Source organism: Oryctolagus cuniculus, chromosome 2 (assembly GCF_051225735.1).
Source record: "Oryctolagus cuniculus isolate XC-2025 breed Fujian yellow rabbit chromosome 2, ASM5122573v1, whole genome shotgun sequence".
Taxonomy (NCBI): Eukaryota; Metazoa; Chordata; class Mammalia; order Lagomorpha; family Leporidae; genus Oryctolagus; species Oryctolagus cuniculus.
The window spans coordinates 71,886,236-71,958,324 of NC_142868.1; the positions used below are offsets into that span (position 1 = coordinate 71,886,236).

A 72,089-nucleotide genomic window follows, 5' to 3' on the forward strand; every position below is an offset into this window, starting at 1 on the left:
TAAATTTGATGGTGTGGATGGAGTAGGCCTCACTGAGATGACAACACTAAAACTTTTTTTCAAAGGGAGATTGTCCATGGGGATGTGAAATAAGATGGAACTATAAGCACAGGTAACAGCCAGTGCAGAGACTGTAGAGGGAATGTGACTGTTCAAGGAACAAGCAGGATAGTGCTCTGAATGACAAGATGGCGACAGTGGGAAGAGATGAATTGGAAGATTTGGAGCAGCACTGATCATGAAGGCTCTTGCAATCCATTGCTATGCCTTGGACTATTAATTGAAGAAACATGGGAATCCACTGAGAATTTAAACTGAGGAATAACACAACCTGTGTTGTACTTTCAAAGGATAGCTTTGGCTTTGTATTAAAATTTTAATAGAAGTAAGGCTGGAAGTATTGCAGAACTATTAAGAGCTTCCTGAAATAATTCACACACAGTATGAGGGTGGATCTATCAAACTTGTAATAGTGGAGGTAATAACAAATATTTTTTCCTTGGATATGTTCGGAAGGTAGAAGCATAAAATATTTCCTTCAAAACTGGATTTAGACAGGAAAAGACAGGGCAGTTCACCACCTGAGATGGGTAAAATTGCATGCGAAGTAAGTTTGAGAGAAGGATTAAGTGTTTGCTTTTGAACAGAATGAGTTTGAAGAGTCGTTCTGAAACCTGACTGAGGAAGTTACATGGGATGTTAAGTAATTGAGACTTTATGTTAGGAGTGAAGGTTGGACTCACATTATAAATTTAAAAGATGTCTACACATAGATGGTCTTTGAGTTTCCTTTACTCACTATAAAAAATGACCAAGCAAATTCTGAAGCTTAAAAGCCAACAAAAACTTATTTGCTATAATTCTGGGGGTCAAATATCTGAAATGAGTCTTATAAAGCTAAATTCAGGATTTTGGCAAGGTATGTGTCTTCTCAGGATACAAGGAGAATCTCTCTCTTTGTCTTCAGTTCTGGGCCTTAATATCCATCTTCAAAGTGTTTCACTCCAATCTGTGCTTCTGTAGTCTCAGCTCCTTTTTCTTTGAACTTTGAACAACATGCCACCTTAGAAGAATCCTACGACTGCATTCAGCCCACTTTGGCAATCTAGGAAAATCTTTTGATCTCAGTATCTTTAATCTAATAAAGTCAGTCCCCATTCCCCCTGCCAGGTAACATTTGTGTATTTTGGAGATTAGGAGATGGACATCTTTGAGGAGCCATTAATCAGCATACCACATATATCTGTATAAAGCCATGAGACTGGAAGAGGTACTCGGGGAGTTAAAGGGAAGAAAAAGGAAGATTTGTGTCTGAACATAGACACTTTCCAACATTAAGAGCTCAAGAAAAGAAGAGCAATCATAAAAGATAGCTAAAAAGAGTTACAATGAGAACTACCCCCCCAATGTAAACTAATTCCAAGAGAAGATTTACGGAAAAGAGAGTAATTTTTTGTGCCACAATGATTCCATCTAACTAACTTATTCAGTATAAGACATTGTTCCAAACATTACAAAGACCTTAGAAGGGCATTTGACATTTTTTTCCACAGCAGGGAACATATAATAAATGAATAAAGAGCAGAATGAAAATCCAGAGACCATAATGAATGATGTGATAGGAAATGTTGAGAAGTAATGGAGAAGATTATTACTTTAGGTTCGGTGATTGAGCAAGGGCTCCCAAACTATCACCTTGAACTGAGACAGAATTGACAAAAAAAAGAGCCATGGAAATTTCTATGGGAAGAGAGTTCCAGGCAGAGAAGATAACTAGTGTGATAGCCCTAAAGATGGAAGAAACTCAGCAGATCTGTGAAGAGGAGGCCAGTGAATATGAGAATATGAGACAAAGTTAGGGAAGCAAGGAAGAAGAACCTAGCCATTCATGGCATGTAGCCTGAGTTTTTGGATTTATTCTAAGTGTAACAGGAAATCCTGGGCTATGGTAAGACCTGAGCTGTGGTAAGAACTTAGACAAGGTGAATCACATTAGGAATACCATAGTGTTAGGGAATTGGTAAAGGAAGGAGATGGAGATGACATGGACTAAGGAAGAAGTAGTGGAACTGTGGAATCATGAATAAATTTGGGATGTGTTGTCTCCATGGAGTGAACAGGTGTATGAGGGAAAAGGGAGTGATCTTTTCCCTGTCCATCATAAAGGGCTACACCTGACACCATCATAACAAGGGACAAGTCAACAAGAGAAAAGCATATTTGGACATAGTTTTACATGACACAGGAGCCCCCAGACTGATGACTGAATGATCCATGGTGAATTTTGCGTTTTTATGCTTAGATTTAATGAAGGAATGGATGGCCACACTGAAATATGATTTGACAAAATGCATATGATCTACTAGTGATAGACTGAAGAGGGTGGGAGGTATCTAGTGCAGCCTGTCTATTCAGACTTCTGTTGGCCTCTTTGGGCAGCATTCTTTACTCTTGATATGGATGGTGTTTTATAATCTATTAACAAGGTAGGTCAGAGAATTTGTTTATGGCTAATTCTTACACAGCATGCTGGAGGAATGTTAGGGTGATATTTTAGGTTACATGGCTGGTTTTGGGATTCAGGTTTCTATGACTTGCTTCAGAGATTAAGAATACTAAGTTTTTATGACTTGCCAAGGGAAAGAATGAAGGGTGGAGAAAAGAGTAAATGAGAAGATCAGAGGGAAACTTTGCTTCTGACATCTTCACTTTGGGGTATTATGTTGCCCCAACACAATCTTTGCTACACTATTCCTTTTTAATCTTTAAGTACTTCAAAAGAATTAACTTGTATTGTCTATGATTTGTTAGAAACAATGCCACTTACAGATACTTTCAAATCTGATTGAAAACTTGATAATCTTATCATATATAGATGGTCAAATTGTACATATTAGTGAATATTTGAGAAAGCTGAAAAGTTTCCAGTTAAAATGTGGCCAAAGGTTATGGAAAGCCAACACACTAGCAAAAAAAAAAACACCTAAATGAAAGATCTCTGTGAGTGAGATCCCAGTGGAAAGAACAGGCCTTCAAAGAAGAAGGTACCTTTCTCTGAGGGGAGGAGAGAACTTCCACTTTGGCTATGACCTTGTCTAAATAAAACTGGAGTTGGCGAACTCAAAAGGCTTCCATAGTCTTGGTAACCTGTGACAAGAGCCTAGGGTTATTACTGACACCATAAACAAGAGTGTCAATTGTTAAGTTAACAACAGGAGTCACTGTGCACTTACTCCCCATGTAGGATCTCTGTCCTTAATGTGTTGTACTATGAGAATTAACAGTATAACTAGTACTCAAACAGTACTTTACACTTTGTGTTTCTGTGTGGGTGCAAACTGTTGAAATCTTTACTTAATATATACTAAATTGATCTTTTGTATATAAAGACAATTGAAAATGAATCTTGATGTGAATGAGATGGGAGAGGGAGCAGGAGATGGGAGGGTTGCTGGTGGGAGGGAAGTTATGGGGGGGGAAGCCACTGTAATCCAAAAAATGTATTTTGGAAATTTATATTTATTAAATAAAAGTTTAAAAAAATGTGGCCCAAGGTATGTTAACAGTTTTGTCTATGAGTCCTTTAAAATTTTTAAAATTAAAATTACAGTGATTAGTTCAAAAATAAATTTTAAATATGTTAATTTAAAAAGTTAAGAAATTTCTCTTAGAAAAATAATATATATGGACAATAAATTTTGGAGGATTCATTAATAACCAGCCTGAAATTTTGCAAAGGTGACATCTCAAAATGAAGATACAAGAAAGGGGTATTGTTTTATTTTTATGCAATAAAGAACAAACAATAAAAATACTGAAACAAGGGAAGGCATCGTGGCGTAGCAGGTTAAGCCACCACCTGCAATGTGGGCATCCCATATTAGAATACCAATTCAAATCCTAGCTGTTCTGCTTCCCATACAACTCCGTGCTAATGCTCTTGAGAAAGCAGAGGAAGATGGCTCAAATACTTGGTCCCTGCCACCTAATGTTAGAATTCCTGGCACCTGGCTTTGGTCTGACCTAGCCCTGGACAGTGTGGCCATTTGTGGACTGAACCAACAGATGGAAGACCTCTCTCTCTGTCACTCTGTCTCTCAAATAAATAAAAATAAGATATTTTTAAAAATATTAAAACAGTCTGGTTTGTTGAATTATAGATGCTATACCCATAATCAATAACTACAGAAGAGTTTGTTGTACTGTGTCATCCCCATTTGTCACAAGATTAAAGGCACTTAGGAACAGTAACCATTGAGAAGTATCTATCAGAAAAAAAAAAAAAAACCACTTATTTTATGAGTTCATTTGAATAATAACAGACTCAACATTAATAAACAATCGGTTTCTTTTTTTAGCAAAGAAGTGTTGGGGGGCCAGGGAGGGAGAAAGCCTAAACACACAGAGTTGCTAGAGTCAAAACAAAGAAAATTCATCAAAGCTTTTATGAAGTCCACTATGGGAACAGAGGATTTCTACTCCAAAGGACATAACAGATATTGATTACAGGCTGCCTGTGAATTCTTTGGGAAGGTCACTGTAAGCTGACTACGCTGTATTTGGTTAACTGTTCATTGCTCCACGAACTGATGTCAAGAACATATGATAGAAGAATAATAAAAACTGAACTCATAATTTCAAACAGCAGCTTTTATCTTTGGGTATTATTATTTCATCTCCGGAAAAGCTCTTTATTCTTTTTCTCCTATCATGACACCCAAAGAATATTTGCAAATTAAAAAGCAGTAGAGGTACAAATAAGGAAATCAAATGGATTATTGCAGGAAAACTTAGTCATAGGAGATCAATAGTTATACCTTGGCCTGGCAACTTGAGGGAAAAAAGTTTCCCTATCTTTCTCCAAGCCGTAAAGCTGCCTAAATTAAATAAATCAGAATTTGGTTCACATATCTGTTTTACACATCACCATCCACAGGTATCTGAATTCAGGATATGGACTCCTATGAGCTGTAATAAGCCTAGGAGATGCCATAGGAAATAGGAGCAAGTGTAAAAATTTACGTTTTGTAGTAAAATTGTACTAAACATATTAGAAATCACAAGCAAAGAGCAACTGATTTCTCAAGTGACTTGGCTAGAAGAAAAACAGAATTTTACAACAGCACTCTAAGACATCTATCATCTGTCCCGAGTGCTCGCTTCACATGTTCATAATGAGCAATGAGCACCAGCACTGAGGTCAGTGCCGGCATGTGTCAGTTACAAAGACACTCAGACTAAGCAATAATCAAGAACCTACAACTGAATCTAAGAATTATAGGCCAATGTGAAGACAATATTCAGGAATCTCTGTGAAGGTTTCCTTCACTGGTGGAAGCTAAAGACATAGATCTCAGGGTTTTTCAGATGACATAATAATGTAGTCACCTTCAAAAATAATGATCAAAAGATCAAATTCTTATGACTATATTTTTTCAACTTTCTGCAGTATCAAGGTCCTTTCAAGAGTATTTCCTTAATAGTTATTTCTCAAGTTCATAAAATATTGGCTGTCAGCATCACAGTGGCTTACGTTAGAAGGGCCCTCATTTCTTTGATTTTAGCTAACCTAGATGGACTGCATTTGTTTTTTGCTAATATGTTTGTTTTGTTAGAAATAATCATAAATTGATGGTGTGTATTCCTTGAATTATCATCTAACAATTTCTTCTGCATGCACTGATTCTTAGGATGATCTTCCATAGAAATAAAAAAAGACAGTATATTTTTAGAAATGCTAATCAAATCATGTGAATTATATTTTTTCCAGAATAAGCATATATCAGCACTTCATGAGATTCTGGGGCTTCTCTTCTTGTGCAATTTAGTAGTAAGAGAAGTTACAAAGAATGACAGATAAATGCTATGACAATTAGCATTCATAAACTTAAATGTTTTCCATAGCAAGTGATGACTAGACCATACTGTGTAGACATTGTTGTAAAATTATAGTCATAGTATACCAGAAAACTCAAAGAGGAAAACCAGTGGATAAGGATCAGAAGACAGATTGTTGGATTTCTACCTTCAGGAAAATCAAGAAAAAGGAACCATATGTACCAAGAGGTAAGTAGGGATACCAGATCTCTGAGAACAATGAGGGAAGCATCAGTGAATGCATAATACATACATACTATCCTTAGAAATTCACCATTTCCATTAAAGTTTTTTTTATTTGTTTGTTTTAACAGTAAGCATGTTAGCCAAGCTTAATGAGTGGAAATATACCTGACAGACTAGACTGGCATCTCAGGAAAGAACTGAGAGTCCTGTCTGCATTCAAATCGTAGTCTTTACGGATATGGGGTGGGAACTCAGTTTCTTATCCCCACTTCCCTGTCTGGGACATTGCAGGAAAGAGGGCTTCCTATGGGAGGAATTCTTGAAATTCCTCCCAGAATTCTATAATGAACCTTATAATGGACCAAACAGCCCTTTGCTCTAGGTCTAAAAATGTTCTCCTGAGCTGCCCCCAAGGAAAAGGTTGGGACCCACCTAACAGTTATCTAACAAAAGCAATTCTTCAGATATGTAATGGATGGTCAAGCCTGCTTCTACATTTCTTTACTCATTCAACCACCCAAAAATTCCTATTTTCTTTAAAAAAAAAATCCCATCTTCTTTGGCCCCTTGTAGACACATAGACTAATGGCTATGTAGCTTCATAAACATTCAACTCCTCAAGAGAAGTAACACATAATCTTGTGAGGGTAGATGGTTGAGGGTCCATCTTCTGTATTTGCTTCAAATTGGCATATCCGCATAGAGCTGGTTGTGGGTATTCTTCTTTTGCTGTTTGCCTTTCTGATTTTCCAGGGTGGCCTTGGAAGATTATCTTGTGCAGTTCAGAGGTCTGCCTTACACTGGGTGAAGGCTGTTTTGTTTACTTCCCCAAAGGAGGGGGCCCTGTTCTGGCTTGATTTTGAGAACCTGAAATAGGAGGTTCACTATTTCCTTTATCCAGGAATCTATAACCTGTTAGTCAAAGAAATGACAAAGCTGTGTTAAGGTTGTAGCAGTAGGAATTTGCTGCAAAGTTCCATTAATGTTTAAAGGCTTTGAGAAGTTTTACAAGGACATTTAACTTTTTTTTAATTTTTTTTTTTATTTTTTGACAGGCAGAGTGGACAGAGAGAGAGAGAGACAGAGAGAAAGGTCTTCCTTTTTGCCGTTGGTTCACCCTCCAATGGCCACCGCGGCCGACGTGCTGCGGCTGGCACACCGTGCTGATCCAATGGCAGGAGCCAGGTGCTTCTCCTGGTCTCCCATGGGGTGCAGGGCCCAAGGACTTGGGCCATCCTCCACTGCACTTCCCTGGCCACAGCAGAGAGCTGGCCTGGAAGAGGGGCAACCCGGACAGAATGCGGCACCCCGACCGGGACTAGAACCCAGTGTGCCGGCGCTGCAAGGCGGAGGATTAGCCTAGTGAGCTGCAGCGCCAGCCAGGACATTTAACTTTATTTAACCCACTTCTTTCTGTACTTATTTGAGCAAGAACATGCCCTAATATCTGCTGAAATGCAGTTTGGAAAAGTTTATTGACTTGATAAATCGAAGTTTTGCCCAAAGTCTAAGTTAGTTCTCTCTGGAATGAATTTATATCTTGGTATGTGTCAGTTGTCTGAAAGACCTTGTGAAAATCCAAGTGGATCTATGAAGTTAGTCACAAAAATTGTGTTAAATAAGATAAATTATATTTGATCTTACTTTCTGTGGATCAAGATAACTGTGTTTTACCTTAAAGGAATAAAAATCAAATGCATTAACATATGTGAAGCTTATTGTCAATTTTTATCTTTTAAGAAATATTTTAGCTTCTCTTAATGTGTCTGAAATGGAAATAATTGAGCAAAGCTGGTATTTTTGTTTAATTTTGGTTTAACCCAGCAAAAAATAACATCTTCTATGGAATACAGCATAATTAGCTTTTATCTGATATCACAAAATGTCCAATAAGCATCATCACTAGAAAGTACATTCTGACTGCTCACTATGCTAAATACTATGTTTTGTCAAAAAAAAAAAATATAAATTCTATCATCCAGGAAGAGAAATGCGGAATAATCTTATACCTATCTCTCTATGTTAGGCAAAATAGTCAAGGGGAATTTAAAAGTTGTTTACTTTATAACAGATTCACTTGTCATTCTTAAACTAGTTAAACTTGGGGAAATTCCTGGCTGAATTAAGAACTAACACAAAGATATCATCAAATGCTAGCCAATGCTACTTGGTTCCAAACAGTTCCCTGCAGAAAAAAAATTAACTATTCAAGCCCCTGAAAAGAAATTTGGAATTTGGAAGTTGTTAGTAAATATTTTAATCATCTTCAATTTCCGTAGGCCCGACAGAAGCAAATGAGAAGATGGATAATCTGCATGCCACAACCTTTCTTCTCATAACAAATGTGTCTATTAGGATGTTACTAGTAAACTGCCTGTAAAAGACAGGGCTCAATAAATTGTGGGTCTCATCAGATTGTACTTGGAGATACCATTTCTCATCTTTCAAGCAATTAAAAACAAGTATTCAATATACAGAAAAACATATCCTGAGGTTAGAAAGCAAACCAAGGAAAATAAAATGATAATAATTTTAAAAGTTAAAAGACCTATGCCAACCTAAAACACTTTTTTAAGCATAAAATTTTCAAAATTTCCATAAAGTTAACATTGTTTAATAATTTTACACATAGTTTTGGACAAAAATTAACTTTCAAGAAGATTTCTTGACACCTTAAAATTAACTGATTAAATATTTAATTATGTTGACTAGTAACCATATATCACATAGGTGATGTCATTCTATTTGCTAAATATCTCAGCACTGAAAATCTTGGTTAACTCATTCTTTTCAGCTTTACCTTTTTAAGCAATATTTGCAAAAGAAATAATTACTCAAGAAAATGGAATGAAACAAGATTCTAGTAAAGTGTTTCTTGCATTAAGTGTTATGTCTAGCATACAGAAAATGTTTGATGCCTCAAAATTACTTTTCTATCATCTGTATGATATCAATGACTAATATGGCTTCTCTATAAATATCAATAAATATTTGTTGGCTACCAAATATATGCCTTTATTACTCTAATGTTTATGGAGAATGACAAAGTATTCTAGGGCTTATTAAATGTCATTAAGGTTTCCTAATAGTAATCTCTAAAACAAGTAAAAGCTGCCAACAGTCATGTCATTGATGCTTAAAAAAAATTCACACCACACAACATACTCACACCATATTCAGGGTAGAAAAATTAACGATTAAACTGAGATGGCAAAATGGAACTATGGTTTGTATCATCAGTTAGAAGGCTCTAGTATCTGAAAGAATTATCATTATATTCTCTTTTTAATAGGTCCGATATTCTGAAGACAGTTTAGTCAAGGAAATACCATTATAATAGTATATTTTTAAAGATTTATTTATTAATTTATTTGAAAGAGTTATATAGAGAAGGAGAGGGAGAGAGAGAGAGTTAGTTTTCTATCCATTGATTTACTCTTCAGTTGGCCGCTATGGCCAGAGCTGAGCGGATTTGAAGCCAGAAGCCAGAGGCCCAAGGACTTAGGTCATCTTTTACTGCTTTCCCAGGCCATAGCAGAGAGCTGGATCAAAAGTGGAGCAACCAGGACTTGAACCAGCGCCCATATGGGATGATGGCGCTACAGGTGGTGGCTTTACTTACTAAGCCAGAGCGCAGGCCCCATGGTTTTAAAAATAAACTATTCAGGTCTGATAACTTTCTAGACCCATCAAGAGAAAATTATAATATGTCTGTTTCAATAAGGAGTGCATGAACCCTGTGGTATTTATATTATGGTGGTGTAGCTCTGCATATTAAAATAAGCCAATCCTTTCACTATTAAAAAGCATTTTCATTTGAATAATGAGTTAAACTCAGAATTACAACAATTTGTCATAGCTCTCCTGATTTTAGAAAACACAAGAAGATACCTTTAGAAAATATTTAAAATAGTTTGGGGACTTTTCATTATTGAATGGCAAAGCAGAATAGGACTATTTGTGGCATGTATGAAGTTCTCCTTACCATAATGATGGAATAAACTAAAGTCTTGGTTTTAATGTATGGAAAACAAATATTTCTGTAAAATATGTATATATGAAACTAATGGTTTATTTTAGACCCTTTGAACTGATGCTATTTAACATTCAAGTATACCAGCGCAATTTATTTCACATAAATATTAGGTCAAGTCAATCAACTTGTCTTAATGGGTAGAACTAAGATGACAGAGTAGTTCACTCATTTTGAAAAGAATTGGTGATTAAGAAGTTTATATTAATCCAATTGAAATATAATCATATGCTGTAAAACAGTAATAAACTTAATGTATGAGAACAGTTATTATGTAACAATAAAATATCAAACCCTGCAAAATCTAGCACAGTCATCAGCATGACTTGACAAAATAGAATTAACTAACTCAAGCTGTATCACAAATATTTCAACCATGAGTGGGATAATCTAGTAGAATTAACTGCATTTCTCTGACTACTGAGTATGTTTCCTTATTAAAAATAATAATAATAATAATAATAAAGAATTCTATCAAGAGCTGGAATGGAAAACCTTAACAACAGATTTAGTGAGGCAGAAGAAATATCCAAGCTAGAAGAAAAACTGGAAATATCTCAGTCACACCAATAAAAAAGAGTAAGAATTAGAAATATTAAATTAAAAATTAGAAAAACTTAAAACAATGTTCAAGATTTATAAAATGATGCAACATCCATGCTTAGGAGTTTAGACTCACAGCTGACTTCTCATCAGAAGTCCTAATGGCTAGGAGAGAATGGCAAGACATAGTCCAAATCTTAAGGGAAAAAAAAAACTATCAAACCAGAATACTGTACCCTGCAAAGCTCTCATTTATGAATGAAGGTTAAATAAAGACTGTATGTATAAACAGAAATTGAAAGTATTTAACATCTTTCATCCAGCCTTACAAATGAAGCTTAAGGATACGCTACACAGAGGAACACAGAAAAATACTCCTCATTGTGAAAGAATGTTAAGGAAGAAAATGTCATAGTAAAAGTACAAAAGAAATCCAAAGCAAATAACATGAATATTTATGAAAAAATGGCAGGCCAAGTTGTTATTTACTACAAAGAGCTGTATGCCAACAAATTGGAAAATCTAGAAGAAATGGGTAGATTACTGGAACATACAAGTGACCAAAATTGAGCCATGAAGACATAGAAAACCTAAATAGATTGTTAACCAAGACAGAGATTAAATCAGTAATAAAGGTCCACCAACAAAAAAAAGTCCAGGACTAAATAGCTTGACTATTGAATTCTACCAGATTTTTATTTTATGTTTTAAAAAATTATTTATTTATTTGAAAGGCAGAGTTACACAGAAAGAAGGAGAGGCAGAGAGAGAGAGAGAGAGAGAGAGAGGTCTTCCATCCATTGGTTCACTCCCAAAATGGTCACAACGGCAAGAGTTGTGCCAATCCAAAGCCAGGAGCCACAAGCTTCTTCTGGGTCCAATGCAGGTTCAGGGGCCCAAGGACTTGGGCCATCTTTTACTGCTTTCCCAGGCCATATCTGAGAGCTGGGTCAGAAGAGGAGCAGCCTAGTCTTGAACTGGTGCCCATATGGATGCCAGCACTGCAGGCAGCGGTTTTACCCACAACACCACAGTGCTGGCCCCTCTACCATGTTTTTAAAGAACAATTCCAATGCTTCTTAAGCTACTCAAAAACAATTGAAACTCCTTCTATGATGCCTGTATTTCCTAAACCTTATTTCCTAAACCAGAAGAAGATATTATAAAGAGAACTAGAGACCAATATCCCAGATGAATATAGCTGCAAAAACACTGAACAAAATACTATCTAATCAAATCCAACAATACATCAGAAAGATCATTCACTGGACCAAGTGTGATTTATCTCTTATATGCAAGGATGGTTCAACATAAGAAAATCAATAAATGTGATACATCACAGTAACGAATTGAAGAATAAAAACCATATGATTATCTGATAAAATACAACACCCTTTCATGATTAAAAAAAGAAACTCTCAATCATTGGGTATAGAAGGAACATTCTTCAACATAATCAATGCAATATATGACAAATCCATAGCCATATCCACACCTCTGGATATTCATTGAAAGAGCAGACATCCCACTAAGCATAGTTTAAAGATAAAAGCCATCAGAAGAAAAAACCAACAAGTAATTCCAAAAATGCCTTAAAAATGCAAATTCAAGAAATAAGATAAAGGAAGACAACATGACCCCCAAAAAGGAACACAATAATGTTTCAATATTAGAACAAAAAGATGCGGCCAGTGCCGCAGTTCAATAGGCTAATCCTCCACCTGCGGGGCCAGCACCCCTGGTTCCAGTCCCGGTCGGGATGCCGGATTCTGTCCTGGTTGCCCCTCTTCCAGTCCAGCTCTATGCTGTGGCCTGGGAGTGTAGTGGAGGATGGCCCAAATACTTGGGCCCTGCATCCGCATGGAAGACCAGAAGAAGCCTGGCTCCTGGCTTTGGATCAGCGCAGTGTGCCAGCCACAGTGCGAAGGCTGCAGTGGCCATTGGAGGGTGAACCAACGGTAAAGGAAGACCTTTCTCTCTGTCTCTCTCTCTCTCACTGTCCACTCTGCCTGTCAAAAAAAAAAAAAAGAATGAAAAGATGAAGAAACTGATGAATTAAAAGATTAATCATAGGATTACTCAAAAGCAATCATAAGCAAATCCATGAATTAAAGAAATTTATATGACATGAATGAAAAATTTTCCCATGAAATTGAGATTTTAAAGAGAAATCAATAGGAAATATTAGAAATCAAGAATTCAATACGTCAAATAAAAAATACTGTAAAGCCTTAACAACAGAAGTGATGAGGCAAAAGAAATAATATCCAAGTTAGAAGACAAATCTTTGGAAATTTTTCAGTTAGCCTAAAAAAAGAAGAAGAAATTAGAAATTTAAAAACAGTGTTGGATATTTATGTAATATTAGCAAATAAATCAACATCCAGGTCTTAGGAGTTCCTGAAAGGTGGGAAAAGAGAGAATGCATTAAAAGGCCTATTCAATAAACAATCACAAAAAACTTCCCCAATATGGAAAAAGGAAGCGACGTCCAGTAAAGGAAGTAAATAAAACTCCGAACAGACATGACCAGCAAAGATATTCACACTACACATTGTAGTCAAATTTCCACAAGAAAACTTGTTAAAATATGCATGAGAGAAAAGCAAGATTATATTCAGAGCATCTCCAATTAGACTCATAGCTGACTTCTCATCATAAATGCTACAGGCTAGAAGAAAATGGCTAGATATAATCAAACCAAAATACTGTACCCTACAAAGCTCATTTATGAATGAAAGTGAAATAAAAATCTTCTATAACAAACAGAAATGGAAAGGCTTTGTCATCACTCATACAGTCTTACAGAAGTTGCTTAAGGATATGCTAGAAACAAGAAACACAGACAACAGTTATCATAATGAAAGAATGTGATGACAGAAAATCTACAGGTAAAAGTACAAAAGAAATCCAAAGCAAACAGTGGGGACAGTTATGGGAAAATGGCAGGGCCAAGTGGTAAGTTATGAATAGTTACCTTGAATATAAATGGCCTAAACAATGCAAGTAAAACAGAGAGAGTGGTTAAATGGATTAAAACATAAGACCCATCTATTTGCTGCCTACAAGAAACACACATCACCAACAAAGATACATGCTGACTAAAAGTGAAAGGATAGGAAAAGACAGTCCATGTTCAAGGTACACAAAAAAGAGCAGGTATAGCCATCCAAACTTTAGACAAAATGGACTTTAATACAAAACTATTAAAAGAGACAAAGAAGGGCACTATGTAACATTTAAGGGACCAGTTCAACAGGAAGATGTTACTATAATAACTTAATATATATAATACATTATGCATAATATATTATATATAAAAAATATGGACCCAATGCCAGGGTTCCTGGCTACTTAAAAGAAATGCTAATGGACATAAATGGAGGCATAGATTCCAATACAGTAACAATGGGGGACTTCAAATCCCCACTTTCATCAATGTACAGATCAACTAGACAGAAAATAAACAAAGATACAACAGAGCTAATTGACACAATGGGCCAAATAGACCTGACTAATAACTACAGACCTTTCATCACACAGATGCAGGACACACATTCTTTTCACCAGTGCATGGGAATTCTTAAAGGATAGACCATATGCTAGGCCATAAAGCAAGTCTCAGAAAATAAAATAAAAAAAAACTAAAATAATACCTTGCATCTCCTCTGACTAAAATGGAATGAAACTGAAAATGAACAACTCAAGAATCTCTAGTATATATGCATATGGAGACTGAACAATATCCTCCTGAATGAACACAAAGTATCAGGATAAATCAAAAATAATGGAAATGAATGGAAATGACAATACAACACATAAAAACTTATGGGTTACAGTAAAAACAGTGTTAAAAGGAAAGTTTATAACAAATGGTGCTTACATCAAGAAATCGGAAGGGTACCAAATAAATGAGCTATTATATCTCAAGGACCTAGGAAAACAGCAAACCAAACTCCAAATTACTTGGAGGAAAGAAATAATTAAAATTAGAGTGGCAATAAACTAAATTGAAACAAAAAAATCAATACAAAAGATCAGCAAAACAAAAAACTAGTGTTTGGAAAAAATAAACAAAATCAGTGGCTCCAGTAACCAAAAAATATGAATAATTCAAATCAATAGAATCAGAGATGAAAATGAAATGTAATACAGATACCACAGAAATAAAAGCAATCATTGGGAATTACTACAAAGAGCTGTATGCCAAAAAACTGGGAAACCTAGACCTCGAAGAAACGTATAGATTCCTGGACACATACAATCTACCAAAATTGAGTCATGAAGACACAGAAATCCTAAACAGACCAATAACTAATATGGAAATTGAAACTGTAATAAAGACCCTCCCATAAAAGAGAAGCCCAGAACTGGATAGCTTGACTGTTAAATTCTACCAGACTTTTTAAGAAGAACTAATTCCAGTTCTTTCCAAGCTATTCAAAGCAATTGAAAGAGAAGGAATCCACCCAAACTACTTCTATGAAGCCAGAATCACCTTAATTCCTAATCCAGTGAAAGAAAAAACAAAGAGAAGTATAAACCAATTTCCCTGAAGAACACAGATGCAAAATCCTCAACAACATACTAGCTAATGAAATCTAAAAGCACATCAGAAAAATCACTCACCTGGACCAACTGGGTTTTATGAATGGCATGCTAAAGCAATCTTACATACCAAAAACAAAGCTGAAGCATCACAATACCAGATTTCAAGGCATACTACCAGACAGTTATAATCAAAACAGTCTGCTACTGGCAAAAAAAAAAAAATTGCAGACAAATGGCACAGAATAGAGACTCCAGAAATCAATCCACACATCTACAACCAACTCATTTTTGTACAAAAAGGCTATAATCAATCCTTGGAGCAAGAACAGTCTCTTTAACAAATGGTGCTGGGAAAACTGGATCTTCATGTGCAGAAGTATGAAACTTCACTATTCACACAAAAATCCACACAAAATACATCAAAAACCTAAATCTATGACCCAATACTATCCAAATACTAGGAACATTGGGGAAACTCATCAAGACACTGGCATAGGCAAAGACTTCTTGAAAAATACCCCAGAAGCACAGGTAATTGAAGCCAAAATTGACAAATGGGACTACGTCAGGCTGCGAATCCTCTGCACTGCAAAAGAAACACTCAGCAAATTTAAGAAGCAACCATCAGAATCAGAGAAAATATTTGCAAACTATGCAACTGATAGATTATTATCTAGAATTTATAAATAGTTCAGGAAATGCAGCAACAACTAAACAATCCAGTTAAGAAATGGGCAAAGGACTTGAACTGGCATTTTTCAAGAAAGAAAATTCAAATGGCCAACAGACACATGAAAAAATGCTCAGGATCACTAGCCATTAGGGAAATGCAAATCAAAAGCACTGTGAGGTTTCACCTCACTCTAGTTAGAATGGCTCACATACGGAATTAAACAAACAACAAATGCTGGTGAGTATATGGGGAAAAAGATGTCCTGGTCCACTGTTGGTGGGAATGTAAACCGCTTCAGCCATTGTCAAAGACAGTATGGATATACCTCAGAAATTGACTATAGACCTACTATATGACCCAGCCATCCCACTCTTGGGACTTTATACCCAATTGAAAGCAATCAGCATATGAAAGAGTGATCTGTACCTCTAGGTTTATTGCAGCTCAATTCCATAATAAGATATGGAATCAAACTCGATGTCCATCAACTGAAGACTGGATAAAGGAATTATGATATATTCACACTGTGGAATACTACACAGTGGTAAAAAAAAAAGGAAATCTTGTCTTTTGTAACAAAATGAATGCATCCAGAAACTATTATACTTAGTGAAATAAGCCAGTCCCAAAAGACAAATACCATATGTCCTCCTTGATCTGTGGTGATTAATCATTATCTAAAAAGTAATCTGTAGGAATGAAATTGAAACTTTCAAATGCAATGATTTTTAACAACCTTTTTCTAGACTGTTGAGGAATAGTGTTGTTTTTTCTTCATACTATTTGTTGAACTCTTTACTTAGTGTAGGATTAATCTTAGGAGTATAAACTTAACAGAAAATAGATCTTTATAAAAATAAGAATGGGGATATGAGGATGAGAGAAAGAAGCTTGGGAGCATGGGTGGGAGAATGTGTAGGGTGGAAAATATCACTATGTTCCTGATTCTGAATACATGAAATATATGAAATTTTTATACCTTAAATAAAATTTTAAAAAATATTCCTAAATATTTTATTTTTGTGGCTATTGTGAATGGGGTTTCTTTATTTTCTTTTACCATGTTCATCCATTCATTCAACAGATATCTTTTGTCTGGGAAATTTAATCAATTTACATTCAAGGTTAGTATCTATCATTCTGTTGGTTGGTTACTGATTATATCTACTCTATTAGTGAACTGAAAAGTGTCATGTGTTTTCATGATACTGACTTCTCATGCAGGACTCCCTTTAGAATTTCTTGCAAGAACGGTTTGGTGGTAATGAAGTAATTAAGTTTGGTAGTAATGAAGTAATTAAGTTTTTACATGTCTTTGAAGTACTTTGTTTCTTCTTTTTTATAAAGATTTTATTTATTTATTTATTTATTTGAGAGGTAAAGTTACAGACAGTGAGAAGGAGAGACAAAGAGAGAGGTCTTCCATCTGCTGGTTCACTCCCCAAATGGCTGCAAAGGCAGGAGCTGCGCCAATCCAAAGCCAGGAGCCAGGAGCTTCTTCCGGGTCTCCCACACTGGTACAGGGGTCCAAGTGTTTGGGCCATCTTCCACTGCTTTCCCAGACCATAGCAGAGAGCTGGATCAGAAGAGGAGTAGCCAGGACTAGAACCAGCACCAACATGGGATGCCGGCACTGCAGGCACAGGATTAACTTGCTGCACCACAGTGCTGGCCTCTCTTCTTCACTTAAAGATTTTATTTATTTATTTGAGGGGAGAGTTACAGACAGTAAGAGGGAGAGACAGGGAGAAAGGTTTTTTCCGCTGGTTCACTCCCCAAATGGCTACAATGACTGGAGCTGCGCCGATCCAAAGCCAGGAGCTAGGTGCTTCCTCCTGGTCTCCTATGTGGGTGCAGGGGCCCAAGGACTTGGGCCATCTTCTACTGCCTTCCCAGGCCACAGCAGAGAGCTGGATTGGAAAAGGGGCAGCTGGGACTAGAACCGGTGCCCATTTGGGACGCCAGCACCACAGGCGGAGGATTAACCAACTGCGTCACAGTGCCTGCCCCCCTCTTCTTCACTTATAAAGGATATAATGCTCTTAGTTGGAAGGGTGTTTTTTTTTTTTTCTTTCAAATTTGAATACATCATCCTACACTCTTTTGGTGTAGAGTCTCTTCTGCAAAGTCTGCTGTTAGTCTAATTGGTTTCCTTTTTAATGCAACTTGACACTTTTACTGTCTTTAGAATTCTCTCTTTGTCCTTAAATTTTGATAATCTGTCTATAATACGCCTTGGAGAAGATTTTTTTTTATTGAGTCTGCTTGGAGCTTCCTTTACCTGGAAGGATTTCAAGATACAGAAATTTTCAACTAATATTTCATTTAGTAGATTACAATGCTTTTTTTCCTTTGCTTCTCCTGTGGGGATTCCTATAGAATAAATATTTGGTCACTTAATGGCATCTTGTTTTTCATGTAGACTTTCTTCATCATTTTCAAACCCTTTCTCTTTAGTTTAATCTTACTGGGTTATTTCAAAACTCTTGTCTTCCAGATTGGGATATCTTTCCTCCTCTTGATATATCCTGCTGTTGATGCTCTTAATTGCATTTTTCTCATTAAATCTACTGCATTTCATTTTTTACCTAGAAACTATGACTACACGTGTGATATGGATGTAACCCTCTCCACTTCCTTCTGGGAGAGTATGACTGGTGCTGGGACTTTTGGCACAAAAAGTCCTAGTCCTAGAACTCGATGATGTTAAGGGGACCCTGATCCAGTCTTACAGAGTGAGTACAAGATAAAGTTAATATTTTTCACTGGCAGATGTGGCTCTGGAGAGCTGGAATACAGGCAGACCCACAGAGTAGATTTCTGGGGGCCTGAAAAACCTGTTACTAAATTTCACAATCCTGGTACTACAGGATGCTATGATATTATTACCGTGGTCTCACACAGTGGGGATCAGTTGTGTTGAGAATTGCTGACTGGTAGAGATTATCCTGAACCAGAGGAATGCAAAAGCTGAGTCACTCCAGAAATTACAATATCAGTATCACAAATCCCAGATCAGATCTGCAAAGCACAGACAGAACTGCCCCCGAGTTCCCATACAGGAATTGTTCCCTGAGCACCCAACAGCATGAGCTAGGACAGGCAATATCCTTCCTCAGGTCTAGTCCTTCCAGATGTCCTTATTTGCTCCTGCTGATGTTATTCCCTAGAAATCTAGGGAAACCTGCCCACATCATTCAGAGTAAATAAGCATGGTTTAAGGGCTTATGCCCAATACTGCTGCAGCTGCAGGGTACAGGTCTGCTCTCTGCCTTGGAAAGTGCCCTCTCTTTGGCTGTGGTATCCTCTCTAAAAGTGGGACTGCCTAGTGTCTCCAAAGTCAGAACAAAGTTCAGCAGTGATCCTACCACAGCAAATTGGAGTCTTCAATGTTGGGGAGAGGGCAGTAATGTCTGTTCCCTTTTTGGAACAAAGTAGTCTCAGATTTCAGTCACTTCTCTAGGCTGGATTTAAAGCCAGCGATGATTGTGGAATTCTTCTGCAGCCAGGGACGCTGCTCTATATTTCTAGCAGGGATTCTCGAAACCTCCTACTTTTCTCCAGCAAGATGGCATCCTAGAGTGAGGTGTGAACTGTAGCTTCCAGTTACAGCTGCAGCATCTTTGTCCCCTCTGTTGGGGTATGGAGTTTCTGCTTTCTATCACTTCTTTACTGGCTTACTTAGCTCTTGTGAAAGTGGACTGAAGTGTGATTAACTGTTCAAATTGGTGTTTCTGGAGAGATGATCACTGGAACATCTAACTCAGCCAGTGTCTTTAGTTTTTTACATCTTTATATGTTCTGTATATTAATGGTTTGCCAAATGATTACTAAAATATTTTCCTTATGTTGAAGATTAACTTTTTACTCTTTTGTTTTTCCTTTGATATACAGAGGTTTCTTAGTTTAAAGTAAGCACAATGGTCTATGTTAGTATCCATTGCCTCTACTTTAAGGATCTTATACCCAAAAAAATCATTGCCTGTGCCAAGGTCTTGAAGTACTTCTGCTATGTTTCCTATTAGCACTTTCATAATTTCAGCTCTTATGTTTTGGTCTTTGATCCATTTTGATTTGATATTTGCATTTGGGCAGAAAGGCAAGTCTATTCCTCTGCATACCAATATTTAGTTTACCAAAACATTTATGGTAACGTTTCTCCAATGTATAATTTTTGGGTCCTTTACAAAAGATCAGTTGGCTCTAGATTCACGCATTTATATCTTTGTCTGCTATTCTATTCTATTGGTGCATGTGCCAATTTTTATGCTCGCAACACGCTGTTAGAATAGTTTGCAGTATCATTTCTGATCAGTTACTGTAATGTCCCTATCTTAGGCTTTTCATAAAAGATTAACTTGACTATTCAGAGATCATTATATTTGAATATGCTTGTTACACTTTTTGTTCCATTTCTAAAAATAATGATGTTTGTATTTATAACTGTAATTTTCTTCTTTCAGAGAAGAAAGAGAGGGAGAAAGGAAGAGACAGTGAGATTCCATCCACTAGTCCACTCTGCATCTTCACAATGGACAGGACTTAGCTACGGACTGGATCTGGGTGCTAGAAAAACAATCAGGATGATGGAGACATAACTACTGTCTCCAGGGTCTGTATTGGGCAGAAAGTAGAGTCTGGATCCACAGCCAGGAATTAAACCCAGGTACCCTAATGTGAGATTTGGGTAAAATAACAGCCTGAATACATGCTTACTTCCACTACTGATATCTTTTAACTTTATATTTATTTTCCTGAGAGGGAAAAAGACAAAAAAAAAAAAAAAAAACAGTGAAATTCAAGAAACCTCACTCACTTTTTCAATCCTCAAAACATATAAATGCATGTTTTGCCTTGAACTTAGGCTAAAGCTGGAAGCTAAGAACTCAACCCAAGTATCCCTTGTGGAGCCAAACTGAGAAATCCCATGATGCCTCCAAAGGACTGTACAGGATGCTGGAATTGAGAGCAAAGCCAGGTCTTGAAACCAGGCGCTATTTTATATGTGGTGTTCTTAATTACTTAATTATGGTTTTCTCACACTGGTATTGTTATGGAGTCGAATAGATTCTGTTCTTTCATCAGTGGTTTATAAATTTCATTTTAGCAATCATGTATTTCCTTAGTTATTTTTTCTCAAATGTCGTTTTCAGCTATTGTGATTGGGACAGCTTTTGTTATTTCTTGTTCAGCAAGTTCGTCACTGGTATACAAAAATGCTACTATTTTGCATGTTGATTTTGTATTCTGCAGCATTACTAAATCCTTTCAAATTTCCAACAGTTTTGATGGAGTGCTTAGGTTTGTCTTTATGTATATAAAAATATGTCATCTATAAACAGGGATAACTTGACTTCCTCTTTTCCTATTTTAATGTGCTTTATTTCTTTGCCTTGATGTGGTAAAAGTGGATATCCTTATGTTGCTCCAGATTTTAAAACTTTTTCCAATTTAGTATGATTTCGGCTGTGAATACATCACATATAGCTTTCACTGTGATGTGTTATGGTCGTTCTATGCCCAATTTTGGGAGAACTCTTTATCATTAAGGAAAGTTGAATTTTACCAAATTTGTTTCTCTCTACTGAGATAATCTTATGGTTTATCATCATGAGCTCTCAAGCATCTTTGCATTCTTGGGATAGATTTAAATTTATCATGATGTATAATCCTTTCATGTGTTGCTGATTGAGTTTGCTAGTATTTTTATGAATTTTTTCCATCTCTCACCATCAGGAATAGGAATTGTAATTTTCTTTTTCTGTTGTTTGTCTGTTTCGTGTATCAGGGTCATGGTAGTCTTCCAAAATTTTGGAATACTTTTAGAAAAATTTATCTGAATACTTTTTAAAAAGTTTTGAAAAAACTGGTCAGTGAAGCCATCCAGTCTGGGGCTTTTCTTTTTGGGAGATCTCTTATTACTGATCCAATCTCTTTACTTATTGTTCTGTTCTTTTTTATTTATTTTTTATTTATTTGAGAGTGCAGGAAAGAGAGAGAGAGTGAGAGCGACAGCAAGAGCGAAAGAGAGAGAAAGAGAAGTATCTTCCAACCACTGGTTCATTCCCCAAATGGCCACAATTGCCGGGTTTGGCCAGGTTGAAGCCAGGAGTCTCAGACTTCTTCAGGGTCTCCCACATGGGTGCAGGGGTTCAATACTTATTTCATCCTCTGCTCGCTGCCTTCCCAGGTACATCAGCAGGGAGCTGGACTGGAAGCTAAACAGCTGGATCTCGACCAGGGCCCATATGGGATGCTGGCTTCACAGGCAGAGGCACTGTAACACTACATTGGCCCCTGCTCTGTTCATATTTCCCATGACATCTGTAATAATATATCTTCTTTCAATTCTGCTTTTACTCATTTGAGTCCTCACTTTTCTATATATAGCTAAGAATGTGTCAACTTTATTCATCGTTTACAAAACCAAATCCATTTGAATGCTTTTTTCTATGGTTTTCTTTTTTTTTTTTATTTTCTGCTTTAATCTTTGTCATATACTTCCTTCTGCTAATTTTGGACTTAATATTTTCTTTTCATCCCTGTTTCATAAGGTATATATTTTAGGTCTTTTTTCTTTCTGATAGTAAGTGTTTAATGCAGCAAACTTCCTTCTTGCTGCTGTTGTTGCTGTATCTTTTCAGTAATGAACGGCTCTGCTTTAATTTTTGTCTGGAGAAATATTTTTACTTCCCTTTTGTTATTTTATGCCTTATTTGATTATTTTCATGGCAGAGTTACAGACAGAAAAAGTGAAAAACAAACAGGTATGGTCCATCCACTGGTTTACTTCCCATAATGGCTGCCACAACCCGGACTGGGCCAGGCTGAAGCCAGGAGTGAGGAACTTCATCTGGGTCTCCCACATGCATGGCAGGGGCCCACAAACTTGGGCTATCTTTTGCTGCTTTCCCAGGCACATTAGGAGGAACTGGAACAGAAGTAGGGCAGGTTGGACTCAAACCAGCACTCAGATAACGACATACAAGCATCAAAACTGGTGGCTTAAACTGCTGTACTACAAAGCCAACAAATTGAATTCTTTATTGACCCACTGTTTTTAAAGATGGTCTGTATAATTTTCACATTTCTGTTTATTTCTCCAGTCTTCTTTCACCTAAAGATTTCTAGAGTCATTCCATTGTGATCAGAAAAAGTTATTCAGTCTTCTTAGATCTGTTAAAGCACATTTTGTGTCCGTATCATATGATCATTCCGGGAGGATGTTCTGTGTGTACTTGAAGACAACAGGGTGTCTACTACCACATTTCGTATGTTCTGAATATGTCTGTCAAATCCATTGGTTCTAAAGTGTTATTCAAATCTGTTGTCCTGTTATGGATATTCTGTTTTGATTTTCTTCCAATTTGAAAGTGGAGGACTGAATTCTACCATTATTGAATTTCTGTTTGCTTCATCCTTATATATATATCTTTCCATCTTTGTTTCATATAGTTAGATGTTTTTATATTGCATGCGTATATATTTACAATTGCTACATATGATGTTACTTCAAAAGGTTAATGAAAATGGAATTATGCAAGGCAGTTCAAAATCCACGCCAATGAGTTTTCAAAAAGTTCATGCAAAATGCACACTATGAAAAAATTAAGCATGAACTTCAAAAATTTTACCAAAATTAACTTACCCATTAATTATATTTTCCTTAAACTTTTTGAAGTAACCTCACATCTTCTTGATGAACTGATTTTATGATTATGATGTTATTCATCTCTAAACAGTTTTTAGGGATTATATTGTTTTATGTAAATGGTCTTCCCTGTGAAAGGCAGGAATTTTAAACACAAAGAGAACAAGAGGGAAAACTGAAATTATGCTATCACAAGCCAAGAAACTACCAGAACCTAGAAGAGAAACAAGGAACAGAACCTTCTCTAGCAACCTAAAAGTGGGTGTGATCCTGAATATATCATGATACTAGACCTGTAATTTATAGATTTGTCAGATAATAAATTGTTATTGTTACGTGAATTTCTTGTGTTGGTTTTTTATGGCAGCCCTATAAAATACTACAAAATTAAAACCATCATGGTCAAATTTGGTTCCTTGCATATTAGTTATAATAAAAGCTGAAGGGAAAATCCAGTGAGCATATGGTACATAACTGGGATTACTAGGGTAATAGGGAAACCGAAAGACACAAGCATAAACAAAAATTTCAGCTATCAACAACACCATATGTCCCACAGAGAAACTTTCCATGATAATAATCAAAACTTGTTCTGTGGTTTCTCCAGCCAACATGTTAAATGTATTTTCCCATACTGATATTTTTAAACTACGACCTAGAAGATTACTTATGATATTTATCCCCCAAAATTATTTTATTCCTCTCACTCTGCTCTATTCTGTTCTTGCCTTTTCTTACTGGCAACAGTTCTCAATAACAGATGAAGCATATTTATGGGACATATGAAATTTTGCTGAATTATTCACTGAAAGGTAAGAATAATTGTTGATATCTGGATTCTTTTAAATGTTTTAATGAGATTGGATTTTTTTCTGGAACGCTAATGATGTTAAACAATCCATAATATTTTCACTGTTTATTACATAATCTGGGATAAGGGTAAAAGTATGATAAAAAGTATTTTAGCTAAAACGATTATTCTCATATGAGGAGCAAACATAAGGGGATTAAGAAATTATATTTACTTATTTTGAATAGCTATTAGAGCACATTTAGTAGCATTAAGGAAAGTATATTTACATGACCGGAAAAGTAATTATAAATACAGTTTGGTTGGGGTGACAGACCAGAGTGAAAAGCTATCTTGTCCACTTCTCATGTTCTATAGAACTGAGCAGCTCTTGTTGCTAGGTAGTTAACTCTAGAACTTAACCAAATGAAACACAAATGAAGGTGAGGATATGTGTGTCTCTTTAGCATGTGAGTTCTCAAAGGAAAATTTCTGTTCATAGGAATATACATAGGGATGCTAAAAACTATCTATGAAGGAGGCTATAAAGCTAAACAATTATGAGAATCATCACTTCATTTGTTGTTGGTAAGCCTTTCAAGAGTTTAACCCTAAAGGAGAATATTTCAGTATCTATCTACCTATCTCTCTGCGTCTTTCTTCTTCCTCTTCCTCTTCTTCCTCTTCTCCTTCACCTTCTGCTTCTCCTCTCTCCCATTCAACTTAATGCATAAATGTTTAAGAAAAAGTGTAAAAAAATCCACAATCCATACTAATTATCAAAAATATTCAAGGTAGATAAAGAGAGTAAATCAGCTTATAAGAATTATATTATTGAGAGAAGTTGACTTCAAGGATTTCCTTCTAGTGATGTTGCTTTCTTCTTTTTGGCTCTTGGCATTTTGTTAATAAATTCTCCATTTTATCTGATTAACCAAGCAATTAAAGCACTCTTGTCACTTTAATGAGGAGGATATTCTCTAGCCTCAAATAAGTTTCTTGCCACCTAGGGAAATATCTGGTACTATATTAAATAAGCATTAATTGAAATATTCTTTGCTCTATAGCTTAAGCAATAATTAAAAATTTGGTAAAAAAAAAACACTAGTGAAAGAAAAAAAAGATGACAGTGTGAGTGCTCAGTTGAGCATGCTACATATTGACGAGGAAAATTAGAAAATCAGAAATTTAAGGAAAAAATATGGACTAGGAAGCACAAATTACTGACAGGATGAGTGTTTGCACTAGATCTCTGTTCAGTATTTCATCCTTTAGGCAGAGCTGTGAAGATAACTTATCTTTAACTCTGTGTTTACATATGTTAAATATCTCCCTAATCACACCCTGTAGTTGATTCTCCTAGCATTGTTGGCAATGTGTTGCAGAAAAAAAAATCAGGAAATATGACTCATCTACATTAGGCTGGGAATTTTGATCAGCAGTTACTGAACTGATACACTCTACAAACTAGGCTATAAGGAAGAAGGGTACATTGATGGTAACTAGAAAAGTGGGAAAACATGGAAAGAATAGTCTGCTATAATATGTACAAGTAAATTTCCATTAACAATAAATGTTGAGGCTGACAACTTACTTTATAAGAGTGAGGACGGTGGAGGGTACCCTGTTTCACCCTGGATTAAATGTATCATGGCCCTATACTGATCACTGTAGATGTCTAGTAATGGTAAATAGAAAAATTTACTTACTGCTTAGGAGTGTGCACATGCTTGCCAAACTGAATAACAATACAGATAAGGTTACTGGCAGAGAATGAAGTAGTAAATCTGGCACAGTCATTTTTATTTTAGGCAGGACTGATGTGGGTGATTGGTATAATAAAAAGCAAAGAATAAAAGTAAATACTGACATGATGAGAAAGCCACCATTTAAAAGATAGGGCGGGGCTTGGCATTCAAAACAAATGATAAACAAACATCTGTTCTGTAGAGAAGAAGGAAATTCTGAGATTTGAAAACTTGTACTCTGCTTCATTTCATATTGCTGTTCTTAGTTTTATTTTAAAAAAAAAAATAAAGAAGGAAAAAGAGTTCTTCATAAAGAAGTGCGACTCAGAGATTGCTATAGCTTCTCATGAAAGGAATATTCCATAATTCCATAATACACAGGAAAATTATTCCAGAAAGAAGAGGTCAAATAAATTAGAATCAAAGTGAAAGAAAAATTAAGTATAGAGCACTCTGGAGTCCAGGAGATGACAGGTGTTAAATCTAGCATCATTCAGTTGCGTAATCTTGAATATGTGCAAGGTGTTGTGATCCGTGAGTTTTAAGCCCTCACAGAAAATTTACTTTCCTCTGTTTTTTAACCAGCTCAGTCAATCTTAATTACATTACTTTAATAATTTCACTACTGTTTTTGTGTTTTATTTTCCCGAGTGGCAGAGACACACACAGAGAGAAGAGACAGACAGAAACAAAGAGACAGGCAGCTCTGAGCCACTGGTCTAGTTCCCAAGTACCCAAAATGTTTGGGCTATGCCAGCCAGACTTAGTAACTGGAACACAATGCAGATCTCCCATATGGCTGTCAGGGACCAAACTAGTTGAGCTACTTCCATGGTGCACATTACCAGGAGCAGGTATCCAAAGCCATGTTTCAAATTCAGGTACTCTCTGTGGGACACAGATTTCTTAATGCCTATGCCAAATGACCACTCCCAATAATCACTTAATGCTAATGATCTGATAAAGATTGTGGATGCTCTCCAATTGATAAATTAAAATACAAATTTAAATGTAAACTATTGAATGTTATTTTAGATTCTTAAATAATATACTATAAACACTCTTACTAAATTTGTACTCTCTACATTAATTTATTTGGGACTGTATGGTTTATTTGTGTTTCTCAAGTGTGTAACATAGTGGCTACAGAATATGTGGATTTTTTTCATGTGATTTCCTCATTTTTAATAGCTGACAGTTACCTTATTTTTTTCATATTAATGTGAAATCAATATAAAGAAAATAAATTGAATACAGTTCATAGATATTCATGTTTTGTGCATGAACAAAGCAATAAATCAGCAAAACTAGCCAGGCACTGTGCTAGGACAAGATTTCTTATTTCACAAATATGTGATAGCACACTTGCATTATCTAAAATATTATCGAATTTTAATATGAGCTCTGTAAATACTTTTTTTAAAATTTCTGAGATAAATACATCGAAGGTCAATCTTGGGACCCCTCTTTTGGAGATTAATGATTTTATTTTTATTTACAAAGGCATTTTATTTTGCTTTCAGCATTCTCCCATCTCCAATTGTTACTTTCCCAGCTGGTTGGATTTCAAATCCACTATAGGTGATAAGATGCTTTGAGAAACATTATTTTACTATCAATAAAATCAAATGTAAACACCTTTGGATAACACCTAATAACCCAAGGTACTCCCCTTCCTATTCTAATACTATTTAGACTGTTTATTGTTGGACAAAATGAAGGCATCCTTTACGCACATATTAACATTCTTGACACAGTTTGACAAGATTAAATGAAGACAGGACAAAGAATGATTGGTTATATGAAAGCAGGTATTGGGCACCATGAGAAAATGTATGTGTGTTTTACATATGTTTCCTTAGTAATGTGATTAAGTAATTTACAATTTAATAACAAAACAAAGCACTATAGATGTTTGTTTCATCTGAAATAAGCCAGTCCACAAAAACAAATATCACGTTTTCCCTGAGTACAAAAAAAGAATAATATAAATACATTAAATTATATTTTTAGATGGCCTATACTCCTGCAAGAAGATGACTTTTCTACTTACTACCTGTTGTATTCTTTATTTAGTGGAATATCAAGCTTGTGACATATAAAATAAGTTTAAAGTATGTCAATGCAAATATTAGAAGAAAAACATGAAAGGAAAGAGAAAGGAGGGTGGGAGTGAGGGAGGAAGGGAAGATTGAGTGGAATGTGTTATTACGTTCTTAAAACTGTATATATGAAATACATGAAATGTCTTCCCTTATATGAATAAAAACATTTATTGCAAATTATCACACAGATACCCCTACATATGCATATTATATTTACAAATGTATGCATATTTAGGCAAAAGTATATTGTGTCCATGTGTCCTTCATTTAGGTTTAATAATTATCAACCTGTGGCCATCATCTTTTGTACACCTAGAGTCTGACAGGTCTCATTAATGTTTTTTTTTTTAACTTTTATTTAATGAATATAAATTTCCAAAGTACAGCTTATGGATTACAATGGCTTCTCCCCCATAATTTCCCTCCCACACGCAACCCTCCCATCTCCTGCTCCCTCTCCCCTTCCATTCACATCGAGATTCATTTTCATTTCTCTTATATACATAAGATCAATTTAGTATATATTAAATAAAGATTTCAGCAGTTTGCACCCACATAGAAACACAAAGTGAAAAATACTGTTTGAGTACTAGTTATAGCATTAAATCACAATGTACGGCACATTAAGGACTGAGATCCTACATGAGGAGTAAGTGCACAGTGACTCCTGTTGTTGACTTAACAATTTGACACTCTTGTTTATGGCATCCGTAATCTCCCTAGGCTCCAGTCATGAGTTGCCAAGGCTATGGAAGCCTTTTGAGTTCACCGACTCTGATCATATTTAGACAAGGTCGTAGTCAAAGTGGAAGTTCCCTCCTCCCTTCAGAGAAAGGTACCTCCTTCTTTGATGACCCGTTCTTTCCACTGGGAACTCACTCGCAGAGATCTTTCATTTAGGTCATTTTTTTTTTTTTTGCCAGAGTGTCTTGGCTTTCCATCTCATTAATGTTTAAGAGCAAATCCAATTCAATATATTGAGTCATGTGCTAAGACAAGTATTAATAAATTTTAACCCACACTTGGCTCTTTCCCCTCCATACCTGACAACTAATAATACCATCCCTGTCTCTACCCTTCTCTTCACTTTATTCAGTTCTCCTGCTCTGATGTACTGTCCCTGCCAGAAGACACACCATTAAAGGTCAGGCTGCAGACAACCAAGTCAAAGGGAGGAGACAGCCCAGGGGTGCCTCCTCCACTCCCCTCCTTTGCTCTCATGCACAGCTCCACATGGCTATGGCTGAAGTCCTGGTACATATGAAGATTACTTTCCTGATGCTCTGCTTGGTGGTGTTTCTCTTCCTTTCTGGATGGCCCCAGACTGGGCACTCTCAACACGACAGCCACCCAGAAGTGGTAATACCCTTGAGGATAACTGGCACTGATAAAGGTATACAGACTCCAGAGTGGCTCTCCTATAGACTGCACATTGCGGATCAGAGACTCACTATCCACATGAAGGTCAAGAAGATTTTCATAACCAGACACTTCTCCATATTCACCTACACAGACCAGGGTGCTCTCATAAAGGATCAGCCTTTTGTCCCGAAGGACTGCAACTATCATGGTTATGTGGAAGGAGACCCAGAGTCCCTGGTTGCTCTTAGCATCTGTTTTGGGGGGTTGCAAGGAATGTTACAGACAAATGACACTCTTTATGAAATCAAGCCCAAAACACATTCTGCCAAATTTGAACATCTGGTTTATAAGATTGACAGTGAGGATACACAATTCTCGTCCATGAGATGCAGATTAACAGAAGAGATAGCACAGCAATTCCAGTATCAAGAGCTTGATAATTCCATCCTGATGCAGAGCCATTATGAGGGTTGGTGGACCCACAGATGGTACACAAGACTGGCTTTAGTTGTGGATAATGCACGACATGTTTATCTGGGCAGTAATATCTCAAACACACAGAATGAAGTCATCGAGCTTGTAAATGTAATGAATATTATTTATGCACCATTGGACATGGTCGTGGTTTTACCTGGAATAGAGATTTGGAATGAACAAAATCCCATAGAATATGCAAAGATGCCTGCTTACCTGAGTAGATTTTGCAAATGGAAAACAGACATCTTTAACAATCGCATTCCCCATGATGTTATCCATCTTCTTGTAAGGCATGGATTTGGTTCATATCTTGGACTAGCCTTTCTTGGAGCAGTATGTGATAATAGATATAATTGTGCCGTTAATAGTTTCAGGGAGAAATCAGTGATCCAATTTGTAAGTACCATAGCACACGAATTAGGTCATAATTATGGTATGCAGCATGATACTCCAGGATGTCGATGTGCGAGTACAAAATGCATAATGTTTCCATCCAAAACTTCATCATCCAAATTCAGCAACTGCAGTTACGACTATTATTGGACTACCACTATAAAAAAGACCTGTTTGCGTGAATTACCATCTAAAGATTCCTATTTCACACGAAAGCGCTGTGGAAATGGTATTATTGAAGAAGAAGAGGAATGTGACTGTGGATCTTTAGAATCATGTACAGAAGATCCCTGTTGTTCGACAAACTGCACTCTTGTACCAGGGGCTGCTTGTGCTTTTGGCAATTGTTGCAGGGACTGCCAATTGGTGCCATCAGGACAAGTATGTAGAAAACAAAGCAATGAATGTGATCTTCCAGAGTGGTGCAATGGAACTTGGCATGAATGTCCAGAAGATGTACACGTGCAGGATGGGAGCCCTTGCTTGGGCATGGGCTACTGCTATGAAAAGAGATGCAATATCCGTGATGAACAGTGTAGGCAAATTTTTGGCAAGAAAGCCAAGAGTGCGAATGAGACTTGCTACAGAGAAATTAACACCCGTGGTGACCGTTTTGGTAACTGTGGAAATAATAGCAGGTCATATCTAAGGTGTGATATTGACGATATTCTTTGTGGGAGGATTCAGTGTGAGAATGTGATGGAAATTCCCCCCTTGAGAAATCATTCTAATGTGCATATAACTCAGGCACATGGCCTCAATTGCTGGGGTGTTGACTACCATTTTGGGACAGTAACAGCTGATATTGGTGATGTGAAAGATGGTACAGAGTGTGGTGAAGAGCGTGTGTGTATCAATAGGAGGTGTGTGCCTGTGCCAGCTTGGGATAAAGAATGTTTACCTGATATGTGCAATATGAATGGAATTTGCAATAGTAAACATCACTGCCATTGTGGAAATGATTTTGCTCCACCATACTGCCAACAAAAAGGCTATGGAGGTAGTATTGATAGTGGTCCACCCCCTGAGAGAAAAAAAGAAGTTCCTAAAGTAAAAAAGGAGGATAATTCCTATTTTCTCTTATCAATTCCACTTTTTGTTTTGCTTTGCTGCCTTTTACTTTTCTGTTGTTTGATGAACAGAAAATCTTCTGAAAAAGAAGAGCAAAATGCTCAAACCTCACCTAACCAGCCAGCACAAAATGTTCCAACTACCCGTAGCCAACCACAGAAAAAGGTACCTAATAAAAAGTAGAGTATTGTTTAAATGCTGCCTAAGAAAGATGAGTAATTTTTCAAACTCCATCTAAGAAATAACAATCAAAATTAAAACTGAAGCTAAGAAAAAGAAAACATTATGTTTAAACTTTACCTAAGAAAGAAAAGCAAGCAAAAGATTCAAAATCACATGAGAAAGAAGAGCAAAAACATACAATATCAAAAATAAAACTGATCTGTATTGAAATTTCTCCTGTGTTAAATTTTTGCAAGCAGATGGCAGAAATGTCATTGCACATGTCATAGAAGACTTACTGAAAGTCCCAATAATTCATTATACTACAATATCATGAACATAGCTGATAAATAAAGATAAATCCTAACATATTAATACTTTCCATGATTTTAAGAAATTATACTGGTTTACCTTTTATGGAATTAGTCTCTTTGTGCTTTCTGACCAAAAGCACCACAAAGGATGGTTATTGTTTGGGTTCCTTTGCTGTCTCCCAATTCCAAAACTCCTTCTCTTTTTCATTGTTTTGCCACATGATCAATGGGAAATGATGAAGCACATTGCTTCTTTGCCAGTATCACCAATTATTTCCACCTAGAGTGGAACAACCAGACAGATTACAAACCTAACAGGCCTGCTGATTGTTTTTTTACATCATTGTTGCCTTAGTACCAGCTTTCACCCTGGCAGTGGCAGCTGCTTTCAGTCTGCACCTTAACACTACATATGAATATATTTAATAACTGCCTAACCTATGGGTATCGTCAACCTAGAGATCTTAGCAGTTACCATGTGAGCTCAGAGAACTCTCCCTCAAAATTACAGAGATTCTGGCATCAAATTGGATGTACACTCTATTCCAAAGATCTACATTAGATAACCCCAGCAACTTCCCTTGGATCTCTAGTCCTAGTCATGTATAATTAGATAAAATCTCAAGCTATCATATGAGAATATTTTTAATTCATTGTGTTATTTATCCTTATCTTTGGATTTTATACCTTTAGATGTTCTATGCACTACGTGGATATTTAAAAGTTTGTGAAAATGGAATTAAAACATAAATTTATTTTGGTGTAAAAAATGGTTAAAATCCATGTATTTTTTTTCAAAATATGAATGTCCCATGTACATTTTAAGGCATGCTTTACATATATATGTATATATGATATTATTTAATTTTAGTACAAAGAATTCTGTTCAGAATTTCTCATAAGGTAGAAATAAATTTCCTCAGATTTTATTTGTTTAGAAATGCCTTTGTCTCTCCTTAATTAATTTTTAATAGAAAATTTTTATTTAATAAAAATAAATTTCAAAAGTGCAACTTTTGGATTATAGCAGTTCTTTCCCAATAACCACTCTCCCACCTGCAAACAATCCCATCTCCTACCTCCTCTTCCAACCCATTCTTCATTAAGATTCATTTTTAATTATCTTTATATACAGCAAATCAACTCTATACTAAGTGAAGATTTCAACAGTTTGCACCAACGCAGACACACAAAGTATAGTACTGTTTGAAGACAAGTTTTACCATTAATTCTCATAGTACACCTCATTAAGGACAGAGGTCCTACATGGGCAGCAAATGCACAGTGACTCCTGTTGTTGATTTAACAATTGACACTCTTATTTATGATTTCAGTAATCAACTGAGGCTCTTGTCATGAGTTGCCAAGGCTAAAGTCTCTTGAGTTCACAATTCTGACCTTATTTAGACAAGGCAATAATCAAAGTGGAAGTTCTCTCCTTCCTACAGAGAAAAGTACCTCCTTCTTTGATGACCCCTTCTTTCCACTGAGATCTCACTCAGAAATCTTTCATTTATGTCATTTTTTTGTCAGAGTGTCTTGGCTTTCCATGTGTGAAATGCTCTCATGGGCTTTTTAGCCAGATCCAAGTGCCTTAAGGAGCTAATTCTGAGGCCAGAGAGCTGTTTAGGGCATTTGCCATTCTATGATAATTAAAAATGAATCTCAATGAATAATGGGATGGGAGGGGGTAGTAGATGGGACGGAAGAAGAGGTGGGAGGGCGGGTATGTGGGGAACTGCTATAATCCAAAAGTTGTGCTTTTGAAATTTATATTTATTAAATAAAAGCTTTCTTAAAAAAGGAGAAAAAAAAGAAATGATTTAACAATGCATCTTGAGTACTTACAAAAACAAGATCAAACCAAAGCCAAAAATAAAAGGAGGAAAAAATAATAAAAATTAGAGATTAAACAAAATTGAAACATAAAAGATTAAAAAGATCAGTGAAATGAACAGCTGTTTTTCTTGATAAACTAAACAAAATTTGGGCCGGTGCTGTGATGCACTGGGTTAATGCCCTGGCCTGAAGCACCAGCATCCTATATGGGCACTGGTTCAAGTCTCGGCTGCTCCACTTCTAATCCAGCTCTCTGCTATGGCCTGGGAAAGCAGTAGAAGACAGCCCAAGTGCTTGGGCCCCTGCACCCATGTGGGAGACCCACAAGAAGCTCCTGGCTCCTGCCTTCAGATCGGTGCAGTTCCAGCCGTTGTGGCCAACTGGGGAGTGAACCATTGAAGGGATGACCTCTCTCTCTCTCTCTCTCTCTCTTTCTCTCTCTCTCTCCTCGTCTCCCTCTCCCTCACACTCTTATTCTCCCTCTCCTCTCTCTGTGTAACTCTGATTTTCAAATAAATAAATAAATCTTAAAAAAAGAAAAAAATAAACAAAATTGATACACCCTTGGCCCAATCAACAAAAAAAGGGAAGCTGATCCAAATTAATAAAATCAGAGATGATAAAGGAGATGCTACAATGGTTACCACAGAAATAAAAAAAAAGTCATCAGGAATTACTACAATTATATCCAACAAATTGGAAAATCTCACAGAAATCAATAGCTGGCCAGACAGATATGACCTACCAAAACTGATTCAGAAGACCTTGGAAAACCTAAATAGACCAATAATCATGACAGAGATTTAATCATTAAAAGACAGCACCCCGCAAAAAAAAAGAAAAGAAAAAGCCCAGCACTGGATGGCTTCACTACTTCATTCTACCCAACTTTTAAAGAACCAATTCCAATTATGTTGACATGTTTTTTCAGTATAGTCCCTATTGGTCTTCTGCATTTTTATGATGTTAATTGTAATGTTTCTGGTTTTGTTTATTATTTTTTTAAAAGATTTATTTTATTTATTTGGAAGACAGTTTTACAGAGAGAGGTAGAGACAGAGAGAGACAGGTCTTCCATCTGGTGGTTAACTCCTCATATGGCTGCCAACAGCCGAAGCTGTGCCCATTTGATGCCAGGAGCCAGGAGCTTCTTCTGGGTCTCCCACAAAGGTGCAGGGGCCCATGAACTTGGGCCCTCTTTTCCTGCTTTCCCAGGCCATAGCAGAGAGCTGGAACAGAAGAGGAGCAGCTGGGACTAGAACTGGTGCCCATATGGTATGCCGGCAATTCAGGCTAGGGCTTTAACCCACTGTGCCAAGACTGGCCGCCTCTTGTTTTGTTTCTGATTTGAATTTTTGTTCTTTTTCCTCTGGTATAGCAAAGAATTTTTCAATTTAATCTTTTGGGGTAAAAACCAACTTGCTCATTTTATTGCTGTTTTGTATTGCTTTTAATATTTATTTATTTATTTATTTATTTGAAGGACAGAGAGAGAATCTTCCATCCACTGGCAACTCCTCTGTGACAAAAAAAGGCAGGACTAGGCCAGGCCAAAGCCAGGAGGCCACTCTCACGCCAAGATGGCAGAATAGGGAGGGAGCACACTGATAGTCTGGGAAAAGATAGTTTAATAAAAGTGGAGATACTGTAGTTTCAGGGAAAAGTTAGGGAAAAATCTACAGAGGAAACTCTTCCGGAACTAGTGAGACATGGCGGACCTACATGGAGGGCACGGATGCCCACGGCTCGGGACCCCAGCTGCCGAGTCTACACACCAGCGCTGGAAAGGGAGGTGAGGCAAAACCACAATAGCCCAAGATACTGGCAGGGAAGCGGCAGGAAGAGCCTACAGGGAACAGAGACTTGAAGCCCCGAGGGGGAAAGTTCACCATGCTAACTAGAGGAGAAGAAAAAATATATATAAATAAAAATAAAAATAAAAGGAACTGGTATGGATACGATTATCTCTCTCCACTCACAAAGGCAAGCAAAACAAAGAGCAGGTGCCATTTTGGACATATGTAAAAGCTGCACCCGCCATCAGCCAAGCAGAAGAATCTGACTCTGGTGGGGAGAAATAACAGGAGCTTAGGACCTAGTGAATGTATGGAACTAATGAACTGAGACTGTGAAAAAAGAAAAAAAAAGACCAAGAGTGTGGCAGAGGACTCACGGAGTACTGGCGAAGTGAGTACTCTCCAGAGATGCCACAATCTCAGTAACTTTGGCAACCTGGTGGGGGAGTACAGGGGAATTTGAGCTTATACTGAAGTCTACACAGATCCTTTGTGTGGTCCTTGGGACAGAGCAGACGAATATTATACCCACAGGGGCCAGAGCACAGAGCTCAATTCTGCCTTCAACTCTGATCAGCTGTGTGGACCTATATCCCTTCTGAATAAAATAAGAGAGAGAGAGAAAAAGACAGAGAGAGAGATTGATTGATTTACCATGCCTAACCTGGGTATGTCATTTTTAGCACACCCTTAACCCTGAAGAACTGAACAGAGCTCGCTGACCACACCCATCACAAGCCTCTAAAGATCCATCAAAAGCAGACAGTCCACTTAATCTAGAGACATAGTATACTGAGAAAACCCACCACAGCAAGGGAAAAAAATGAAGAAACCAAAGAATATCTCCACAATTCCAAGCAACAAATGCAGAAACTGAGGAAACAAGAACAAGGAAGACTAATGTCATAATTGACGCCCCCAAATGAACTACACACCCCAATTCAAGATTATAAAGATGATGAGATAGAAGAAATGCAAGATACAGATTTCAAAATATTTATGGTAAAAACATCTAGAAGTTCTCAAAAACAAATTCTTGAACCACAGAAATCCTTACTGGACAGGATAGAAAATCTCTCTTCTGAAAATGAAATCTAAAGGAGGAATCAAAATGAAATGAAGAAACTAGTAGAAAATGAAATTGTGATAGTGAAGAATTTGATAGATCAAATGACAAACACATTACAGAGCCTTAAAAACAGAAAAGAGTAAAGCAGAAGAGAGAATATCAGACTTAGAAGACAGAGAACAGGAAAGGATAGAGTCAAACCAAAGAAAAGAAGAGGAAATTAGAAATCTAAAAAATATTGTTGGGAATCTACAGGATACTATTAAAAAAAAAAAACAACATTCGGGTTCCAGGAGTTCCTGAAGGCATGGAGAGAGAGAAAGGATTAGAAGGCCTTTTTAGTGAGATACTGGCAGAACACTTCCTGGGTTTGGAGAATGACAGAGACATCCTAGTACAGGAAGCTCATAGAACCCCACATAAACATGACCAAAAGAGATCTTCACCACGACACATTGTAATCAAACTCACTACAGTGAAACAGAAAGAAAATATTCTAAAATATGCAAGAGAGAAACGTCAAATTACTTTCAGAGGATCTCCAATTAGACTCACAGCTAACTTCTCATCAGAAACCCTACAGGCTAGGAGGGAATGGCGAGATATAGCCCAGGTACCAAGAGAGAGAAAATGCCAGCCCAGAATATTATATATTGCAAAGCTCTCAATTGTGAATGAAGGTGAAATAAAGATCTTTCATAGCAAACAGAAATTGAAAGATTTTGTCACCATTTGTCCAGCCCTGCAAAAGATGCTTAAAGAAGGGTTACACTCAGAAACACAGAAACAAAGCCAACAATAAGAAAGAAGGTGGCCGGCACCGCGGCTCACTAGGCTAATCCTCTGCCTTGCGGCGCCGGCACACCGGGTTCTAGTCCCACTCGGGGCACAGGATTCTATCCCGGTTGCCCCTCTTCCAGGTCAGCTCTCTGCTGTGGCCAGGGAGTGCAGTGGAGGATGGCCCAAGTCCTTGGGCCCTGCACCCCATGGGAGACCAGGAGAAGTACCTGGCTCCTGGCTTCAGATCAGCGCAGTGCGCCAGCCGCAGAGCCAGCCATGGCGGCCATTGGAGGGTGAACCAACTGCAAAGGAGGACCTTTCTCTCTGTCTCTCTCTGTCTCTCTCTCTCACTGTCCACTCTGCCTATCAAAAAAAAAAGAAAAAAGAAAAAAAAAGAAAGAAGGTAAAGAAGGAAACCTCACAGTAAAGATCACAGGAAGTACAAAGCATATATTAGAATATATCTTCAGAAAAATGGCAGGGCAAAATTACCACTTGTCAATAGTCACATTGAACATTAATGGCCTCAACTCTCCAGTTAAAAGACATAGACTGGCTGAATGGATTAAGGAACAAAACCCATCTATTTGCTGCTTACAAAAAACACATCATTCCAACAAAGAGGCATACAGACTGAAAGTGAAAGGTTGGAAAAAGATGTTCCATACCAACAGAAACCAAAAGAAAGCTGGTGTAGCCATCATAATATCAGACAAAATAAACTTTAACACAAAAAACGACAAAGAGGGGCACTATATAATGATTAGAGGATCAATTCAACAGGAAGATGTAACTATTATAAATGTATATACACCTAATTACAGGGCACTGGTTTATTTAAAAGATCTGTTAAGGGACTTAAAGGGAGACTTACACTTCAATAAAGTAGTACTGGGGGACTTCAATACTCCAATCTCAGAAATAGATCAACCGGACTGAAGATCAACAAGGAAACAGCAGATTTAATCGACACTATTGCCCAAATGGATCTAACAGATGCCTACAGAACTTTCAATCCTACATCTAAAGACTTTACATTCTTCTCAGCAGTGCATGGAACCTAATCTAGGATTGACCACATCCTAGGCCATAAAGCAAGTCTCAGCAAATTCAAAAGAATTGGAATCATACCATGTAGCTTCTTGGACCGCAGTGGAATGAAGCTGGAAATTAGTACCTCAGGAATTCCTAGAGCATATGCAAACACATGGAGATTGAACAACATGCTCCTGAATGAACACTGAGTCATTCAAGAAATCAAAACAGAAATCAAAAACTTTCTGGAAGTAAATGAGGATAACAACACAACAAATCAAAACTTATGGGATATGGAAAAAGCAGTATTGAGAGGCAAGTTTATAGCAATAGGGGCCTATATCAAGAAATTGGAAAGGCACCAAATAAATGAGCTTTCAGTGCATCTCAAGGACCTAGAAAAGTTGCAGCAAACCAGACCAAAATCTAGTAGGAGAAGAGAAATAATTAAAATCAGAGAAGAAATTAACAGGATTGAATCCAAAAAAATTACAAAAAATCAGCCAAGCGAAGAGCTGGTTTTTTGAAAAAATAAACAAAATTGACACCCCATTGGCCCAACTAACTAAAAAAAGAAGAGAAAAGACCCAAATCAATAAAATCAGAGATGAAAAAGGAAACGTAACAACAGACACCACAGAAATAAAAAGAATCATCAGAAATTACTACAAGGACTTGTATGCCAGCAAACAGGGAAACCTATCAGAAATGGATAGATTCCTGGACACATGCAATCTACCTAAATTGAACCAGGAAGACATCGAAAACCTAAACAGACCCATAACTGAGACAGAAATTGAAACAGTAATAAAGGCCCTCCCAACAAAGAGAAGCCCAGGACCAGATGGATTCACTGCTGAATTCTACCAGACATTTAAAGAAGAACTAACTCCAATTCTTCTCAAACTCTTCAGAACAATCGAAGAAGAGGGAGTCCTCCCAAATTCTTTCTATGAAGCCAGCATCACCTTAATTCCTAAGCCGGAAAAAGATGCAGCACTGAAAGAGAATTACAGACCAATATCCCTGATGAACATAGATGCAAAAATCCTCAATAAAATTCTCGCCAATAGAATGCAACAACACATCAGAAAGATCATCCACCCAGACCAAGTGGGATTTATCTCTGGTATGCAGGGATGGTTCAACATTTGCAAATCAATTAATGTGAATACACCACATCAAAACAAACAACCCACTTAAGAGATGGGCCAAGGACCTCAATAGACATTTTTCAAAAGAGGAAATCCAAAGGGCCAACAGACACATGAAAAAATGTTCAAGATCACTAGCAATCAGAGAAATGCAAATCAAATGATGCTGGTGATGATGTGGGTAAAAAGGGACACTAACCCACTGTTGGTGGGAATGCAAATTGGTTAAGCCACTATAGAGGTCAGTCTGGAGATTCCTCAGAAATCTGAATATAACCCTACGATTCAACCCAGCTATCCCACTCCTTGGAATTTACCCAAAGGAAATGAAATTGGCAAACAAAAAAGCAGTCTGCACATTAATGTTTATTGCAGTTCAATGCACAATAGCTAAGACCTGGAACCAACCCAAATGCCCATCAACTGTAGACTGGATAAAGAAATTATGGGACATGTACTCTATAGAATACTATACAGCAGTCAAAAACAATGAAACCTGGTCATTTGCAACAAGATGGAGGAACCTGGAAAACATCATGCTGAGTGAATTAAGCCAGTCCCAAAGGGACAAATATCATATGTTCTCCCTGATTGGTGACAACTGAGTAGCACCAAAAAGGAATCCTGTTGAAGTGAAATGGACACTATGAGAAACAGTGACTTGATCAGCCCTTGTCCTGACTGTTGATGAACAATTTAATACTTTATCCCTTTTAGTATTTTTTTGTCCTACTTAATACCAAATGTTGAACTCTTTAATTAGCACACAATTATTCTTAGGTGTTTAAATTTAACTGTAAAGTGATCTCTGTTAAATATAAGAGTGGGAATAAGAGAGGGAGGAGATGTACAGTTCAGCACATGTTCAATCGGACTTGCCCCAAACGGTAGAGTTAGAAACGTGCCAGGTGATTCCAATTCAATCCCATCAAGGTGACATGTACCAAAGCCATCTTACTATCCAAGTGATCAATTTCAGTTCACAGTTGATCACACTGACAGGTCTAAGAGTGAAAGAGATCACATTAACAAGACTAGTGTCTGCTAATATTATCTGATAGAATTAAGAAGGAGAGAACAATCCAACATGGGAAGCGGGATGCACAGCAGACTCAGAATCGCAGATTCCTTAAACAGCACTCTGGCCTCAGAATTAGATCTTAAGGCATTCAAATCTGGCTGAAGAGCCCATGAGAGTATTTTAGGCATGGAAAGCCAAGACACTCTGGCAAAAAAAAAAAAAGACCTAAATGAAATATCTCTGTGAGTTAGATCCCAGTGGAAAGAATGGGCCATCAAAGAAGGAGGTACCTTTCTCTGAAGGGAGGAGAGAACTTCCACTTTGACTATGACCTTGTCTAAATATGATCAGAGTTGGCGAACTCAAAATGCTTCCTTGGCAACTCATGACAAGAGCCTAGGGAGATTATTGATGCCATAAACAAGAGTGTCAGTTTGCTAAGTCAACAACAGGAGTCACTGTGCACTTACTCCCCATGTAGGATCTCTGTCCTTAATGTATTGTACTATGTGAATTAATGCTATAACTAGTATTTTTTTTTATTCAAACAGTATTTTACACTTTGTATTTTGGTGTGGCTGCAAACTGTTGAAATCTTTACTTAATTTATACTAAATTGATCTTCGGTATATAAAGATAATTGAAAATAAACTTTTTTTTTGACAGGCAGAGTGGACAGTGAGAGAGAGAGAGAGAGAGAAAGGTCTTCCATTTTGCCGTTGGTTCACCCTCCAATGGCCGCCACGGCTGGTGCGCTGCAGCCGGCGCACTGCACTGATCCGATGGCAGGAGCCAGGTACTTCTCCTGGTCTCCCATGGGGTGCAGGGCCCAAGCACCTGGGCCATCCTCCACTGCACTCCCTGGCCACAGCAGAGAGCTGGCCTGGAAGAGGGGCAACCGGGACAGAATCTGGCGCCCCAACCGGGACTAGAACCCGGTGTGCCAGCGCTGCAAGGTGGAGGATTAGCCTAGTGACCCGCGACGCCAGCCAAAAATAAATCTTGATGTGAATGGAATGGGAGAGGGAGCGGGAGATGGGAGGAGTGCGGGTGGGTGGAATTTTGTGTGTGGGGGGGGAATCCATTGTAATCCATAAACTGTACTTTGGCGATTTATATTTATTAAATAAAAGTTAAAAAAAAAAGAAAGCTATAGGCCAATATCCTGTAAGGATGTAGATCTATTTTCAAGTTCTAATAGACATATAAATACTGTACTGATATATAAATAGACCCAGGAGGCCCAGAGCTCCATCTGCATCCACCCTATGAACAACATGAGCTCAAGTCTGTTAAGTATGTCAAGTACTGACCAGTATTGCTGCCTCCTGGGTACATTAGTAGGGAGCTGGCTCAGAAGCAAAGCACCTGGAACTCAAATATGCCCTTCAGTTTGGGATGCTAGCTTCACAAGCAGTGGCTTAATTTACTTCACCGAAACACTTGCTCATAATTTTTATTTAAGTCTGTTTCTGCTCTGATCCTTCTTTTGCCTTTCTTTTGGCTAATTTGGGTTTTGACTTTCTCGTGTTTCTCTAGTTCCTTGAGAATAGAACAATTTTTGGTTTCTTTGAGATTTTTGATATTAGTATTGACTGGTATAAATTTCCCTCCTGGTAGTGCTCCTGCTTTATCCCGTAAGTCTTGTTTTCAGAGTTCTCATACAATTTGCTTTAGGACATAATAAAATTTATCTTAATTTCTTCAGTGACCATTGGTAGTTTAGGAGTGTGTGATTTAATTTCTAGTTTTTTTTTTATATTTTCCACAGCTTTTTCTTGTTCTTGTCATTTTATTGCGTTGAAAAACATACTCAACACCACTTCAAATGTTAAAAATGTGTTGCAATTGTTTTGTGCCTTCTTATCTGATCTATCTGGAGAATTTTCCATTAACTGTTGAGGAAAATGGATATTCTTAGCTATTGGTTGGAATGTTAAGCAGATGACCATCATTTCATTTGGTGTAGGATGTAACGTAACACTGATATTTATTATTGTTTATTTTTCTCTCTGGATGATGTGTCAATTTTTGATTTGTCAATTTTTTGTGGATGATTTGTCAATCTGGGGTTATTAAATTACACACTCAGGCAGGCACTGTTGCTCAGCAGGTTAAATTGATGCTTGGGATACCCACATCCCATATTGGAGTGCCAGGGTGAGTCACAGATACTTTGCTTCTAATCAAGTCTCTTGCTAATGAGCTTGGAAAGCACCAATGACGGCTCAATTACTTGATTCTCTGTCAGCTATTTAGGAGACTCAAAAGTTCTCGGCTAATGGCTTTGGCCTGAGCCAGCCCTGGCTACTGCAGGCATTTGAAGAGTGAACCAGCAGATGAAAACCTTTCTATCTCTCTCTCCTTTCTCTTCCCCTCTCCCTCCTTCCCCTTTCAATTACACAAAAATGAATAAATATTTTTAAATCCCATACCATTATATGATTTGAATTTGTCTCTCCCTTTTGGTCTATTAATATTTGCTTTATTTATTTAAGTTCTGACCTTAGGTGCATATATATTTAACATCATATTCCCTCTTATTTAATTCATCCTTTTATCATTAAATAATGACACTTTTTTGCACATATTAGGATATAACTTATTTTGATATTAAAATACAATTTATTCATGCAATTAAAAAACTACAAGCACATGATTTCCTTGTCATCCCAGAAAGATTTGTGTGATGTTACCAGCTGCCTCCTCTAATGGTCTTTGCTCCTGTCAGCAACTCTAGGTAACTGGAATAGCTTGTGTGACTCAAGGGAGGTCCCCAATGTGTCCTAACAGTGAGGAAGTATGATGCAGACACTCTGCCTCCTTCTGCCTCACTCACTCCAAGAGCCAGGAGCCACAAGACCCTGAAGCTATGGCTCAATAACAGGTTGGCATCTACAGATAGTCCCATGGATGCAGCATGGGGACACTGGCCTGTTAGAAGCTTGTATTTTCCCAAGCAAGATCTGAACAGTGTAGTTCCTGGCTTTTGCCTTCAATAATATCCCTGCTGGATACTTCCCTGGCAAGTTTGTAAACAAACCCCAAGAAACAAGGAAACAACATCACTGGACCCAAGCACACTGTCAAGTTAGAAACCTGGGGAGAGCTGAGTGTGTTTAGAGCCCTATTACTCACTCAGCCCTGCTGCCCCCAGTATGGGTTCTGAACACACCTAGCACAGGCTCAGTGCTGAGAGTCCTGAATGGCACCCCTGGAGAGGGAGCTCCTCCCTAGGATTTACTGTTTGTTCTTGATGTTCTGTTTTGTTGTTCCTTGGCAATGCCCCTAACGATGTACCCAGCAGCGTCTCTTTTCTGGAACAACCGTGAATTTGCAGCCAGAAGGACCCTTGATCCAGGATAGGGCCAGGAAAAGCTGGCACATTCAGTAGGCATCACTCTCCTCCAGCCCTCCGACCAGTGACACTGGTAACTTTTGCATATAGACAATACATAGTGGGCAGCTACACGCTACTGGTGCTGATGGCAGGCAGCACGATTCAACTCTTCCTTGTCAGAACGTCCTTGACACTGCAAGACAAAAAGTGCCCAGAGAACTTGACCTCTAAAAATTAAACCAAAAAACTCCAGAGTCAATGAAACCAGGCATTCTCCCACCATCCCACCTGGATCAACTCAGATACAACAGTGCTTGTCATTTCTCTCTGAACAGATGCCAAAGAAAGAAATGAAATAATGACATTCTATATATTTTACTAATTTTTATTTAAAGTGTATTTTATCTGATATGTCTGTTTTAAAGTTTAAACTCTAAACTTATTCAAAGTTTATTTTATCTTGTATTTCTGATATGTCTGAAAAATATGTAGACATATTTTTCATCATGGACTCAACTTGCATGGCATATCATTCCACCTGTTCTCTTTCAGTCTGCGTGTTCTTAGATTAGAGATTATGAGAGTTTCTCATAAGCAGAATATAATTGGGTATTGTTTTTTGTCCATTCAATCTATTAATGGAAAATTTATTAATGTAAATAAAATTTTGATCTATTTACATTCCAGGATATAATTTTATGAATTTATATCTTCTTTCATGTTCTTTTACAAAACTCAAGTGGAATATGTAATCTTTCCCAGTACTGTATTTTGACTCCTTGTTTATACTTTGTAATGTCTACTACAGTCATTTGCTTCATAGTGAACATAAGCCTTGAAAAACATTTTTCTTCAGTCTTTACAAGCTTTTTCTTAAGTTTTAAAATTTAACAATTCTTAATTTTTGGTCGCATTCACTACATATGTAGATTTTATATACATGTGCATATATACTATTTTTCTTAAAAACAAAGCTACATTGAGGATTTCATGACAATGATCATACCATGGGGGTAAAAGGGTATATTCTCATGATTCAGTGAAGCAATGCTTATAACCATATACCAAATAATAATATCTATACACTTTTTATACCCTCTAAATATTAGCTTCCACAAATAAAAAACATCTGATATTTGTCTTTCTGGGTCTGACTTATTTCACTTAACATAGTGACCTGTAGTTCCACCTGTTTTTGCAAATGCCAGGAATTCATTCTTTTTATGGCTAAATAATATTCCAATATGTATATATAGCATATTTTATTTACCCAATCATCAGTTAATGGACATGTAGGGTGATTCCATATCTTTATTTTGTGAATCAAGCAGGTGTCTTTTCATAGGCTGATAAATTTCTTTGGATATACTCCCAGGAGTGCAATGACTGGGTAATACAGTAGATGCATTTTAAATCGTCTGAGGAATCTCCATACTTGTTTCCATAATGGTTACACCAATTTGCATTTCCACCAACAATATAGTAGGGTACCTTCTTTTCAGAACCTAGCTGGCATTTGCTCTTTTGATTATTTATATTAGCCATTGTAACTGGAATGAGGCAATACCCCATTGTGGATTTTATTTGCATTTCCATGATGCTAGTGATCCTGAACATTGTTTTGTGTGTCTGTTGGACATTCAGACATTTCATCATCCAAGTATTTCATCCTTTGAAAAATGTATACTTATATCCTTTGCCTATTTTTCAACTGGATTCTTTAATTTGTTATTGTTGAATATTTTGATCTTCTATATTCTGGATATTAATCCTTTATTGGATGCATAGTTTGCAAAGCTTTTCTCCTATTTTATCAGTTGCCTCTTCACTTTTCTGTTTCCATTTTTGTATAGAAACTACTTAGCTTGATATGATTCCATTTGTCTATTTTGTCTTCTATTGACTGTGCTACTGTGTTTCAGGGAATGATTTTAGCCCAGTTGTCAAAAATTGCTAGATGTGTGGGTTGATTTCTGGGGTTTTATGCCAGGAACCAGAATGTTTTAATTATAATAGTCCTATAGTATGCCTTGAAATCTGACATTCTAATTCTTCTGCTTTGTTTTTAATTAATATTGCTTTGGCAATTTGGGGTCTTTTAGGTTTGTATGTGAATTTTATGAAGAAAAGAATGTAAATTTTGTGAAGAATGCCTTTGAACTTTTTACTGGGACTGCAAGGAGTCTGTAAATTGCTTTGGGAATTATGAACATTCTGAGAGAATTCATTTTCAAACCATGAACATGGAAGAAATTTTCCACTTATTTGTCCTTTTCTACTTCTTTAATTAATGTTTTATAATTTTCATTGTAGAGACCTTTCACATCCTTGATTAAATTTATCACAAAGTACTTGACAGTTTTGTGGCTATTGTGAATGAGACTGATTTTTTAAGTTATTTCTCAGCCAGAACATTGTTGGTACATAACAATGCTATTCATTTTTCTGTGGTGATTTCACATCTTGCAACTTTGACAAATTATCTTATCAATTCTAATAATCTCTTAAGAGTCTTTTGGTTTTCCCATGTAAAGGATCCTGTCATCTGCAAACAGGGATAAGTTGACTTCCTCCTTTCTAGTCTGTAATATTTTGAATTTTTTTCTTGCCCAATGGCTCTGGCTAAAACTTCTATAACAGTATTGAATAACAGTAGTGAGAGTGGGCATCTTTGTCTGTTTTTTTTTTTTTTGACAGGTTTTGAGCATCTACAACAATACTGAGTAACAGTAGTGAGATGGGCATCTTTGTCTGGTTCATTGCCTTAGTGAAAAGGTTTTCAGGTTTTCCCCTATTCAATATGGGGCCGCCTGTGGGTTGGTCACATATTGTGATTGTTTGATATATGTTTTTCTATACCCAATTTTAATTTTAAAAGTTTTTAATAATGAAAGCATGTTGTATTTTATCAAATGCTCTCTACACATATATTGAGATAATCGTGGTTTTATCCTTCATTACATTGATATGATATACCATATTTATTGATTGCACACGCTGAACCATCCTTGGATCACTGGGATAAATTCTACATGGAAATGGTGGATGACCTTTACAGGTATTGATAGATTTGATTTACTAGCATTTTGTTGAAAATTTCTGTATCTATGTTCATCAGGGATACTGGTCTATGGTTCTCTTATTTTGTCGTATCCTATGCTATTCTCATAGAGTGAGTCTGGAAGAGTTACCTCGTTTTAGTTGTTTTGCATAATTTGAGGAAATTGATTCTAATTCTTCCTTTAAAGCTTGGTAGAATTCATCAGTGAAGCCATCCAGTCCTGGGTTCTTCTTTGTTGGAAATCTCTTGATTGCTGATTCGATCTCACCATTCAGGAGCATTTTCTTCAGTGTCTATGTATTTGCATACTTACTAGAAGTTCTTTTGTTGTTTTCCAGCTTCACTCCATTGTAGTCACAAAAGATACATGATATGATATCAATTTTTTTAAATTTGTTGAGACTTGCTTTATGGCCTACTATATGGTATAACCTATGGAATGCTCCATGCACTGATGAAAAAAAAAAAAAAACATGTATTCTGCAGCTGTGGGATGGAATGTTCTGTAGAAATTCATTAGGTTCATTTGGTCTAGAGTATAGATTAGCTCTGTTCTGTATTTTTCTCTGATTGTTCTGTTCACTAAAGAAACTGGGGTGTTGAGGCCCTCCAGTATTGCTTTGGGATGTCGGAATTGACTATTGTATTTGGAGTTCTGGCTTTTCATCTTCCCAAAGTGAAATCAAGTGATTCGCTGCTTAAGGTGATCTCACAGTCCCAGTGCACTTCACCCACCCAGAGGAGCACACCATCCAGAGTACTGACTCTCTGCCTAATATGCCACCTATCACCACAGTGACATATGTCCCATGTACAGGGAGCTCTGAGCCTCTGTTGGCATGATGGGTAGGTGAACAAGAAGCCAGCCACAACCCGCAATTGTTCAAGTGGTTGGCAGAGGGAGACAGCAGACGACAGGATGGTCCACAATTCTGACAGAGTAGCCCGGCTACCATGCCCCCACTATTCACTGTAGTGGAGAGCTCTTTGTGTGTCTGTGATCTGGGCCCACCACTGTCCTGTTTGTCCCAGGAAGATCCATGGGGCTCATTCTACCCTGTTAGAATAGAGGCTTGCCTTGAGGTCCCATGGAGGAAGATAGGCAAGGACATTTTGTGAGCAATTCCCTTCTCAAGGTGTTGCCTCTCCACTGAAAAATTCTGCTTTGCCAAACAGGGGAGTGAACTACACAGGTTTCCTTTCTTTCCTGTTTTTAAAGATTTATTTATTACCTTGGAAGTCAGAGTTACAGAAAGAGAGAGAGAATCTTCCATCCACTGGATCACTCCCTAGATGGCCACAACGTCCAGGGCTGGGCCAGGCTGGATCCAGGAGCCAGGAGCTTTATCTAGTCTCCCACATGGGTGGTAGGCCTCAAGTACATGGGCCATTTTCTGCTACTTTTCTAAGGCCATCAGCAGGGAGCTGTATCAGAAATGGAGCAGTCAGGACACAAACCGGCACTCACATGGGATGCCAGTGTCACAGGCAGCAGTTTTATCAGCTACAAGAGAATGCTAGCCCTTGTGCATGTTCCTTTTCTGAAGTCTGAGAGTTCTGAATTTTCTAAGGAGTGCTCTTTACTGAGCTGCTTCTTTGTGGTGATTAAATTCACCTCCAGGGAGGATCATTCAAATGAGTGGTTTGTATAGGTGGGCTCTGCCTCTGCTCACCTTTTCACTCTAACAGGGTATCCTTAAGCCATGTTGCCAGGGCTTCAGACACCTCCCAGTACGACTTTGTTCCTTTTTCTCCTTTTCCTAAGCTGCTGTGCCTGTTACTGGTGTCCTACTGTGTTCTCATTTTTCTCACTGCACCCAGTGCTCTTCCTGAGGAACTTACCTGTAGACAGCTGCTTTGAAGTACCTCAGTGGAATAGGATGCAAACATTGGACTTCTTAAAACAGCCATCTTGAATCTCCTAAAAATCTTTTAACGAAAGCATTTTTAAGTGATTGAAACTTTTTTAAAATATTTATTTTATGTATTTGAAAGACAGAGTTACAGACAGAGACACAGACAGAGAGAGAGAGGTCTTCCATCTGCTGGTTCACTCCCCAGATGGCCACCAATGGCCCGAGCTGCGCCGATTCAAAGGCAGGAGCCAGGAGCTTCTTCCGGGTCTCCCACACGGGTGCAGGGGTCCTTGGGCCATCTTCTACTGCTTTCCCAGGCCATAGCAGAGAGCTGGATTAGAAGTGGAGCAGCAGAGTCTTGAACTGGCGTGCATATGGGATGCAATGCTTCAGGCCAGGGCGTTAACCAGCTGTGCCACAGCACCGGCCCCCGTGATTGAAACTTAAATTTGATCTTGAAGATAGGAAAAGAAACAGAAAAGAGAGAAATTACTACCAAAATATTTAATTCTAGCATTCTATTCCTCTCTACATTTTGAACACATAGTACCTTTTTTAACCTTTTTTTATATTTCTTACTTGTTAACACACTCACATAGTTATTATTATTTTTGTCTTAGTCTTCATGCTAAATATATAAATGGTTTACAGCTCATGTTTATAATGTAAAGAAATCTAAATGTGTGAGTATCGCTACTTTTACTGGTGAATTTTATATCTGCCAATGTTTTTTCTTACTTATTGCCACTTCTCTTTAGCTTGAAGAGCTCCCTTTAACATTTCTTGTAGGATAGCTTCGGTGCTAGTAAATTCTTCAAGCTTCTGTTTGCTTGGAAATGTCTTTGCTTTCCTTCATTTCTAAAATGAATTTTTGCTGGATATAGTGTTGTTGGTAGGAAGGATTTACTCTTGAGTACTGTAAAAATCACCTGTCACGTTTTCCTGGCCTTAAGATTTTTGCAGAAGGTTTGCTGTCAGGTCAGTTATAACATCCTCATATATCATTTCATTTCACTTGCTGGTTTTAGAAGCCTCTTTTTGTCTTCAAACTTTCAGAGTTTGATCACAATAGCTGTTGAGAGACTCCATTGAATATATAATCTGATTCATGACTTTTGACATTCCTGTACCTAGGTATTTATATCCTTTTCTTGGTTTGGAAAGTTTGCTCCTATTTTTACTTTGAATAAGCTTTATATGCCTTTGCCATTTTCAAATAATTTTTGAAGCCAAATAACCCAAATAGTTTCTATCATGTCTCAAAATACCTATAAGCTTTCTTATTCTCCTTCATTTAATTCACTTTTTTCCAGTTATGTATTTTCAAATAGCCTGTGAGTTTACCAATTCTCTTTTCTATTTCATTTATTATGTTATCGACATCTTCTGTTGTATTTTTCATTTCATTTAGTGTACTTTTCAGCTACAGGGTTTCTTCTTCTTTCTTTTAATTATTTCAATTTGTTAAGTTTCTTTGATAAAGAAATGAAATGTTTCACTCTGTTTTCCTATTGAGTTTCCTTACGAAATGTTTTTAATTTCCATGAGAATTCCTACATATTGATTGCCTTTTGGTTGGTTTCTGCAACCCTGTTTTTGTCCATTAAATGAGTTCATGGTTCTCTGAAAGGTCTTGGTGATTGATTGCATGTGATGACATTCATACATTAAAGACTTAACTTTTTGATCCAGTCTACACAAGCTGTGCTTCTATTTCCAGAGATTTTTAAGCAAACTGTTTATTTTAACTAAGACAATAGTTGCTTCTGCACTTTCAGGTGACTTAAGTCCAGGTTTTGGCTAGTGTGTTACCACTATTTCAGTAATAGAGGGTACAATAAGCCCAAGTTAGTGACAAATATGTAATTGGTATATTGTTCAAGATGTACTATAAGAGTGTTTAAAAGGCTATTCCATCTCTGAAAACCTCTGCCTTGGGCTAAGATGAGTTCAAATGTCGTGTCCACAATCAACGGCTTGTGGTTAGGTATCATGGGGTTCTTCCTATCACTAGGTTACCTTGTATAGGCAACAGCCCAAGGATCCAAAGAAATGGCACGCACATAGTTCACTTTTCTTCCCCCAAATAATAATTCTCTCATTGTTATGCCACCTGAGGTTGAAGAAGAAAAGGGATAATCAATCCCATGGCCATTAATGCTGCAACACTTGGTTATATCCATAGTCCTCAGCTCATTTTGCCAGTGGAGCACAAGGTTCATGCTGCTATGGCTTCCTGCTAATATGATGTACTCATGGCTCAAAATGCTGGAGATAGCCAGAGGTGATGCAGGCTGGGACATACGTCCAGTTCACTAAGGCTGAATATCGCCTGCCTTCCAGGTATGTATAAACACTTTTTTTTAGGCACTGGCCTGGGAAAATAAGATGTTCAGTTCTGCCTAGTACTAGACCTCACTATAAAGGGTGGTGACACTATACCGAACCTCTGTGGAACCTTTGGGTTTCTTGAATTTGGATCTCTGTTTCCTCTTCTAGATTTAGGAAGTTTTCAATAAGTTTGCTCTTCTTACCTCTTTTCTGCATTGGAAATTTCCATTATGCATATATATTGGTTTACATGATAGTGTCACATAATACTCATAGGTTTTTCCATTCTTTTTAACACATTTTTAACTAGATAATTTTAAACAACTTTTTTTTTAGTTTGCTACTTCTTTATTCTACTTAGTCAAGTCTGCTACTGAAGCTCTCCACAACATGTTTCACTTCAGTCACTATATTCCTTAAATATAATTTGTTTAATTAAATATAATTTTGTTCTGTTTGTTGAACTTTCTATTTTGTTCATCTCTTGCTTCCTAAATTGTTGATTTGTCTTGTTTGCATTATCTTGTTCTTGCAGACCTTCTTTTATTTATTTATTTATTTATTTGGACAGGCAGAGTTAGACAGTGAGAGAGAGAGAGAGAGAGAGAGAGAGAGAAAGGTCTTCCTTTTTTCCATTGGTTCACTCCTCCAAATGGCCGCTATGGCCGGCACACTGCGGCCGGTGCTGCGCCAATCCGAAGCCAGGAGCCAGTTGCTTCTTCCTGGTCCCCTATGCGGATGCAGGGCCCAAGCACCTGGGCCATCCTCCACTGCCTTCCCGGGCCACAGCAGAGAGCTGGACTGGAAGAGGAGCAACTGGGACAGAATCCGGCACCCCAACAGGAACTAGAACCCAGGGTGCCAGTGCCGCAGGTGGAGGATTAGCCAAGTGAGCTGCGGCGCTGGCTGCAGAGCTTCTTTAAATAATTGTTTTTTATTTATCATAGATCTCTTTTAGAATTGGTTACTGCAAATGTATTGTGTTCCTTTGGCTATATCATTTCCTTGATAGTTGGTATTTCTTATAGTTTTTTGTTGGTTTCCTCACATATGAAGAACGAGGCACCTTTCTCCAGAAGGATTAGCTTCAGTAGACAAATACTTAAACCAGAGGGTGAGTTCGAGAACACCATTTGTATGGATTTCACAGCAGCATTAAATTCATAGGGTTTGTGCATTAGGTCCATAGGTACACAAGGGCACTTGTTCTAGGAATTTCATGGTGCTGGCAGCTGGGAGAAAATCAAGAACTACAGTTCCAGGGAGTTATGGAAATATGGATTCCAGTAGCTCTGCTGCTAGCGTCCAAATCTGCAAAACACAACTACTTTTCTCAACAGGTAAGGCTGCAGGGGTTTGGGACTGTGGTGATAGCTCAGCCTGGTTAGGGCTTCAGAGGCAAAGGCTGCTACGGTTCTGCTTTTTTCCCATTGGAGAACTCATAGCACAGGAGAATTTTTTTAAGTGCTGAGCTCTGTTAGCCAAGAGAGGCGATGATGCAGACAAAATTCAATCCTACCCTTTTCTTCACGGTTCTTCTCTGTTTCTCTGTGTCTCTTGACTCTCTCAACTGCACTCCAGAATGCTCACAGACATATTTTTCTTTGGTTGATAATTATTAAATCAATGCTTTTGGGGAAATATCACAGCTAGAACCCATAAGTCTGGAATCTTTCTAATGTATGATAGTTTGTATCTCAATATGAAATAGTTTTTAAACATTTATTTCTTTATTTGAAAGTCAGATTTGCAGAGAAAGACAGAGACAGAGAGAGAGAGAGAGAGAATCTTTGAACCACTGGTGCACTTCCCAGATAGCCACAAAGGTCAGGGCTGGGCCAAGCCGAAGCCAGGAACCAGGAATGTCTCTAGGTCTTTCACATGGGTGGCAGTGGCCCAAGCACTTGGGTTGTCTTCCACTGTTTTCTCAGGCTGTTAGCAGGGAGCTGGACTGGAGGTGAAGCAGCCAGGACACTAATTGGTGTCCACATGGGATGCTAGTATCAAAGATGGCAGCTTTACCCTCTATACCACAATGCCAGCTTCATCGATATGAAATATTATTTTAATCCAACTTGACAAATTTTTCATAAATGCTAGTTCATAACAGTATCTTGTGAACAATTTTCTTTTTTGACAGGCAGAGTTGTCAGTGAGAGAGAGAGACAGAGAGAAAGGTCTTCCTTTACCTTTGGTTCACGCTCCAGTGGTTGCTGCAGCCGGCACGCTGCGGCCGGCGCACCGCACCGATTCGAAGCCAGGAGCCAGGTGCTTATCCTGGTCTCCCATGTGGGTGCAGGGCACAAGGACTTGGGCCATCCTCCACTGCACTCCCTGGCCACAGCAGAGAGCTAGACTGGAAGAGGGGCAACCGGGACAGAATCTGGCACCCTGACTGGTGTGCCAGTGTGCCGGCGCCACAAGGCGGAGAATTAGCCTAGTGAGCCTCAGTGCAGTTTGGAGCTCGGCCTTTTGCAGCTTTCTCCCTCCGTGAACAATTTAACATTTAAAAATTGTAGGATATGAATGATCTCTTTTTTATTCCTAATATATTTAAGTTATATATATGATCTTTCTTCCTCACCTTCTAACATTTCCTAAGATACTGGCTTAGGCTTATCAATTACTTTTTTTTTTTTTTTTTGACAGGCAGAGTGGACAGTGAGAGAGAGAGACAGACAGAAAGGTCTTCCTTTGCCGTTGGTTCACCCTCCAATGGCCACCGCGGCCGGCGCGCTGCAACCAGCGCACCGCGCTGATCCAAAGGCAGGAGCCAGGTGATTCTCCTGGTCTCCCATGGGGTGCAGGGCCCAAGCACTTGGGCCATCCTCCACTGCACTCCCTAGCCACAGCAGAGAGCTGGCCTGGAAGAGGGGCAACCGGGACAGAATCTGGCGCCCTGACCGGGACTAGAACCTGGTGTGCTGGTGCCGCTAGGCGGAGGATTAGCCTACTGAGCCGTGGCACTGGCTTATCAATTACTTTTATCTTTGCATAGAAACAGGATGAGTTTCATTTTGTTTTTTCCCTTACTTTCTCAATTTCACTTTGTAGATTTCATTTATTACATTTATTATTCTCTTCTTTCATTTCTAGAATTTAATTTCCTCATTTTCTACCTTTTATGGTAGAAAAATAGACTTTTAGGGGGTGGCACTGTGGTATAGTCGGTAAAGCTGCCACTTGCAGTGCCAGCATCCCATATGGCATTGGTTCTAGATCCAACTGATCCATTCTGACCCAGATCCGTTATGGCCTGGGAAAGCAGCAAAAGATGGTCCAAGTCTTTGGGCCCCTGCACCCACATGGGAGACTGGGAAGAAGCTCCTGGCTCCTGGCTTTGGATCAGTGTAGCTCTGGCCATTGCAGCCATCTGGGGAGTGAACCAGCAGATGAAAGACCTCTCTCTCCCTGCCTCTGCCCCTCTGTAACTCTGCCTTTCAAATAAATAAATAAATCTTTAAAGAAAAAAGAAAAATAGACTTTTGTCATGAGACACTTATTGGTTTTCTACGGTAAGAATTCTAGAATTCCTAACTTTATGTAATGAATTTTTGATAGGTTGTACTTTCACCTTCATTCAGCAAAAACACTTTATAATATCCTATACGCTGCTTTGATTAACAGTTATTAATAATTGTGCTCTTTCATTCACACATGATTAAAGACTTTCTAATATCTTCCTCATTACTGCTTACTTCTAAGACTATATGGTTTCACTCTGCTATATCTTTGGAAATTGTGTATATACTTTGAAAAGAGAGTGTAGTTTGCTTTCTTTGTTAGTGGAGTGTTCTACAGAAGTCATTAATGTAAAGGTGATTGATAACCTTAATCAAATTATATACTTACTGACTTTTTAGCTATTCATATTATGAAATATTGAAGGAAGATATTTCTGGCCCTAATTATGAATTTATTTACTTATCCATTCATATCTTTTATGCAATGATTGGTATATTCTGAAACTTTTGTTATGCTAATGTAGATTAGGGTATTTATGCCTTGAAAACAAAACTCATTTTCATAATGAAATGTCTCTTTGTGACTTAAACTTTTTTTCTGTTTCTTTGTATCTGATATTAATCTAGCATTCCAGATTTATTTATCATTTTTATTTATGATTTTATGTCACTGTTCATCATTTATTTTTGTCAATCTCAATTTTTATATATAAAGTGGACTCTAAATAGCACATTACAGGGACTTTATTTTAATCTAATTTAGAATCTTTGCCTAATAATTGATTATTTAAACAATTTTCTACATTGTTCTGTGTTTTCTATATTTTTTTTATTTTTTTTTATTTTTTATTTTTTTTATTTTTTTTTAACTTTTATTTAATGAATATAAATTTCCAAAGTACAGCTTATGGATTACAATGCCCCCCCATAACTTCCCTCCCACCTGCAACCCTCCCCTTTCCCTCTCCCTCCCCCCTTCCATTCACATCCAGATTCATTTTCAATTCTCTTTATATACAGAAGATCAGTTTAGCATATATTAAGTAAAGATTTCAACAGTTTGCACCCACATAGAAACACAAAGAGAAAAACAGTGTTTGAATACTAGTTATAGCATTAAATCACAATGTGCAGCGCATGAAGGACAGAGATCCTACATGAGGAGTGAGTGCACAGTGACTCCTGTTGTTGACTTAACAAATTGACACTCTTGTTTATGGCATCAGTAATCACCCTAGGCTCTTGTCATGAGTTGCCAAGGCTATGGAAGCCTTTAGAGTTCACCGGCTCTGATCATATTTAGACAAGGTCATGGTCAAAGTGGAAGTTCTCTCCTCCCTTCAGAGAAAGGTACCTCCTCTTTGATGACCCATTCTTTTTTTTTTTTTCTGTTATTATTTTTTTTTAAACTTTTATTTAATGCATATAAATTTCCAAAGTACGACTTATGGATTACAATGGCTTTCCCCCCATACCGTCCCTCCCACCCACAACCCTCCCCTTTCCCACTCCCTCTCCCCTTCCATTCACATCAAGATTCATTTTTGATTATCTTAATACACAGAAGATCAGCTTAGTATACATTAAGTATGGATTTCAACAGTTTGCTCCCACACAGAAACATAAAGTGAAAAATAATAGATGATTTTTTAAAATGATGATGAAATCAGAGCAGACCTATTGTCATGTTTAATCCCAGTGAGAGTCAAGTTGGGAATTGATAATTTTTTTTTTTTTTTTTTTTTACAGAGGATCAGTTTAGTATGCATTAAGTAAGGATTTCAACAGTTTGCACCCCCATAGAAACACAAAGTGAAATATATTGTTTGAGTACTCGTTATAGCATTAAATCTCAATGTACAGCACATTAAGGATAGAGATCCTACATGAGGAGTAAGTGCACAGTGACTCCTGTTGTTGACTTTACCAATTGACACTCCTGTTTATGGCATCAGTAATCTCCCTATGCTCCAGTCATGAGTTTCCAAGGCTATGGAAGCCCTCTGAGTTCTCCGATTCTTATCTTGTTTAGACAAGCTCATAGTCAAAGTGGAGGTTCTCTCCTCCCTTCAGAGAAAGGTACCTCCTTCTTTGATGGCCTGTTCTTTCCACTGGGATCTCACTCACAGAGATCTTTTGCCAGAGTGTCTTGGCTTTCCATGCCTGAAATACTCTCATGAGCTTTTCAGCCAGCTCCGAATGCCTTTAGGGCTGATTCTGAGGCCAGAGTGCTATTTAGGACATCTGCCATTCTATGAGTGTGCTGAGATTCTCACTTCCCATGTTGGATCACTCTCCCCTTTATTTACTCCATCAGTTAGCGTTAGCAGGTACTAGACTTGTCTATGTGCTCCCTTTGACTCCCAGTCCCTTCACCATGACCAACTGTGAACTGAAACTGATCACCTGGAACAGTGAGATGGCATTGGTACATGCCACCTCGATGGGATTGAATTGGAATCCCCTGGTATGCTTCCAACTCCACCACTTGGGGCAAGTCAGCCTGAGCATGTCCCAAATTATACATCTCTTCCCTCTCTTATTCCCACCACCATGTTCAACAGGGATCACATTTCAGTTAATTTTCAACACTTAAGAATAACTGTGCATCAATTACAGATCTAAACCAGTCATATTAAGTAGAACAGATAAAAAAAACTACTAAGAGGGATAATGTATTTAGTTGTTCATTAACAGTCAGGGCTATGCTGATCAAGCCACCATTTCCCATAGTGTCCACCTCACTCCAACAGGTTTCCCTCTTGGTGTTCAGTCAGTCGTCACCGATCAGGGAGAACATATGGTATTTGTCCCTTTGGGACTGGCTTATTTCACTCAGCATGATGTGTTCCAGATTCCTCCATTTTGTTGAAAATGACTGGATTTCGTTGTTTCTTACTGCGGTATAGTATTCTAAAGAGTACATATCCCATAATTTCTTTATCCAGTCTATCGTTGATGGGCATTTAGGTTGGTTCCAGGTCTTAGCTATTGTGAATTGAGCTGCAATAAACATTAGGGTGCAGACCTCTTTTTTGTTTGCCAATTTAAATTCCTTTGGGTAAATTCCAAGGAGTGGGATGGCTGGGTCGAACGGTAGGGTTATCTTCAGGTTTCTGAGGAATCTCCAGACTGACTTCCATAGTGGCTTGACCAGTTTGCATTCCCACCAACAGTGGGTTACTGTCCCTTTTTCCCCACATCCTCGCCAGCATCTGTTGTTGGTAGATTTCTGCATGTGAGCCATTCTAACCGGGGTGAGGTGAAACCTCATTGTGGTTTTAATTTGCATTTCCCTGATTGCTAATGACCTTGAACATTTTTTCATGTGCCTGTTGGCCATTTGGATTTCCTCTTTTGAAAAATGTCTATTGAGGTCCTTGGCCCATCTCTTAAGTGGGTTGTTGGTTTTGTTTTTGTGGAGTTTCTTGATCTCTTTGTAGATTCTGGTTATTAACCCTTTGTCTGTTGCATAGTTTGCAAATATTTTTCCCATTCTGTCGGTTGTCTTTTCACTCTCCTCACTGTTTCTTTTGCAGTACAGAAACTTCTCAATTTGATGCAATCCCAATAGTTGATTTTGGCTTTGACTGCCTGTGCCTCCCGGGTCTTTTCCAGAAATTCTTTGCCTGTGCCAATATCTTGAAGGGTTTCTCCAATGTTCTCTAGTAACTTGATGGTGTCAGGTCGTAGATTTAGGTCTTTAATCCATGTGGAGTGGATTTTTGTGTAAGGTGTAAGGTAGGGGTCTTGCTTCATGATTCTGCACGTGGAAATCCAATTTTCCCAGCACCATTTATTGAATAGACTGTCCTTGCTCCAGGAATTAGTTTTAGATCCTTGATCAAATATAAGTTGGCTGTAGATGTTTGGGTTGATTTCTGGTGTTTCAATTCTGTTCCATTGGTCTATCCATCTGTTTCTGTACCAGTACCATGCTGTTTTAATTACAACTGCCCTGTAGTATGTCCTGAAATCTGGTATTGTGATGCCTCCGGCTTTGTTTTTGTTGTACAAGATTGCTTTAGCTATTCGAGGTCTCTTGTGCCTCCATATAAATTTCAGCACCATTTTTTCCAGATCTGAGAAGAAGGTCTTCGGTATCTTGATTGGTATTGCATTGAATCTGTAAATTGCTTTTGGGAGAATGGACATTTTGATGATATTGATTCTTCCAATCCATGAGCATGGAAGATTTTTCCATTTCTTGGTATCCTCTTCTATTTCTTTCTTTAAGGTTTTGTAATTTTCATCGTAGAGATCTTTAACGTCCTTGGTTAAGTTTATTCCAAGGTATTTGATTGTTTTTGTAGCTATTTTGAATGGGATTGATCTTAGAAGTTCTTCCTCAGCCATGGCATTGTCTGTGTATACAAAGGCTGTCGATTTTTGTGCATTGATTTTATACCCTGCTACTTTGCCAAACTCTTCTAGGAGTTCCAATAGTCTCTTAGTAGAGTTCTTTGGGTCCCCTAAATACAGAATCATGTCATCTGCAAAGAGGGATAGTTTGAGTTCTTCCTTCCCAATTTGTACCCCTTTAATTTCTTTTTCTTGCCTAATAGCTCTGGCTAGAACCTCCAGAACTATATTGAATAGCAGTGGTGAGAGTGGGCATCCCTGTCTGGTACCAGATCTCAGTGGAAATGCTTCCAACTTTTCCCCATTCAATAGGATGTTGGCTGTGGGTTTTTCATAGATTGCTTTGATTGTATTGAGGAATGTTCCTTCCAAACCCAGTTTGCTTAGAGTTTTCATCATGAACGGGTGTTGTATTTTATCAAATGCTTTCTCGGCATCTATTGAGATAATCATATGGTTTTTCTTCTGCAGTCTATTAATGTGGTGTATCACATTGATTGTCTTGCGCACATTAAACCATCCCTGCATACCAGGGATGAATCCCACTTGGTCTGGGTGGATGATCTTTCTGATGTGTTGTTGCATTCTATTGGCGAGAATTTTATTGAGGATTTTTGCATCTATGTTCATCAGGGATATTGGTCTGTAATTCTCTTTCAGTGCCGCATCTTTTTTCGGCTTAGGAATTAAGGTGATGCTGGCTTCATAGAAAGAATTTGGGAGGACTCCCTCTTCTTCGATTGTTCTGAATAGTTTGAGAAGAATTGGAGTTAGTTCTTCTTTAAACGTCTGGTAGATTTCAGCAGTGAATCCATCTGGTCCTGGACTTTTCTTTGTTGGGAGGGCCTTTATTACTGTTTCAATTTCTGTCTCAGTTATGGGTCTGTTTAGGTTTTCGATGTCTTCCTGGTTCAATTTAGGTAGATTGCATGTGTCCAGGAATCTATCCATTTCTGATAGGTTTCCCTGTTTGCTGGCATACAAGTCCTTGTAGTAATTTCTGATGATTCTTTTTATTTCTGTGGTGTCTGTTGTTACATTTCCTTTTTCATCTCTGATTTTATTGATTTGGGTCTTTTCTCTTCTTTTTTTAGTTAGTTGGGCCAATGGGGTGTCAATTTTGTTTATTTTTTCAAAAAACCAGCTCTTCATTTGGCTGATTTTTTGTAATGTTTTTCTTGATTCAATCCTGTTGATTTCTTCTCTGATTTTAATTATTTCTCTTCTCCTACTAGATTTGGGTCTGATTTGCTGTAGGTTTTCTAGATCCTTGAGGTGAATTGAAAGCTCATCTATTTGGTGTCTTTCCAATTTCTTGATGTAGGCACCTATTGATATAAACTTTCCTCTTAACACTGCTTTTGCTGTGTCCCATAAGTTTTGGTATGTTGTGCTGTTATCCTCATTTACTTCCAGAAAGTTTTTGATTTCTCTTTTGATTTCTTCTATGACCCATTGTTGATTCAGGAGCATGTTGTTCAATCTCCATGTGTTTGCGTATGCTCTAGGGATTCCTGAGTTGTTCATTTCCAACTTCATTCCTTTATGGTCTGAGAAGCTGCATGGTATGATTCTAATTCTTTTGAATTTGCTGAGACTCGCTTTATGGCCTAGTATGTGGTCAATCCTAGAGAAGCTTCCATGTACTGCTGAGAAGAATGTAAAATCTTTAGCTGTAGGATTGAAAGTTCTGTATATATCTGTTAGATCCATTTGGGCTATAGTGTCATTTAAATCTACTGTATCCTTGTTGATCTTCTGACCGGATGATCTGTCTATTTCTGAGAGTGGAGTATTGAAGTCCCCCAGTACTACTGTATTGGGGTCTAAGTCTCCCTTTAAGTCCGTTAATAAATCTTTTAGATAAACTGGTGCCCTGTAGTTAGGTGCATATACATTGATAATTGTTATATCTTCCTGTTGAATTGATCCCTTAATCATGATATAGTGTCCCTCTTTGTCTCTCTTAACAGTTTTTGTGGTAAAGTTTATGTTGTCCAATATTAAGATGGCTACGCCTGCTCTTTTTTCATTTCTGTTGGCATGGTATATCTTTTTCCAGCCTTTCACTTTCAGTCTGTATGGATCTTTGTTGGAAAGATGTGTTTCTTGTAAGCAGCAAATAGATGGGTTTTGTTCCTTAACCCAATCAGCCAATCGGTGTCTTTTAACTGGACAGTTCAGGCCATTCACGTTCAAAGTGACTAATGATAAGTGGTAACTTTGCCCTGCCATTTGCCAAAGATAAGTTCTAATATATGCTTTGAATTCCCTGTGATCTTTTGCTGTGAGGTTTCCTTCCTTGGTTTCCTTCCTTTACCTTCTTTCATATTGATGACCGTGTTTCTGTGTTTCTGTGTGTAACACATCTTTAAGCATCTTTTGCAGGGCTGGACGAGTGGCAACAAATTCTTTCAATTTCTGTTTGCAATGAAAAGTCTTTATTTCACCTTCATTCACAAATGATAGCTTTGCAGGATATAATATTCTGGGCTGGCAGTTGTTCTCTCTTAGTACCTGGGCTATATCTCGCCATTCCCTCCTAGCTTTTAGAGTTTCTGATGAGAAGTCAGCTGTGAGTCTGATTGGAGATCCTCTGAGAGTAATCTGACGTTTCTCTCTTGCACATTTTAGGATCTTTTCTTTATGTTTCACTGTGGAGAGTTTAATTACAACGTGTCGTGGTGAGGATCTCTTTTGGTCGTGTTTATTAGGGGTTCTGTGGGCTTCCTGTACTAGGATTTCTCTGTCCTTCTCCAAACCTGGGAAATTTTCTGCTAATATCTCACTAAAAAGGCCTTCTAATCCTTTCTCCCTCTCCATGCCTTCAGGAACTCCTAGAACCCGAATGTTGGGTTTTTTAATAGTATCCTGAAGATTCCCGACAATATGTTTCAGATTTCTAATTTCCTCTTCTTTTCTTTGGTCTGACTGTATCCTTTCCTGTTCTCTGTCTTCTAAGTCCGATATTCTCTCTTCTGCTTCACCCATTCTGTTTGTAAGGCTCTCTATTGTGTTTTTCATTTGATCTATTGAATTCTTCACTTCAGTCACTATCCCAGTTTCCTGTTGTACTAGTTGTTTCGTTTCATTTTGATTCCTCCTTAATATTTCATTTTCACGAGAGAGATTTTCTATCTTGTCCATTAAGGATTTGTGTAGTTCCAGAATTTGTTTTTGAGAACTTCTTAATGTTCTTATCAATTTTTTGAGATCTGCTTCTTGCATTTCTTCTATGTCATCATCCTCATAATCTTGAATTGGGGTGTCTTTTTCATTTGAGGGCGTCATGGTGACTTCCTTGTTTTTATTACCTCGGTTTTTGCGTTTGTTATTTGGCATATTGGAGATATTTGGTTTCTTCACTGTGGTGCTTTTTCTTGTTATACTATGACTCTAGATTAAGTGGACTATCTGTTTTTGATGGAGCCTTAGGGCTTGAGATGGGTGTGGCCTGAGAGCTCTGTTTGGTGTGCCAAAGGTGACACTCCCAGGTTAGGCGTGGTAAATCTCTCTCTCTTTTTTTTTTTGATTCAAAAGGGAAGTAATTCCGCACAGCTGAACGAAGTTGGAGGTAGTTAGCAGGCAAATGATATACCCACAGGAGCCAGAGATCGGAAGCTCTTTCCCAAGATCCCCACAGGGAATCTGTTCGGCCCTCAGAGTGGGCTCAAATTCTCCTTCAGCCTCCCACTGGGTTGCCAAAGTTACGGAATTGTAGCGTCTCTGGAGAGTGCTCACGTGAATTCCGTGAGTTCTCTCCCCCACCGTCTCTTTTTTCACAGTCTCAGTTCAGTAGCACCACAAATTTACTAGCTCCTAATCTCCTGTTAATTCGCCCCGCCCAGAGTCAGGTTTTTCTGCTAGGCTCAGGGCCGGTGCAGACCTGAGGTCGCTCTGCTTATGACGTATGTCCAAGATGGCGCCTGCTCTTTGTCTTGCTCGCCCTTGAGAGGTGAGCGGAGAGAGAGAAACCCGTGTCCGTACTAGTCACCCTTTTTTCTCTCTCTCTCTCTCTTCCAGTTAGCCTTGTGAACTTCCCCCCCGGGGGTCGTTCCCTCTAGTCTCCTCTCTCCGCTTGCCTGCCGGTGTCTCGGGCTATTGAGGTTCGGCTCACCTCGCGTTCCAGCGCTGGTGTGTTGAGTCTGCCGCTGATGTCCCGAACTGTGGGCTCCCACGCTCTCCACGCAGGTCCGCTGTGAGTCACGCGTTCCGGAAGAGTTTCTTCTGCTGTTTCCTCCCCTACTCTTCCTTGAACCTGCAGTATCTCCACTTTTATTAAACTGTCTCTCCCCAGACTATCAGTGTGCTCCCTTCCTATTCCGCCATCTTGCCGGAAAAAAAAACTGTTTTCTATATTTTACATCTGTCTGTTCTTCCTTTTCTGTTGCTATTTTTCCTGTTTATTGAAACATTGAACACCATTATTAACAGAGAAGCATTGGCCGGTGGCGTGGCTCACTAGGCTAATCCTCCGTCTGCGGGCACCAGCACCCCAGGTTCTAGTCCTGGTTGGGGTGTCAGATTCTGTCCTGGTTGCTCCTCTTCCAGTCCAGCTCTCTGCTGTGGCCTGGGAAGGCAGTGGAGGATGGCCCAAGTACTTGGGACCTGCACTGCAAGGGAGACCAGGAGGAAGTGCCTGGCTCCTGGCTTTGGATCGGTGCAGCACACCAGCCACAGTGTGCCAGCTGTAGCGTCCATTTGGGGGGTGAACCAATGGAAGGAAGAGCTTTCTCTCTGTCTCTCTCTTTCTCTCTCACTGTCTAACTCTGCCTGTCAATAAAAATAAAGGAATCTATTAAGAAAAACAAAGAACAGAGAAGCATAATTAATTGAAAAAAATAAAGCTAAAGCAATTCCACTGTAATTATGGCACGGAATGAAACCCACAACTAAATATTTATTAGTGTATATAAAACATGTTCAATTAATTTTATGTATTTATTTCTCCTATTAAATAGTTTTATATTTATGTTGCTCAAAAATACATTTAAAACAATTTAAATACCCAATAAAGTGTTGAAAATGAAACAAATATGTTATTTTCCTAATTCATATTTACTTAGTCTACTTTTGATTACTCTATTTTCTATTCTAATTACATCCTATTATCATTTTTAAGAATAGTATTTTGTAACAGCAAACTAAACTACACAAAGCAATATACAATTTCAAATAATGATCCACATGTTATATATTTGTTAAAATAACATATATGTTCAATTATTTGTTATGTGCTTCTTTCCTTTTTTACATATTTTTCTATAATATCTGTCCCTGATTTCATTTGAAAAAGATAGTTCAGAAAAAAAATCAAGACAATTGTACTTCTAATACCAACAAGGAACTGGCTACAGTTAACAACTACTATGGACTACTTAATTCAACATCAATGCAATGCATATTGTTCTCAAGTTCACACTGAATTTCACCAATATAGACCACGTTTGAGCCATGACACACATACTGAAAAATTCCAAGAATAAAAATAATAAAATATTTGCTCTCAGACAACAATGAGATTAGAGTTCAGTAACAGAAAGATAATTGCAAACTCCAAGTTATTTACAGATTAAGGGGCCGGCGCCGCAGCTCACTAGGCTAATCCTCCGCCTTGCGGCGCGGGCACACCAGGTTCTAGTCCCAGTCGGGGCGCCGGATTCTGTCCCGGTTGCCCCTCTTCCAGACCAGCTCTCTGCTGTGGCCAGGGAGTGCAGTGGAGGATGGGCCAAGTACTTGGGCCCTGCACCCCATGGGAGACCAGGGTAAGTACCTGGCTCCTGCCATCGGATCAGCGTGGTGCGCCGGCTGCAGCGCACCAGCCACGGCGGCCATTGGAAGGTGAACCAACGGCAAAGGAAGACCTTTCTCTCTATCTCTCTCTCTCACTGTCCACTCTGCCTGTTAAAAAAAATAAAAAATAAAAAAATAAAAATACAGATTAAGGAACATTTATTAAAGTTAATGTATGTTAAAGAAATAAGTCAGCATAGCTTTTTTAAAAATATTGATAACTAAGAAAAATAAATTGCAAGTATAAAAATTTCTGAGACTCAGCAATATTGCACTTCAGAGTAAATTTACAGCAATGAATGCTTATACAAGAAAAGAAGAAAGATCTAAAATCAGTATTCAATGCTTGATCCTTAAGAGAACAGGAAGAACAGCAAATCAAATGAAAAGTAATCAAAAGGAAACAATTTTTGGAAAGATCACAATGAAACTGAAAACAGGAGATCAATAGGGAAACATGAATGACATTAAAACTGCTTCTTCGAAAAGATAAATAAAAGGCATAAGCCTCTAGACAAATTAAGAATAAAGAAGGAAGAACTCAATTACCAATATCATGAATGAAAGACAGGATATCATTACCAATAAAGGAAAATAATTAACAGCTCTATGGTCACAGAGAGAATAAACTAGATGAAATGTACTAATTCATTGGAAGACATTGTTATTATGTTCTTAGAATTGTACCTGCAAAGCATATTGAATTTGTTTATTTAAAAATTAAAATTAGGGAGGTTCCAAGATGGCAGAATAGGGAGGAAGCTTACTGATAGTCCAGGAAAAGATAGTATAATAAAAGTGGAGATAGTGTAGTCTCAGGGAAGAGTTAGGGAAAAAATGGTAGAGGAAAATCTTCTGTAATTAGAGGGACACGGTGGACCTATGTGGAGGGCATGGGTGCCTGAGGCTCGGGACCCCTGCTGCTGAGAGCCTCCAAACCAGCGCTGGAAAGTGAGGTGAGACAAAACCTCAGCAGCCAGAGACATTGGTGGAAAAGCAGCAGTAAGAGCCTAGAAGGAAGGAGGCTTGAAGCCCCGTGGGGGAAATTACACCAGCCTAACTAGAGGAGAGAAAAAATAAAAGATACGGTATGGACACAATTCTTTCTCTCCACTCACCTTACAAAGGCGTACAAGCTGATAGAGCAGGTGCCATTTTGGACATATGTAACAGCTGTGCCAGCTCGGAGCTGCAACCAGCAATCAGCCGAGCAGAAAAACTTGATTCTGACGGGGAGTAATAAAAAAAGACTATGTCTCTCTGTCTCTCCCTCTCTCTCACTGTCTAACTCTGCCTATCAAAAAAATAAATAAATAAATAACAGGATACTATGACTTAGTGAATGTGTGGAGCTTATGAACTTGGACTGTGCAGAAAAAAAAAAAACTGAGGGTGTGTGGGACAACTCACAGTGTGGCTGAGACGTGAGTAGTCTCAGTGGGAGACACCACAAGCTCAGGGGGCCCTGGCTACCTGGTGAGAGACATTGCAGGGGAATCTGAGCTTACACTGAGGACTGAACAGATCCTCTGCGTGGTCCTTGGGACAGAGCAGACGAATATTATACCCACAGGAGCTAGCACTCAGGCACTGATCACCATTGAGGAGAAGAGCTCAGCTGAGCGGAATTACTTCCCTTCTGATTTAAAAAAGAAATAGAGAGGGAAAGAGAAGATTTAACATGCCAAACTTGAGTGTGTCACCTTTGGCACACCCTTAACCCTGAAGAACAGAACTGAACGGAGCTCTCTGGACACAACCATCACAAGCCTCTAGAGATTCACTGAAAGCAGACAGTCCACTTATCTAGAGTCATAGTATAAGGAGAATCACCACCACAGCAGGGAAAAAAAAGAAGAAACCAAAGAATATCCACAATTCCAAACAACAAACTCAACAACTGAGGAAACAAGAACAAAGAAGACAACATGACACTCCCATAAGAACATAACACTTGAATACAAGATTATGAAGATGATGAGACAGAGGAAATTCAAGAAATGGAACTGAAAACATTTATGATAAGAATATTTAGAAGTAATCAAAAACAAATGCATGAACTACAGAAATCCATACAGGACAGGACAGAAAATCTCTCTCGTGAAAATAAAATCTTAAGGAGGAATCAGAATGAAAAGGGGAATTTAATAGAACATGAAATTGAGATACTGAAGAGAAATAAAATGAAAAGAAGAATTAGAATTCAATAGAACAAATAAAAAATGCAGTTGAGAACCTTGAAAACAGAATTAGTGAGGCAGAAGAGAAAATAACAGACTTAGAAGACAGAGCACAGGAAAGTTACAGTCAAACCAAAGGAAAGAAGAGGATATTAGAAATCTAAAAAGTATTGTTGGAATATACAGGATACTATTAAAAAAAACCAACATTCGGGTTTTAGGAGTTCCTGAAGGCAGGCAGAGAAAGAAAGGATTAGAAGGCCTTTTTAGTGAGATACTAGCAGAAAACTTCCCAGGTTTGGAGAAGGAAAGAGACATCCTAGTACAGGAAGCACATAGAACCCCCAACAAACATGAATAAAAGGATCCTCACCACGACACATTTTAATCAAACTCACCACAGTGAAACAAAGAAAATATTCTAAAATGTGCAAGAGAGAAATGCCAGATCACTCTCTCTTAGATGCACAGCAGACTTCTCATCAGAAACTGTATAGGCTAGGAGGGAATGGTGAGATAGAGCCCAGGTACTAAGAGAGAAAAACTGTCATCCTAGAATATTATATACTGAAAAGCTCTCATTTGTGAATGAAGGTGAAATAAAGACCTTTCATAGCAAACAGAAATTTTAAGAATTTGTCACCACTCATCCAGCTGTGCAAAAGATGCTTAAAGATGTGTTACACACAGAAACACAGAAACACGGTCATGAATACAAAAGATAGTAAAGGAAAAAATCTCTCAGTAAAAGACCACAGGAAGTTCAAAGTATAAATTAGAAATATCTTTGGAAAATTGCAGGGCAAAGTCACTACTTATCAATAGTCACATTGAATGTAAAGGGCATCCATCCCCTGCCACTTGCAGGGTCTGTTTTCCAGAGTGCAGGCACCCCCGGGCCAGGTGCCATGAAACTGGCCCGCTGCGGGTGCTGGCGGGGAGCTGGTTGTTAGGTGACATGGCACGTGGGGGTGGGATGATGCATGTGTGGGGGTGGTGTTGCAGCCGGGCTGGCGGGCAGTGTGGGAGACAGAAACAGAAGCACAGAGCTGGTGGCTCTGTCTGCAAAGTCATGGACCCACAGAGGCGTGGCCAGGGGAGCCATGATGCTGCCCACCACTGGTGCCGCATAGCCCTCCTCAGTGCCCACAAAGATGCCTCAGGTGAGTGGGCCGGTGCCAGGAGGGCCGCGGTGTCCGCGCATAGCCAGCAGACACACCGGTGAGTGGTGGGCAGCCACAAGCAGGGCAGGGTGGAAGCTGGGGTGGCAGCTTCGTGCAAGGTAGTGTTCCCGTCATTAAAAAAAAAAAAACAAAAATCAGCAAAATGGAGGAAAAAAATACGAGCTCCTGCCCCCCCCCCCCAAAAGAGAGAGAATGTAAAGGGCATCAACTCTCCAGTTAAGACACAGACTGGCTGAATGGATTAAGGAACAAAACCCATCTATTAGCTGCTTACAAGAAACACACCTTTCCAACAAAGATGCATGCACACTGAGAGTGAAAGGTTGGAAAAAGATATTCCATGCCAACAGAAACCAAAAAATAGCTGGTGTAACCATCTTAATATCAGACAAAATAGACTTTAACACGAAAACTGTTAAGGGAGAAAAAGAGGGGCACTATATAATGATTAAGGGATCAATTCAACAGGAAGATGTAACTATTATAAACATATATGCATCTAATTACAGGGCACTGGAACATAAAGGGAGACTTAGAATCCAATACCATACTGTTGGAGGACTTCAATATTCTACTTTCAACAACGGTCAGATCAACCAGACAGAAAATCAACAAGGAAACAGCAGATTTAATAGACACTATAGACTAAAAGGATCTAACAGATATCTACAGAACTTTCAATCCTACATCTAAAGACTTTACATTCTTCTCAGCAGTGCATGGAACTTACTTTAGGATTGACCACTTACTAGGCCATAAAGGAAGTTTCAGCAAATTCAAAAGAATCGATATCATACCATGCATCTTCTCAGACACCACAGTGGAATGAACCTGGAAAACAGCAACTCAGAAATCTATAGAACATATGAAAACACATGGAGACTGAACAATATGCTCGTGAATGAACAGTGTGTCATAGAAGAAATCAAAGGAGAAATCAAAAACTTTCTGGAGAGGCAGAAACTGTGGCACAGCACATTAAGGCCGTGGCCTACAGCACCAGCATCCCAAATGGGTGCCGGTTATAGTCCAGGATGCACCTCATCAGATCCAGCTCTCTGCTATGGCCTGGGAAAGCAATAGAGGATGGACCAAGTCCTTCAGCCCCTGCACCAGGAGACTCCTGGCTCCGGGCTTTGGAATGTCACAGCTCCAGCCAATGTGGCAATATGGGGAGTGAACCAGCAGATGGAAGACCTCTCTCTCTGTCTCTACCTCTCTCTCTGTAACTCTTTCAAATAATAAAAAATAAATCTTTAAAAAAAACTTCTGGAAGCAAATAAAGATAACAACACAACATATCAAAACTTATGGGATATAGCAAAAGCAGTGTTAAGAGGAAATTTTATAGCAATAGGTGCCTACATCAAGAAATTGGAAAAGCAACAACTAAATGAGCTTTCAATGTATCTCAAGGATCTAGAAAAATTACAGCAAACCAAACCCAAACTAGAAGGAGAAGAGAAATAATTAAAATTAGAGAAGAAATCAACAAAATTGAATAAAAAAAATACAAAAGATCAGCAAAACAAACGGCTGGTTTTTTGAAAAAATAAACAAAATTGACAGACCATTGACTCAACTAATTAAAAAAAAGGAAAGAAAAGCCCTAAATCAATAAAATTAGAGATGACAAGGGGAATGTAATAACAGACAACACAGAAATAAAGAGTCATCAGAAATTGCTATGAAGAGTTGTATGCCAGCAAACAGGGAAATCTATCAGAAATGGATAGATTCCTGCATACATACAACCTACATAAATTGAACCATGAAGACATAGAAAAAATAAACAGACCCATAACTGAGACAGAAACTGAATCACTAGCAAAGGTCCTCCCAACAAAGTAAATACCAGGATAGGATGGATTAACTGCTGAATTCTACCAGATATTTAAAGAAGTACTGGCTGGCGCCATGGCTCACTAGGCTAATCCTCCGCCTTGCGGCGCTGGCACATCGGGTTCTAGCGCCGGTCGGGGCCCCGGATTCTGTCCTGGTTGCCCCTCTTCCAGGCCAGCTCTCTGCTATGGCCAGGGAGTGCAGTGGAGGATGGCCCAAGTGCTTGGGCCCTGCACCCCATGGGAGACCAGGAGAAGTACCTGGCTCCTGCCATCGGATCAGCGTGGTGCGCCGGCTGCAGTGCGCCGGCCGCGGTGGCCATTGGAGGGTGAACCAACGGCAAAGGAAGACCTTTCTCTCTGTCTCTCTCTCTCATTGTCCACTCTGCCTGTCAAAAAAAAAAAAGAAGTACTAACACCAATTTTCTCACACTATTCAAAATGATTGAAAGAGAGGGAAGCCTCCCAAATTCTATCTATGAAGCAAGAATCACTTTAATCCCTAAGCCGGAAAAAGATGCATCACTGAAAGACAATTACAGACCAATATCCCTGATGAACATGGACGCAAAAATCCTCAATAAAATTCTGGCCAATAGAATGCAACAAGACATCAGAAAGATCATCCACCCAGACCAAGTGGGATTTATCCCTGCTATGCAGGGATGGTTCAACGTTCACAAATCAATCAATGTGATACATCACATTAACAAACTGCAGAAGAAAAACCATATGATTATCTCAGTAGGTGCAGAGAAAGCATTTGATAAAATACATCATCCTTTCATGATGTAAAAACCTAAGAAAATTGGGTGTAAAAGGAACATTCCTCACCACAACAAGGCAATTTATGAAAAAACTACAGCCAGCATAATATTGAATGGAGAAAAGTTGGAAGCATTTCCACTAAGATCCGGTACTAGACAAAGATGCCCACTCTTACCACTGCTATTCAATATAGAACTGGAAGTTTTAGCTAGAGCCATTAGGCAAGAAAAGAAATTAAAGGGATAAAAATCGGGAAGGAAGAAGTAAAATTTCTGCTATTTACAGATGATATGATTCTTTATTTCGGGGATCCAAAGAACTCTACAGGAGGCACAGGATACCTCCATAGTTAAAACAATCTTGTAGAACAAAAACAAAACCAGAGGCATCACAATACCAGATTTCAGGACATACTACAGGGCAGTTGTTATCAAAACAGCATGGTACGGGTACAGAAACAGATGGATAGACCAATAGAACAGAATAGAAACGCCAGAAATCAACCGGAACATCTACAGCCAACTTATATTTGATCAAGGATCTAAAACAAATTCATGGAGCAATGACAGTCTGTTCAACAAATAGTGCTGGGAAAACTGGATTTCTACATGCAGAAGCATGAAGCAAGACCCCTACCTTTCACCTTACACAAAAATCCACTCAACATGGATTAAAGACCTAAATCTATGACACGAAACCATCAAATTATTAGAGAACATTGGAGAAACCCTGCAAGATATAGGCACAGGCAAAGACTTCTTGGAAAAGACCCTGGAGGCACAGGCAGTCAAAGCCAGAATTAACAAATATTATTACATCAAATTGAGAAGTTTCTGTACTTCAAAAGAAAGAGTCAGGAGAGTGAAGAGGCAACTGACAGAATAGGAAAAAGTATCTGCAAATTATGCAACTGATAAAGGATTAATAACCAGAATCTACAAAGAGATCAAGAAACTCCACAACAACAAAACAACCCACTTAAGAGATAGGCCAAGGACCTCAATAGACATTTTTCAAAAGAGGAAATCCAAAGGGCCAACAGGCACATGAAAAAATGTTCAGGATCACTAGCAATCAGGGAAATGCAAATCAAAACCACAATGAGGTTTCACCTCACCCCAGTTAGAATGGCTCACATGCAGAAATCTACCAACAACAGATGCTGGCGAGGATGTGGGGAAAAAGGGACACTAACCCACTGTTGGCGGGAATGCAAACTGGTAAGACACTATGGAAGTCAGTTTGGAGATTCCTCAGAAGCCTGAATATAACCCTACCA

At 38.2% G+C, this 72,089-nt stretch overlaps 1 protein-coding gene across 1 annotated transcript; it reads left to right on the forward strand.

The window, feature by feature from the left end:
* Positions 1 to 29,390: 29,390 nt before the first annotated feature.
* On the forward strand, positions 29,391 to 46,697 carry LOC100358067 (disintegrin and metalloproteinase domain-containing protein 25). Its single transcript, XM_089327015.1, has 2 exons — positions 29,391 to 31,439; positions 46,668 to 46,697. Exons 1-2 carry the CDS (start codon positions 29,391 to 29,393, stop codon positions 46,695 to 46,697), a joined length of 2,079 nt encoding a protein of 692 aa, XP_089183141.1.
* Positions 46,698 to 72,089: the final 25,392 nt, after the last annotated feature.

Coding starts and splice junctions, on each gene's coding strand:
- LOC100358067 (XM_089327015.1), top strand. CDS start 29,391: ATGGCTATGGCTGAAGTCCTGGTACATATGAAGATTACTTTCCTGATG. Junction 31,440..46,667: donor GAAAAAAAGAAGTTCCTAAA/GTAAAAAAGGAG, acceptor TTTTTTTGACAG/GTTTTGAGCATCTACAACAA.